Genomic DNA, 72089 nt, shown 5'->3' on the forward strand with positions numbered 1-72089 from the left:
GTTAGTTAGATTGTTAGTTGATATATGTTAGTTTTTTAGATAATTTTTTAGTTAGTTAGAATTTTTAAAATGTATTATCTATTACTAGTTTATCTAATTTCATGTTAGATTTATTTAATTGGATTTAGTAATTATATATTCTATCTCTCTATATATATATCTAGAGAGAGATTCTATATGTGTATACATATGTACTTAATTATTTCTATATGTATATATACATGTACTTATTTCCATAAGTTGAGAGAGAGAGAAAATTGTATCTAGAGAGACATTCTATGTGTTATCACATGCATATCTAGAGATATATACATATGCACTTATTTCTATGTGTTGAGAGAGAGAAAATATATTGTATCATTCTATGTGTATATATATACATGTACTTATTTCCATGTTTTTTGGATCGAAAGTGTTTTTGATTCGATTCCAAAGCCTATACCTTATTATTGTTTATCCTTATGAAATATTATGTGTTATTATATTTAATTGGATTTAGTAATTCTATATGTGTTATCACATGTACTTATGTTATGTACCATAATAATTCTATCTATGTGTTATCTTGAAGATACAAATGGCTGCTCCGGATGATAACTTGAGTGATGACATAATGGCGGATATTATCAACGCCGGCACCAATGTGGATGTAGATGACACGAGTCAGTACTTTGCTGATTATGAGGATATCCTGAATATGCCGGTGGTTGAAGATCAATAAATTGTCGCGCAAGAAAATACTGGCGAGGTATATTCGATTATCTATCATCTCTTATAGATGCATGCGTACGTATATTTGTTGTTAATCGTTGTGTTTCTACTCATGTAGCCGGTCTCTGGATCTACATCAATCACCGACAAAAGTAGAAAAGTCCGAGGGCCAAAAAAGCCATTAGAGGGCCGTTTCATAATATCAGAATTCGACACCGACACCGGCAAACCATTGGGACCACATGCTCAGACATATGTCAATCAATGTGGGTTCATTGTAAGGGATAGGATCCCAGTTAGTGCTCGTGAATGGAAGCAGAAGATATCCGCTCCTAATGTTAGTTTTGTATCTGATCGTGATAAGAACCTAGCTTGGAGAGATATCACTCAGCATTTCACATTACAAGCAGATGATGCTTTGAAGGAGCTAGTGAGGGATTGGACAATGAAGAAGATGGCAACATTGTTCCAGAGTTGGAAGAAGACATTGTATAAAAAGTTTATCTTGAAGAATGCTACGCCAAATTTCAATGCTAAGGCGTTTGTCAAGTTGGAGTCCCATTGGGATGCCTTCGTAGAATACAAGACATCTCAAGACAGTGAGGAACGTGTGATGAGGAATCGGCAGAATACCCGACAGAAGCAATACCATCATCGCATGGGATCAGGTGGTTATAGGAGTGCTATTCCCAAGTGGTAGAACCTAGAAGCAGAGATTACTGCCAAGGGAATCATACCTGAAACAATAGAAAAGAACTGGCCTCAACGCGCGAAGAATTGGTTCTACGCTCATGGGGGAAGCCTAGACCCAGACACTGGCAAGCTAATTTTTGGCCAAAAAATTGAGAGAGCAACACAGAGACTAGCTCGTGCTAGGGAAGAAGCTGATAGTGGTGTTTTCAAGCCCAACAGAGAGAAGGATGAATTGACATATGCCCTAGAGAATCCCGAACACGGTGGTCGAACAAGAGGCTATGGGGCGGTTCCGTGGCTACACGCATTCCCAGCAGAAAAGGATACCTACAGAAGCCGCCAGAGAAAGAAGGATGAGGAGGCAGAACGAATTCGTGCATTGGAGCAATTTGTTGATGAGTCACGACAAGCATTGCTTGAATCACGTGAACGAGAAAAATCTCTTGAGGCAAGAATGCAGGAGGAGATCAAGAGGCAAGTGCAGCTAGCAATGAGTCAAATGCAATCGCAATCAACGTCGGGAGTCACCATTAGCCCCATTGGTCAGATGAAAAGCAGTTGTGCTTCTACGGAGCTGCCAGTTATTCAAGACGACGCTGGGTTGTGCTTCCCTGTTGATGATATTACCGAGCCTCTAACAAAATGTAAGCTGCACATTCCAGATGGTAATGCATCAATCATGGTGGCTGTCGGGGTTGTATCTCCAATAGACCGAACGAAGACACCAAGAATCCATGGGTCAGTTATTCAACCTAGATATGCTAGCATCTCGGTCGATAGAGTGCTCAAAGGTTACAGCAATATTCCTCTTGACATTGAAGGCGGTGATGGGGAGAAGACACTAGGAGAAACGGAGAATACATTTATTCAATGGCGCAAACGCTTCATCATCATTCCTGGGGCGCCACCGCTTCCCCTACCTCACCCTAGGTACGAATGAAAGTGAATGAAATATTATTTTCCATTAATTTTCTATTGGCTTCAAAAATAATTGACACACAAATTGTTTTTATAGCAGGGTCTCTCCCCAGCCTAGCCTAATCATTCATTCCCCATCTCATCACAGCGTCGCGGGGGGCGAGACGACTTCATCCCCACGGCGATCGCCAACTCCTACACCGGCCCCATCGACTCCACAACGATCTCCAACTCCTACACCGGCCCCACCGCCTCCACAACGATCTCCAACATCTCCACGCTGGTCTCCACCAACACCGGCCTCATCGCCTCCACGCCGATCTCCAACACCGCCCCCACCCCCTCCACAGCGACGCACTACAAAGACGTCTAAGGTCCCGGCGGCAAAGAAGACCCCGAGAAAAAGAGTTATTTCTCAAGAAATACTTCCTGAAAATACTGATGAGCAAATAGCAGCTGAAGAAGACAAAAAAGTAAAAGATTTTTTTATAGATATAAAAAACAAGAGTCAAGCAAAGCTTAAGGAGAAGCCGTACTTTTACATACCACGAGATGTGCTGAGGCAGAAGGTCGATGCTCACAAGAAAAAGATGATTGAACTTCGTAAGCCTTCGCCACTATCAGACTATGACCGCTCCCTCGTGAAGTCACATGATGCAGATAAGAAAAGAAAAAGAGCATCAGGGAAGGATGTCCCACAGCTCGGACAACAGAAGCAACCAATGCAAAATCTTGTTGTTGCTAATGAATATGGTTCCAACATAGAAGTCTATCGACCAGACAACTCTGGAGAAGTGTCGGTTCAAGCCCTTAATGCTTTTTTTAAAGATACTGGTTTAACCTTGGATCAATTGACGGGCAAAGCTCCAATACAGAACCTGGAAGTTGATACCTGGAAGACTTATAAATATGGCAAAAGTCTGTACAACCCTGCGGCTCTGAATGAATTGGGTACGCAAATGTACTTGCTGAACAAGTGGTACATGCAGGCGTGTGGCAGGGGTGAGTAGTGGATCTTTGTCAGATTTAGAGACCATCATTACTTCCGTGGCGATGACATCTTACATATTAGTTTCGAAGAATTGCATCAACTATTCCACTTGGACGCTCTGGATAAATCAATCATTAGCTCCTTTTGTTTGTAAGTGATTCTTACTTTTATTTAATAAACTCACTTCCATGCGTACGTGTATATAATTATCCTCACATGTAACTTATATTTATATATAGATTCCAGATGTCAGAGCTCCAAAGAATACAAGACACCAGTGTTGGCTTTATTGATCCTTATATCGTATTCAAAACCGGTATTATTGTCAAGGAGCGATGGGTATCTGAAGCACAGGAGAATATCATGATGTTCTTCGTGAAGCAGCACGACAAGACAACAATACTTTTCCCGTACAACTTTGAGTAAGTGTTAATAATAATGTAGTCTACACATTTTATGTAATATTAATACAACTTATATGCATGTACGTGTGTGTATAAACCAATACAGTTTTCACTGGATACTCATTGTCATTGAGTTAAACTCAAGTCGGTTACTAATCTTTGACTCGTTGAGAAAAGAACGGGCACTATACCAAGATATGATAGACATTATCCAGGGGTAATTTCGATCTCTCGCGCACAACTATTATTGAATAGACTTTGCCATAATTTATTAACGATAGTACATTATTGGTCGCACAGGGTTTGGAATGAGTTTATTCGGCAACATCGCAAGGATTGCAAGGCACCACTTAATGTAGTTGAAATACCAGTAAGTTGTACTATATACACTTCCCCACGTGTTTAATTACTATATCGTACTTCAATTTACGTGTGAGATGATGAGAATAATCTTCTTCTCGTACAGTGGTGTTTGCGGCAGGAACCAGGTAATAACTTGTGTGGATACTACGTTTGTGAATTTATCACTGCGCACATAAGAAGAACTCCTGAAGATGTCCTCAGAGTACGTATATATCAATTTTTATTTATTTTTAAATGAATATATATACATATATGTGTATTAATATTTTTCCTTTTATTTCAAATGCAAGACTGAATGGTTGAAACGAAGGGTCATGCAAAAAGACCATCTGAAAGCAGTTCAAGAGTCAATAGCAGGATATCTTCTAGAAAAAGTGCTAAATCCCAACGGCGAGTTCTACTTTGATCTTAAGGAATAAATGATGTAAATTAAATGTTTATTGATATCGTTATTTTCGAGAACAAGATTATGAAAGTGTTGTATATATACATATATATATATCTATAATATATATAGTTTCATACTTTATTCGAATATAATAATACTCAAGATGAGAATTAGATGTAATTATACGCATGTGTGTATTTATATTAGCAGCGTAGAATACGTACATAAAAACATATTATATATTAAACAAATACGTGTAACTGAACTGAAAACAAATTAAACAAAAAAAAAGAAAAAGAAAAGGAACCTTTAGTCCCGGTTGGGGTTACCAACCGGGACTAAAGGGTGAACCGTTAGTCCCGGTTGGTGTTACCAACCGGGACTAAAGGGTGCGCCAGGTTCGCTCGGCTGGAGGGCCTTTAGTCCCGGTTGGTGTTACCAACCGGGACTAAAGGTCCCTCTTTAGTCCCGGCTCGATGACTCGGGACTGAAGGTTCCACCTTTAGTCCCGGGATCGTTGTCCCGACGCGGTAACCGGGACTAAAGGCTGTTACCGCCCAGGACAACAAGTCCATTCTGTAGTAGTGTAAGCAAGACCCTAGGAGCACAAGAGAAGACCCAAGATATCAAGCAAAGTCCAAGCACGAAGATAGGAACAAAGCCATACGCAAGATCATGAAGAAACGAGCTCACAGAGGTGACCGGACGCTGGGAGTAGGCTGCAGCTCACTGTATTCAGCGATGCTGACATGGCGGGGGACATCGACGGACGGCGGAGCACTTCTGGCGTGCTCGTCTTCCTCGGGTCGACTCTAATTTCATGGTTGTCGCTGAAACAGAAGGTGGTGGCGCTATCTACGTGTGAGGCAGAGTACGTAGTGGCGGCCACAGCGATGTGCCAAGTTGTGTGGCTACGCCAGCTGCTGGGCGAGCTGACCAGTGCGGAAGCTCACCCACCAGCATTGATGGTGGATAACCAGCCCGCCCTCGCCCTCGCGAAGAATCCGGTTCTCCACGACCGGAGCAAACACATCGACGTGAAGTTCCACTTTCTCAGGGACTGTGTCGATGGAGGGCAGATCGTCATCGAGTTTGTCGAAACTGGTCGGCAACTCGCAGACGTCCTCATCAAGCCGCTCGGCCGTCTTCGACTCACGGAGCTGAAGAAGATGATCGACATAGAGGGGGTTCTAGGGTTAGCAGCAGGATTAGGAGAAGAATTGTAAGATAATATGTTGCATCCCTTGTATGAATGCGTAGTAGGGGAAGGCTGCGTCAAAAAGGGCACTCTGCTGCAGGGGCAGACGCCGAACGGCTCACCTGCCGCACTGTAGCCACAGCAGGGGCAGACGCCAAAGTCAGGTCTGCTGTCACATCTAGTCACTGTAGCAGCATGGCAGCTGTACTAGGACTGGATGGATAGAGTTGTATAAATAGTTTACCACTGCAACTCAGTAAAGAGCGAGTTCAGATTTGCCATCTCCTATACAGAGTTCCGGCCAACGCTGGTGTCTCTGTTGTGTGTGTATGCTCTGTTTTCTCTCCCTTACTCTACCTCTAGCCATAGTGTGTGGTCGACAACGACAGTTCGTGGTCGGCATCGCTAGTGTGTGCTCGACAACACTAGAGAATGGTCGGATATCTCCGTACCGGAGATCGATGGGCCAACAATTCTCGGTCTAAATTGAGTGAGTAATTTACTATCGTCACACCTGCATAAGTACTCTTTTGCCCTTAATTTGCAGCATGCACTTGGTACTATCAAGAGTTTGACTATGGTTGAGGGTAGATGCAGTAAAAATCAGTATGATGATTGTACCAATTACCCTGTCTAAGCGACCAAATCTCTCTTTCCCTTCAAAAAGAAAAAAAAAACTGGTTCTAATTGAATCGGTGAACCTCTACCAACATACTCGTAAAAAGGCTGTGGTGTTACGTAGATCGAATTGACCTAGTCACTTAAGAGCATCTCCAATCGTTATGCATTTGGAGCTATGCATTTTGGGCAATTGGAGCACCCCCAAATGAAAATGGCAAGGCTATATTCGGGTGTTTTCCAACCGTTATGCAAAATGCATAGTCCAACATGTGTTTTTTTTCCGGAAATATCTTTTTCTCGGCAATCATTCCCGCGCCGCAAATTTTTTCCGCGCCAAACAACGCCCCATTCCCGCGCCAAACATCGTCGAAGGAGGTCGTGTCGCCGCCGTCGCGTTGAACCAGGTCGCGATGAGGTGATTCCATTCAGGTCGCGTTGAACCAGCTCGTGTCGCCGCCGTCGCGTACGAAGTGCGATCAACACCATCGCCATACGTCACTTCCAGGTCACAGCTGCTTGTATTGTGCCAGTTCGTCACTTCGCCGTACGTCACACCATCGCCGTACGTCCCTTCCCCTTCACCATCAGCTCGCGAGGAGGAACCGAGAAGCCCGGGATGTCTATTTGCATAGCCGGACTACTTTGGCATATATGCCAAGTTTCCCCCTCCAAATGCATAGCTATGTAAAATGCAAAGTCCAAATGCATAACGATTGGAGGGGTTTTTTTTGGAGTTTTATGCATTTTGGTAAATGCCAAGCCCAAATGCATAATGATTGGAGATGCTCTAAGCAGTGTTGCCCTATGATCATACCGCTTGCTCAAGTCTAACACTGATAAGATGATTGGCCCTGCAGGTCTGTTGTCCAACCACCGCTTGGCTACTGCATAAGTTTTCTTGTGGACATCAATTCTTTTTTCCGAACAAAGTTGGTTCGGATCTCTCCCATCCTACTTCTTCTTTGTACAATCGTCATGTACAGGAAATCCATGGATCTACACCAATTCTTTATGACAAATGTTCTAGTAATTTCAAAATAAATTCATGCTGAAAGTTTAATTTGACAATGTGCATACTCTTCCTTGCCACAATTTGGTAACAATATTGCAACAATATTATGTTTTGAAGAATGGGCATAGATCCAAGACGCCGATGTAATGTAACAATGCCGGTCATAATGAAAGTTTAAGTTGACAATGTGTATAGAGCGGGAAATATCCGCTCAATTTCCATCCCTACATTCCACTGTGCATATTTATATTTTAGCAAGGAATTTCTTGGTGCTAAATTTTAAGTTTTATTTGTCCCCCTTAAATTCATATATATGTTCTGTCTCCTGTGGCTCTGCTCATGTTAATAAGGATGCAGAAAGTATTTGCTGGAATCTGAGGATTATTCTTTCTGCAACTGGAATTATCCAGATAGCTATATATGAAGTTAAAACCAACCTATTTGTATAATAATATACCGTCACATGGAAGCTGACGCCACAATACACTAGGTAGATGACGTCAGCAGAAGATCAACTTGCCACCTGGCCCTGTTTGTTTGGGCTTGTTTGGTTTATAAGTCATGGCTGAAAGTACTGTTGGCTAGTTTGGTGTGAGAGAAAAATACTGTTCGTTGGCTAATAGGTCATGGCTTATAAGACAAATACGACCAAGCGAACATGCTGTTGATCAACCAAGTTTAAATATTAGTCCTCAATTTTTGCCTACTTATGTACAGCTGTTGATCTTGGGAAACCTGCTGATTTACACTTGATTACAACCAAAGCTTGTAATAAAAAAACATCATTAAAGAATAAGGGGGGCCATGTCTAGGTGTCCAAAAAATCAGTATTTTACCGGAAAAAGAAGAGAAGACAGTGGGTTATACCGATGTACTCCCTCGGTCCCAAAAATAATGTTATTCAAGCTTTATCTATAGCAAATCATCTTAAGTTTGATGAAATTTATATAAAAAATTATCAATATTTACGATACCAAATAAGTATCATCATTAAACTTATCACGAAATATATTTTCACAGTACATGTATTTGGCATCACAAATGCTGATAATTTTCTCTATAAATTTGATCAAAATTAAGATTGTTTAACTTAAGATAAAACTTAAATGGCATTTCTTTAGAAACGGAGAGAGCACTGTTACTCCTCATTCCTTGGAAATTGAATTGTTCATTGTAACTTTTGCAAAGTTCCCGAGAATTATCTTGTTCTATCAAGTAGAATAATGAATATAACCTAAGTGTGTATTTGTTTATTGTTTCTTTTTTGTGAACATATTTGTTTATTGTTTCAATTAATAATCTATACGTACTAAGGCCACTCTCAGTGAGAGTTTCATGTGAGAAGTGAGTTTTATCTAGATGAAACTCTCTTGGCATGATTACGAAGTCTATATGAGTCATGAAATTAAATGTCTATGAAATTATAGAATGAAACTATGCATTGAGGATGAATATTTCATTGCCTACTTTGCATTTAATAGGCTGTCATATATAGGCGTTTTTTGATGACATGACAACGTTTTTAAGAAGTGAGAGAAGTGAGTTTTATCTAGATGAAACTCTCTTGGCATGATTACCAACTCTATGTGAGTCATGAAATCAAATGTCTATGAAATTATAGAATGAAATTGTGCATTGAAGATGAATATTTTCATTCATGTTTCATTTCATTTAACAGGATGTGTTAGTCTTGGAAACAACGCCACGAAACTCTCCGTTGAGAATGGCCCCAGGGTTGTAAGTGCAGGTGGTGAAACAACCTGATTCCAGTTTTCTAAGACTGCTGGCAATATATCCCACCCAGTTCACTTGAGAAGTAGAGAGCACACAAAAGAGAAAGGAAAAGAAAAGAAAATAATATAAATCAAAGATCATATAGGCACAAGTTTACACAGGGCCAGCAAACTGCATCTGCTGAATTTCCACGAGGGGTCCTTAGTTGACATACCTGCCCCATCAACAAGTTGCAAACCATAAACCACTGCGTGCCGCAGCATGGATGTTGATATATATTCAGGCAGCACTTAGTGGTTTCGAACGAATTAAGTAGTTTCTGATTGTTTACTAATATTGGTCATACCTTGCCTGCCCCTGCCAATTGCAGAAAGGACAGACCCACTTGTCCCCTAAACATATTTGATTAGTGTATCAAGTAGAGGCCCCTCCTTCCCCTCCTTGCAAGAAGCTTCTCTCTTGTTTCTGTCACTCAAGAATCTCTCACCAAAGCTGATTCCTCCTCTAGCCATGCCCCTCTACTCTCTCATTACTCATCAAGAAATTATATGACGGTGATGAGCTATAGCCAGGTAGCCAGCTAGACAAGATCAAGCTCTCTTAGCTCTTCTGTTGCATTATACTCACACATGCTCCATCTGCCCTAGATATTCAAGAAAATCCCCCATAACATTTCCTAGATCTTGTGCTATATAGAGCTAGAGCAAGAGAGAAACCCAGCCAATTGATCCCGTGTACATGGACCTGAGCTTGGGCACAGTACTGCAGGTAGAAGACACTCAAGAAGTGCAAGAAGACCAAGAAGACAACTTGTACCAGCAACGAGCTCTAGGTCAAGATCTCCACCAACAAGGTGGCGGCGGCGGCGGCGAGCCAAGCCATAGGGTGGAGCGGGAGCACATGTTCGACAAGGTGCTGACCCCGAGCGACGTTGGCAAGCTCAACCGGCTGGTGGTGCCGAAGCAGCACGCGGAGCGGTTCTTCCCGGCTGCCGGAGCCGGGACGCTGCTGTGCTTCCAGGACCGCGGCGGCGCGCTGTGGCAGTTCCGGTACTCCTACTGGGGGAGCAGCCAGAGCTACGTCATGACCAAGGGGTGGAGCCTCTTCGTCCGCGCCGCGCGACTTGCCGCGGGGGACACTGTCACCTTCTCCCGCGGCGCTGGCGGCGGATGTTACTTCATCGAGCACCGCCACTGCCAGCGCCGCCGCCGCTGCGATGTCGATATCAGCTTCGGCGACGCTGCCACCACCATGCCGCCTTGGCCGATAGTTGTCGGAGTGCAAGCCTTGAATGGGGGTGCAACGATGGCCGTGGAGACGGCGTCCCCCGCCATCGCTGGTCATGACACCGAGGTGGGACCCTCGGGGGCGAGGAGCTTCAGGCTCTTCGGCTTCAATGTTGAGTGCAGCAGCGACGATGCACCGGCGGCACCGGCTTCCGCCGAAGTGGAGTATGTCGACGTCGACGGCGACGGCGACAGCTAGTAGCAACGACGTAGGTGGGCAGAGATGATGATCTACTGATCTGGAACCTTATTACACCATAGGTAGAGAGCTAGCAATTTCTATTGATACACAGTACGTGGTGCCTTATTGAATCTTCACTAGTCATGTTTATTTGATTCCAATTGGATTGATGATTTATTTTAGGTAATTGCATGAAGTAATTAATGGTGATTAGATCCTTGCTCTCGATCTTGTTCTTTGGTTCCTTGTTCTTGTTCTTGTTTAGTATAATTACTACTCTTAGTGCAGTTGATTGTGAGCAAGAGGGCAATTATTTACTATGGTTTAGTTTGTATCTAACTGCTGGCCGTGTGAGATTTATGAAGACAATCATAGGTTTTCGAATCACGACTGAATTATGGGAGTAGATCCTAACGGCCCCCTTATACTCAAGGCCTTGATTTTTGTTTTATTTTATGCACATTATATGTAGCTGTCATTTAAGCAATTAATTGTGTGCATCGGATGAATTGAGGTGAATTAGCTATTATATTTCCATGGTTTTTAACACTGTCGTATATATGTTTCATGACCATGCTTGTGTGAATCATAGCATAAAGTTATTCTACAAGTTGAGTAAGTCTTTATTTCCAACTCATTTCATGTCTGTCCCTTTGCCTTTTTTTCCTGAATGTGTTAGATGTTTGAGTACAAATTTTGATCACCTTGTTTACATATTGGACTACTATTTTGAGGCAACGAGAATTAATTGGATGAAACCATTAACCACATCTCAATGTATCACCATAAGTCTTTATTTATGATATGTATCTTGTTTTTTTTTTCTGTGATTACAAGGATATACTATCTTCTAGTTAGAATAACTCAGTGTTTTTGTATCTTCTTTGTCAAATACGTGAAGAAGATTATCAGTGTCCCTTTTGTGCATAGGAAGAGCTTCTAAAACTTTGTTAATATATCTGCACATATATATGATGACACATGCACGATGTATATGTATACATCTGATCTTGTGTGTGTATATACAATACATGTTCTAACCCCACATGCAAAAGTTTTGTGTTTTGTACCTCAGAAAAATGTTGCATGCTTTTGCAAGATACCATTGTGTAGATACCACATGTATATTATTATGAGACATTGCAAACGTATTTTTAGAAAACCATCAAGACCCATGGTGCACATACAGCCATTTTATAGATAGCTCTAGGCTGCAATTTGCGCGCATATCGCATACAGAAAACTAAATATATTTGTGTGTGCGCCCGAGTGTGAAGTTCTTGTTTTTTTAATCGGAGAATCGAAGCTAGACTGTTTTACTGATCTAAAGTGAATTTTTTAGGGATTTGTTGAGCTCAATAGCTAGTATATACAATATTAAACAATAAAATAGAGTTGTTAGCTGGGTTGTGTTTAACATACCTCCGTCCCTAAAAAAGAGTCGCTATGAGAATCGTGCTGGTCAAACTTTCTCAATTTTGACTAGGTTTATAAAAAATACGGGCAACATTTATATCTCCAAATAAGTTTATTATGAAAATATATTCAACGATCTACCTAATGGTACTAATTATGTATCATAAATATTAATATTTTGTTAAATATATTTAATTAAATTTAAAAATTATTGACTTTTTGAAAGTGAGAATAACTCTTTTTTGGGACCGAGGGAGTAGTTGGCTTAGTAGTGTGAGTAGCCAGTGGAGTTGAGTAGCCTTTTAGTCGGCTGTTTGTGTCATAGTTTGAGTGTGGTGCAGGCGCACCTCCTCTAGTTATGTAGTTTTTGGCTCGGTTTTCATGTAAAAAAAATGAGCCAGTACTTTTATTTTCTTTTTATTCTTTTAATAAAAACTACGTCAAAGTTTTTGTTGTCCTTTCAAAAAAATATATTAAACAACAAAAAACAATAACATTTTAAAAATGAGATTGTTGTCCTCATGTGTGAACTTTTGCTTTTTTTTTTGGTTCAGCAACATATTTCTGTGTGTGAATAAGAAGCCATAACAACCCTTGAGAGTGATGCAATAACACTTTATTTCACTATGCTTTGTTTACATGCATTGGGACCAGTCAGTCACGAATTGCATCTTTATCTTAACCACCAATTGCATACCAAGTCTTACATAGGACTATAGGAGTTCCTTGGGCTCAAACGAGACCTTACCTTTTTTTTATTAAGGAATGATGTCATATCCTAATAAATCACAATTGGTGAGCAGCATAACTTATTGCTCGTATTAGAAACTCCAATAAGTTGGGAAAAGACGAGGTTGTTGAATGACTTATTGTGGATTTAATTTGTAGAGCCGTTTTGGATTCTATATATAGCCACTTGAAAGGCACCTACGGACTATCACCATGTTCGCTTGTTGGTTTCAGCCAGGCTTATTCAACCAGCCAACAGTGTTTTCCTCTCACAAAAAAACCAGCACCAGCCAGCCCAAACCAGCACCAGCACCAACCAGCGAACACGCTGGCTGGAAAAAAGCTAGGACGGTATAAAGTGTGTTGGTGGCACAATGAATTTTTATAAATGGATGAACATTTAATCACAAAATGACAAAAATAAAGTCGATTCATGAAGACATCATGACAGGAAAAAACTGGAAGTACTAATCCGTACGTAATATGAACGCACGCCACCTCAAATGACCAATTCAGTGCATCTCGCTCTGGCTCATACTTTGGCAACACGTTTAGCTGTTCAGGGACTAGGACACAATGCAACACGACCTGCTGGCACAATTAAACAAAGTAATCCTTGCTCCAAAAAAAAATTAACAAACCAACACAGGGCTACAAGTTGCAGATTAGTAAAACAGTAAGTTTGTTCAAGTGGATAGGATCATCCTTGCTTTATGTTATCATCTTCTCCAACCAAAAATTAAACAATCAACTTTCTCTACTTTATGGATGCTTCAAAGAGCATACATTTCTTAGCATTCTATCAGTTACATGGTAAATTCAACTTGTTTTGTGGAAACAAATTCAGATTGATTTTATGCATATATCAAGTTTCAGTAAAGCATTTTATATCTGTGTGGTACAACCTTCTCCATTTTGGATCGTCGTTCATACATTTACAATTTACAAACATTTATTTCAAGTGCATAACATGGATATTGGGAATATGATTTACTTTGTCATTGTACTCCGTTGTGTAGTCTAACAACCGGTCAACAGACTTCAGCCATATGAACTGCAAGCTCGTTTATTTGTACACAGTTGTTGAAGTTAGTTACTAGTGGATGATCTCAAATTAAGCGTACATTTTCTTTGAGAAAAATACTAGATTTGATAAAGTTATTATTTAGTTCAGTTGGGCACCTTTAGTTTAGCAAGGAATCCTATAACAACCCAAAAATCCACCATTTTTAAAACTTTTTGTTAAATCCTTGTTAAACCGCAAATCCGTCTTCTTTCTAAAGTTAGTCCAAGAATCCCAGGCCTTTGACATGAGCATAACTAACACATCATTGTCCTTGGATGTCTTGATCATAACCTTTTCCAAATCCTCTTGAATCATCCCTCTCGATAAAACGTTCGTCGATGGCATTCATACAACGATATGGCAGTATCCCTTCATGTCGTAACAGAACCGAGACTCCATGTGGACCACAGCCACATGAGTAAGCCCATGGACGGATGCAGGCATCAGGGGTGAACTATCATGACTTCTATAAAGCCACACCGACAAGCTATCTTATCATTAGTGGTGTCATTCCCATTCGACCATATTCCCTTCTCTAATTTGAATTACCGTACCCTTGACCTTCAAGCTAACCAAGACCTTGATCATCATCTAGTTCGTGCTTATCATTTGTCATGGATTGTGTAATGCTTGTTGTCTTCTTCTAAACACCATTGAGTTAACCCCAAGTCTGTGCTTTCTTTTAAGTGTTCTATTATATTCATCCTCGACTTCCAACCATGCTCAAGCCTTTCTTGCCAATACTCCTTTTTTCTTAGGATTAGTGAAACCATGCTTTATCTCCGATGTGAGACCTCTCTTGGCCATAAAGTTAGTGGAGCTAGATGCCCATACGTGACTCAAGTGGATCACCTCTAAAACCATCAATGAGGATTATCTACAATAAAGACAGAGAACGTACCTAGAGGAACGCACGATGGGGGAACCACCCCAACACCTTGGAGCCCATGAGAAAGCTGAGATGTTGTCCCAAGACCATCCTTAATGACCTAGTCAAAAGACCCTAGTTGAAGAGCCTATGGTGTTCGGACGGACTGTCTGCGGGACCGTACAGACAGTCCATCTGATGCCACATCAGCCCGTTGATTGGCCCTCCTGAAACGTCACCAATGTCCGGACAGATTATCCGACGCGTCGAATGGACTGTCCGTCAGGACAGTAGTGTCGTGGGTGTTACTACGATGAGTAAATAGAATGTCAATATATGAGTTCCAATGGCCTAACACTCAAGACACAAAGGGTTTATCCTGGTTTGGCCTCGAACCTTACGCCCAGTAGCAATTTCATGTTTCAAGCGTTCGGGAGAGACGGGGTTACAATCGAGCAAGGGAGAGAGATGTGTGGTTACAGGGAGTTGCAAGGGTTCTTGCTTTGCTGTCTCGCTAATGGTGCCCTATGTCCCTTATAAGTGGGTCTGGCAATGGAGGTTGCAGCGCGAGTCCCCGGGATGCACCACAGAACCTAGCCATCTTGCTCTTTGTGTAGACTCGCCATCGGTGCCACCCTGTGCCACACGGGTGCTGCTGGTGGTCATGCTAAGGCATACTACTAGTGTACATGCAGGCCCCATTTAGGACCTAATACATGCTTAGATTGCTTATACCGGTAGAATTTGAGCACATAATGTGTTTCTCATTGATTACGCAAGGTTAGGAGTTGATGGCCTTACCTAATGAACAAACAGGGGGAAAAGAGATAAAACTTGACCAAGAAAATGAATGTGATCGAAGCTCAACTAAGGATCTCAGATGACGTAACTCCATTGGCCGATTAAGGACCGTTGCATCTATTGTAGCAAGTCTTAGACTCGGACACAATATTGTACCAACCACTTGCCATGGATGGGGATGGTAAGTCTAGTATTGTGTTATGACTAGATAATTACGTAGATTCGGTGCGACTTGGGGCGCGAGGCAGCTAGAAAGCTAGTACCCCCGACCATTTCAACTGTTCATGGGCGATTTCGCTGAGCATGATAAAGGATGAGGCATGAGAGACTCCTTAGATACCGAAGGGTCATATGGGTTGTATGTTGTATCCTCGCTCTTGAGTAGGTAAAACATGTTCCAATCTGCACAGTTTTGACTTGTATTGATCATTCGAATGCTCTCCATTATGACCACGTTCATGACTTCTAGCTTTAGAGTATTTGTGCAATGGACTCGTGGAAAATCGAGCTCCACCCTTTGCTAATGCTTTAAACTTATGCTATGCTTAGATATAGTTGATAGACAACATTTACTTTAGAGTTAAATATACTAGGTCCATGAACTCTCAAAATCGAAATATGGCACCTTGGACTTCTTAATCGTGTGCCAAAATAGCATCTGCATTTGGCATACTAGAAAATTAGCATAGTCATCCAAAGTTATTATGATTCATAGGCATTGTTCCCAATATAAGATAAATAAGGGGTTTTCCGTAGGCTAGAGCGGCACCATTTCAAGCAGTGCCCATTCATCAGCCTTGTCAAGCAAAATCAAGAGGCCTCGAATTCCTAGGTTCATGGTTGCTCATACATGTACACTACTAGTATATACTTCCAGCCAGATCCCTTCAGCCCTTTAGGTTGAGCCGATTTCTTCCTTCAGCACATGCTCCCAGTCTGAAGATCCAAACTCGCAGCAGCCACGCAGAACGTCATCCCTTCCAGTGATATATGAGGATGATGACATTCCATCTGATGTGCTTGTGTTCAACCTTTTGAGGGCCCTACTTGGTTTCACTTGTAGACCAGGATGGACATGGCGGTGGACACTAGTTTCTTCCGATCCTGGCAAGAAATATTCATCCTCAATATTCTCTGGCACAGCTATGTAACCTTTTGATCTTGATAGAACACTGCTGTCTCCTGACTGAATGTGGTCAGCAGCAGAAAGCAGGTTATGAGTCTTTCTTCCTCCAGGATGGCCCTTGAGCATCAGTGGGCAAGTTATGGCAGGTCCATAGGAATTACTTGGATCTACACCCATATCACATAGATGGAAAGAATGGTTTCTTGGACCACCACCAATATGAGCCATGCTAGACTCTAGGTCAATTTCCACACGAGTTTGTTTCAGTTGATACTTCAAAGCACAATTTGCACGTTCTGCATCAAACCACAATTTCTTATAGATATGAGCCTGTGAGTGCTCCTCCTCCCATGAGAGCTCCTTTGGAAAATTGCTGAGTGCAGACTGCTAAATCATTAACAGTAGCTTGTCAGAAAGGGTAAGAGAAAGTAATACCACGTGACTTCAGCAATCAGATCCTGCTGAATCTTAATACAATGGTACAAAAGAAATAGGAAACAAATTATAAGATATTTTCTGAGAAAATGCTAGCAGCAGATTGTTTCACATGATTATTCTAAAAGTTGCCAAACAGAAGTTTCACCGCATATCTCGTAATTTGTACTTACTGGGAGACAAAATTCATCAAGATACTCTGCACGTTTAAAAGTAACAAAACTGTCTTACAATGTGTAGAAAAGGTTACCTGGTACCCTGTCACACTCTTGTTTCTTAAGTCACCAACCAATCGACTAGAATCACCAAAATTAGAGATAATTATGTCTTTTCCATTATCAGCAGTGTAACTACCATTGTAGTCTCCTGCGACAGATTTTGAAACTGCATTCTGAGCATAGCAAGCCTTTAGTCCTCCTGACTTGTCAGAAGCGACCATGACAGGAACCTAGTAAGAGCCAAAACAAGGTTTACTACATCACTGAATCAAATCACACAATTCAATTGCAAGTCTTTCGAGTTTTAAATGCTGATGACAAGTGGCAACACTGATAATTTTTGAGGATTTTCATTATTTCTAGTTCAAGAAAGCAAAATTTCACAGAAGCAGAAATCATATAGCTCACTGATCTTACACAGATAGGGTTTAAGAAAGATTCACAGTTATTCCTTCAAAGAGGACATGGAATAAATAACATTTAGCACCAGAGGGAAAATGAAGTCCAAATTAAAGCAAAATACAGAACAAACCAGAATAGTTTAGATTAACCGTACCCCACTACGCCACCAATACCCATTTAGCAACACATGAGCTGCAACGAAAAGATACATGCGTTGCAATCATTCCCTGCCTTAAACTAAACCGCTCATCTGCATCCCGCGTCCCACCTCGCAAGTTGCTCCGTGGCCAGCATTCCCCACCCATTCCGCTAATGCCCGATCCAACTCCCTGCTCAGAGGCGGCGCCTAGGGCTTCTCCCCGCCACAATCGGTTCCTCTGGTTGGTGCTCTCTCTCCCCGCCCGATCTCCATCTTCCTCTTGCAGCCCCCTCTTTAATCTAGTGGTCAACTTGATTAGATTGGGTACCTGTCAAGGGCGTGGTGATCACGAGTAGCAGGCGCTCGGCCGGAACGACGTGCTGCTGGATGAAGAATGATTCGCAGCGATTGATGAACGTGAGAGGATCCGATTTGCCATCATACCGCGGGAACTCTGGTCGCCAGTGCTTCGGTGGTCGATCTTGATGGTGTTCACCCCCGATCGCTTTACCGGAAGATGAGGTCGACGAGCGGTCACTGGTGAGAGCCGCGACGGCCTGCGTGTTGGACTCGATCGCTTTCGTGGTGGCCTCGGACGCTGCTTGCAGGGAGGCCAGGGTCTTGGTCAGCGCCTCCAGGGTGAGCTTGAGGTCGCCGGTGTCACCCATGGGAATGGGTCGCGAGGATGCGGTGCTGGGGAATGGTGGTGGGCTAGGGGTCGGTGATGGTGGTGCAGTGGCGGCGTGGTGTAGATCGGTAGCGCTGGCGGCGGAGGAAGAGGATCGCTGGGAACGTGATACCAGGTTGTCAAGGGCGTGGTGATCACGAGTAGCAGGCCCTCGACTCCGGAGCTCGTAGCCTCGCTCCGTCCTCGCCGGCGTGGTTTTGCCCCACAGCCGTCGGCTTGGTTGTTTAGAGAGAGAGAGAGAGAGATTAGGGTATAACTTTCTTGATGATTCAATCGGTTCGGGAATTACAAGATATATGGCCTCAGGCCCAACAAACTAGAGCCATCTGCTCCTAAGAAAAGGGAACTGAATAAGTAAACTCCCACAGCTTTCCTTCCTAGCCACTAACAGAGATCGCCGCGTCGCTCGCCTCCTTGGCCGCGCGCTCCGCTCTCTCAGCCGCACGCCTGATGTCACGAGCCCTCCTGCGACGAGTATACGTGCGGCCCCACATGACAGTACCAGCGAGATGGGGGAATTTTGTGATGTGATCTGAAGGAGATTGAAGCCTCTCCACAGAATCAATCCAGCCATCTGGTGGCGGCTTCCTCAAATCAGGTAGCAGCAACAAGAGGGAAGGAGCCACTCAAATTGATGGTGCTTTATCTTAGGTATTTTCTCCTCCAGTCTTCTTTTGGATGTGGTTTGGATTAATTAGTGATTTCTGATAATCTCCTACCCCAAGGCTATTTTTTCTTAATTTTGTTCTTCCCCTAGCTCTCTCTGATACGTAATTTCTGGGGAATCCATCCGGCAGATCGAGAGTGGCTCACTTCTCTCACAATATGGGACCCCAGTCTCGGCAAGGATCTGACCCTGGTCTGCACTAGCGTCACTGCAGTTCATCTTCTCCCACCGTCTTGCAAGTATCCTGCCTGGGCCTGACTGAGGCATGCTCGCCCTTCTCTTCTACACCTGCTTTTCCATGTGGATGCAAATCAGTAGATGGATTAATACCACAAAGTTTCTTTATGTGTTGTCATATTATTCTTTAGAAAATTGTATGATTCTGTCATATGGTTATAAGTGATATTACTTGAGACATCAGAAATTCAGGATATTATCTGATTAGTTAAAGCCATTTGTTATGGGAGAACAATTCAGGGCGTAGACCTGCTACTACGAGAACTATGGTCATCAGGCAAGTGAGCTTTCAATTGAACCACGAAACTAATAGGTATTTTTTTTCTTTATATTCTTATTCATCTTTTTTACTGCAGCTAATCCTTGTTTCACTATTACTCTAATAACCACCATCGTAAATGAAAGCATGTATCACTTTTTTTTTTGTAGAACATACTGAATGCTGAAGTGTCAGCAGCTTTGGTACTATCTCTGAATATCTGGGATCATTGGCATCCTGAGCATAGTCAGTACATTAGAAGAATGCTGCCCTCTGCTCTACAGAAAAATTGAATTATTCCAAGTGAACTTCCATGTTTCTGCGCAAGGTCATAGGTACATAGTTTAACTTTCTTTAGCATGGATTTCAGTATTTCTGAAATTTTGTTTCAGATTGACAAAATTAATTGCAATTATTTGCTACAGATATCATGTCCTTGGAGTCTGACAGCTTTTATCAGGTATTCTTTTTTGGCCTCTAAAGTCTTCTGCATCAGGATGTGTCCAAAATCATTTGTGCTTAACAGATCCTGTAGTGTTTACTATTTTTCTTGATTTAATTACTGATTTCCATACGCGTAAATGCTCCTACAATTCCTTTGTAGATCCTCTGAACTTTTACATTGTCTACACAGTTGCTGAAGCCAGAGTTCCAGAACAATGAATGTAAGCACAGTGCTATGTTCTTACTTTTGCCATGAATGTATCTAGGTATCTTTAATTTAAAAGATCCGAAAACATCACTGATCTCTAGCCACAATTGTAGTAATCACATTAACTCAACTTCTGTTAGGATATTCAAATGTGCAGTCACCTACTTATGCTGTCAATCTAAAACTGTAGAGAAAACATCTTTAGTCTATCTGAATTCTGAACCAGTAGAGCAAACATAATCTAATCTCTGTTGTTGTCATCCTCATAAAGTGGAACTCTGCTTTCCATTATTTGCCAAAATTAATTCTGGTTTTACTAGTTTTGAAAATAGACATGTATAATGGATTAGTCGCTGTACCTTATAGGAAACTAGTTAAATTTCAGTGGTTTCAATCTACTGGACTACTATCATTACTTTGTCGCTGAATAGTTACAAGTAATAATTATCATCATAAACTGTATTATTTATAGAGTATATTGCCACTGCAGGTCCAAAGAGTCGGTTGAATATTTCTCTTGTTTGGATATCACCTGAAGCATACAAATTTAGAGGGAAAGCCAGCAGCTAGAATTTATATTTTATAGTTGCATGTATATGTGTTGCCGAGGCATGACAATATACACGAAAGTTCTGTAATATACTAGTATACCGAAAAGGATGAAATTAATTGGAATATATATTTGTGCTGTCTCACTGTTCTTTGTGTTGTCCCACTGTTCGTTCTTTCTATTCTCATAAAAACTAAGATCGATGTGTTTGACTAAATAATTTGGGAAAGCCAATATGGTTCTAGAAGTGATTCCTCTCTTACGACTTGCAACGCATATAAGCGATGGTGTATACCAATTATATGCGTTGCTCGTTTGCAACACTTATTTGTACTACTTACCAACACATAATTATGTGTTGCGGTAGACCCTTGCAACGCCACTTCTTGCAACATATACTAAAGCGTTGGTATAGACACTTGCAACACTTATTTAGATTTCTAGCAACGCATATATGCGTTGCAAAAGGGGGGAGGGGGGGTGTTCCAGTTGTAGTGACCCTCTTATTTCAAATAAACAAGCTGGAAAAAGGAGGCCAGGAAAACTGAAAGATGCACATCGATTATTTGCCATCAACAGAATGTATTTCACATTTATGGAAATTGCAAAACTGGTGCACCTTGCTTGCTTTATGAAGACAACTCTGAAGATTCTCAATTACTGATTGGAGGAGGCAGTGGTCATGCTCCTCTAGCTCAATTTCATCAGAAAAATTATTGCATAGCACCTCCGATAAACTCTTGATCGCCTCCAGAATTCCTGATATGTTCGCTCCAGATGAAGAACAGGAACCTGTAGCTGGACCAAATACATGCATAAGCCAAAGAAGGAAAAAAATTATGTGAGATAGGGTGCACCAGGTGAAATCATATAGAACAATTTGATTTGATTTAAGAGTGTGAGACACACCATGGCCGGTATTTGATTTCCTAACAGATAAGGGAACAAAATCAGGAGCAGCAGAGTTTAGGCCAGATCGCTTTATGCAATCATCTATCACTGCTAAACAGTGTTTGTCTGCATTGCAATTTGCTGCACCATGTTTCACAAACTGCTCCTTTCCATGGGAATATTGTGTAAGATTTGTACCAATGCCTCCACGTTCCTTGGACAGACCCAATTCAACATGGGATTGGGAACGGTTTTGTGTACTCTTGCTAGCGACCAAATTCTGAAGTTTAGTTGGATCCTCGCAATCAGTGCTAGAGCTTTGTTCCTGCCCTGAAACAAAAGCCACTGATTCTTGTTTCACTGATTGGGCAACTAATGTTGGAAGACCATCAAATGGAGAGAGACGAGCTGTCCCTCGCCAGCAAGGTGAATCCACAGAACACTCTGATGGATCAGGATTCACATCATCAGCCATTGTAACACATGGGCTAGTGCATGCAAATGGGACAAGAGGCTTCACACAAAATTCAGGATTTAGCTCTTTCGAGGTGCCCTTTGAATTGCCATTTCCATGAGCAGGATTACCGAGTTCTAAGTTCCTGCTGAAGGAGACATGTTTCCCAGTCCCTTTGTTGGACTCATCATTTTGCCCTGTAGCCAATTTGCTAACAGAACCGAAAATGGTGTTGTTAGTTTCTGAAGTTTTATTTGGAGGGCTTCTGATCGTCACCCTTGGCTGTCTGCTTCCCTTACCTGAGGTCGATGGAACGAGGTGCTGCTTGAAATCAGAAGCTATGGTGACTGACGGCTCTGAAACTATCCCAATTGAGGACGTTGGAGATGGATAGGCACCGAGAGGAATTCCACATGCGGAGCTTGGCTGACCTTGTCGTGTTCCATGTCCGCTGCTTGAATAAACAGTGTCACTCTGCTTCATTCCAAAATGTGCTGCCAGTGGCACCGAACAAGAACTGTTGTCCTCTCCATTCAACACAAAGTTATTATCAATCAACCTAGAAGCATCACCTACACATCCATAAGACACAATTAATGCTATCTATGTGCAAGTAATAAATAGGAACACATGAATCAAACTAAACTGTACTACAAAACCAACAAAAATCGTCTACATTATTGTGCCGGTGATTCAATTAAAAGCCATATGCAAGGATAAAACTACAGAACAAAAGAAAGATGGTAATGATAACGATTGCTGGGTGCCAGATAGTATAGTACTACTTCAAGTCTTCAACCTAGGGCCAATCCCTGCGTCCTGCGAACCTTCCTTGTTAAAGTACAAGAACCCCAGAAAAGGCCCAATCTTTCGCCAAGCCACCGCAACAAATCAACATGCCAACCATACAGCAAAGTAACCGCGAAGCGCGAGAGCTACAATCCTAGAAAAATAAAGTCACCGTCCAGGGGGGCAGAAGCTCCATGGGCGCTAGTGGCTGGGGGATGGGAGAGGAGGAAAGTCATTACCGTCGTGGGGGCGTCCGGGAGGGGTGCGGGCCTGACGCGCGAGGAGGGTGTAGGGAGCCGCGTTCGGGGAGAGCGTGGACGGTGGGCCGGCGGGAATGGCGCCGGCGCCGGCGCCGGCTGAGGTGGAGGAGGCCATCGCCGGCGAGGCCGGTGGTGCGTCAGGTTGGTCAAGGTAGGAACGGGGACATGGGGAAGAGAGTGAGTGGCGTGTAGAAGGACCTAGTGGTAATTTCGGGGAAGTGAAGGGGCATCAGTGTTGGACTTTCCGCCTCTCCGTCTCCGCCTTCCGAAGCCAGAAGCATGGCTTCGTCGAGAAGGAAGGCAGTACAGTTGTGCGGGGGTCATTTAATAATCAAAATGGAATAATGGATCAGAGCCGTTTGAAACAGAGGATTTTCATAAAAATCATGCAGAATTTTACAAAATCTAGGATTTTATAAAAATCTTACAGTATTTTTACAAAGTATGTTTAATTCCCCACGAAAACTATAAGATTCGAGAGAAATGCCCACGTTACAAACAAGATCTTAAAGTTTATATAAATTTCAAATTGGTTCTTTAAGCCAAATTAACAATTTTTCAAGTTGTATTAGTAGCATGCACCTCTTTTATATAATTCTACGATTGCCTATTCTAGTACCAAAAAAATTAACGCTCTAATTTTGTTCTAAGTCAAATTATATTAAGTTTGATCAAGTTTATATAATAATACCAATATTTATATTACCAAATAAGTATATTACCAATATTTATACTACCTCTATTTATATTACCTCTTTGGAAGGGTTTCGACTTCTTTAAAACAATGAACTCAGAGAAAGCTTCTTCTTCTTCTTCTTCTTCTTCTTCTTCTTCTTCTTTTTTGCTTCAGCTTCTTGTCAAAGAACAGTTTCAACTTCATTGTTTTTTTCCTTGATTCTGGCTTTTTAAGTCATTTTAACTTATGTAGTTTGACATGGCTTTTAATTAAGCCGGTGGACAATCCCACAAAAGCCCTACCAAACAGGGCTTTAGATTAATCATTCAACGTATTTTTCGGTGTCATAAAGGTTGGTAATTATATCTATAATTTTGGTTAAATTCAAGATAATTTGACTTACGACAAAATGAAAACATGAGTTTTTTTTGGCATGGAGGAAGTAACACATATTTGCTGTGAATTTTTTTTCATAAAAAGGTAGTTTGCTATTACTTGTTGTTCTAGTCTTTGCGTTTTATTTAAACAACAATAATAAAGACGCTTAATTCAGCGATATGCCAATTCGATCAGTGATCCGGTGGCTCTATCCCAATTGTGCTTCACCCATCTGCGTTGGGATCGCTTACTTTCGTCCGAAGTGTATAGTTATCATGTGAAAGCTCACAATGCAGTTGATAGTACCAAAAAAAAAAAAGGTCGCATCGTTTTACAATGTTCTGGATCATATGGATAAGTGCCAACAGGCTTGATGGCAAGAAAGCAAAGCAGCCACCCAGCACCAAGAGCACATCAACCACAACCTATCAAAATGCACACCATTCACCGGTATGAAAATGGTTTCCATTTTAAAGGAACCCTTTTGGGAGTGCTTTAGCAGCAAAGACTACCATTGTGAAGGACCCCTGCATATATGGAGGACGGACCTTAGCCCTCTCTCACCAGGCCACCACACCAGGCCACCAGAGCATTCCCATTCGGGGCATTGATCTGCTCCGCATTTTTCACTTGATTTTGACACATTTACTCCCTCCATTCCAAATTATAAAACGTTTTGACTTTTCTAGATTCATAGCTTTTGCTATATATATATATATATATATAAATATATAACTACTACTCTATAGCTGGCTATAGAATAACTTATTCTATAGCTACTTTGAGTTACGATAATTACTATGTTAATTTATGAGATTATAGTAACTTCTTACTAAGTGGTTTACTCTAACGTTATGGTAAATATCCACATGTGTTATAGTAACCCAACTATCGTAAATATGTATTGACATTATCGTAAATTAGTATATATATATATATGGAGAGTATATTCAATAGCCAGCTACAAAAATAAGTTATTATGTAGCCACCTCCATTTACGATAATTTTATATACTAATTTACGATAATGTTAATACATATTTATGACAGTTGGGTTATTATAACACATGTCGATATTTACCATAACGTTAGAGTAAACCACTTAGTAAGGAGTTACTATAATTTCATAAATTAACATAGTAATTATCGTAACTCAAAGTGGCTACAGAATAAGTTATTCTATAGCTAGCTACGGAGTAGTAGTTATGAATCTAGAAATGTCGAAACGTCTTATAATTTGAAAAACAGAGGAAGTAGCTTTTAGCACAGCCCAAAATTAGAAATAAAGCCGCTCATAAATAAAGCGGCTCACAAGACAGCGCTCAGAAATAAAGCGGCTCACAAGACAGCGCTCAGAATATTAAAGCACACACCAGAATACCAGTATAGCGACAGGAAGCTACAGCTGTATTTGGAAAGCGATTGACAGCCACGAAACTTCAGCCGCAACCTCGTCAGATCCTCATACGTGCACAAAGCAACAGCAATATTTATTATAAATTTATGAAGAGTGGGTCTGGTAATAACCGGAAGAGGCTTAACACCCTTCCTCAGTCACAGGGCAGAAGCTCACTGTACTTGGTACGCCCTTTAAACGCATTCACAATTTTAGTACCCCAGACACACGCTGTGGCATGTCGTCACAACGAATTCGAACTCACCACAGTAGCGACACAAAAAACAGATCAACAAGCTACCAGTAACAGGGTTCAGGAACCGAAAATTCTGAAACAGCTATCTACAAAAAGAAACATCGACTTTCTGGGCACCCATCAAACAGGGTCTTGCTCTTGCTACATTACATCAGGAAAAAAAAAACCGGCCGACGAGGGCATGATTTACAACTACACAACAGCTATGACATTAGTAAGACGTCTGCAGCAACAGCTAAAGAAGACTACGATGTACTAAGACCTACAATAACCTCCTCTCTCTCTTTTTTCTTTTTCTCACTTCTCACTTGCTCTCTTTTTGTTTTTTCAGCTGCCTTGGCATGCCGGGATTTCTTACGGCTGTTGGACGCATGCCGTAACCCAGGTTATTATGTACAAAAGACCACGCACCAGGCTGATGCAAGGAACCCATGTGCGCACAATGCCATGCCTTGCACCGCACTAGGATACATTTCATACCCATGCATACGCCACAACACAGAGAAGCAGCAGCAGAGCCACCGATAGAACCAGCCAGATGATGTAGGATTGGAAGCCTCCCCTCTGCATTGGTGCTCTCACGTGTGGCCCGAGACAATCCTCCTGCTTGACATCCTTGTTGCTTTCCTCTGAAGTCTTCCGCAGCCTCAGAACAGATTTGGCTTCTGGAACAGCTGTTTCAGCATCTGTTCAACAGCATATTAAACTAGCTTAGCAAAAGCAGAAGTTATCACAAAGAGACACTATACAAAAGTTTCAAAGCTTTATTACCATTACCATGTTCAGGGATGTTCTTTTGGTCATCATCATGGCTATTGCCAGGTAGATCATCAACACTTCCAGCAAGGTTCGTGCTTGCATCCTCTTCGATCTGATAGAACATTGAAAAGAGAAGTCAGATAGTATCATTTGTTTTGTTAAAATAGATCACCCAGTATCCATGAAGATTTCAGAAGAAAACACTGCATAATACCTCCCTCTGTTCCAAATTATAAGTCATTTTGGCTTTTGTAGATTCATAACTTTTGCTACACTCCTAGATACATGTTATGTCTAGATACATACTCCCTCCATTCCAAATTATAAGTCGCTTTGACTTTTTTGATTCATCCATTTTGCTAGTATCTAGACATATTATTTATCTAGACTAGATGCATAGCAAAATGGATGTACCAAAAAAGTCAAAGCGACTTATAATTTGGAACGGATGTAGTAAAAACTATGAATCTAGAAATGTCAAAACGTCTCATAATTTGGGACGGAGGAAGTAGTAGCCGCACACGAACAGAACTAGTATATCTATGGAATATCCTAGGTACAGATCATCACTAGCACAAAACAATTCTAAATTTAGCTTCTGAGTAACAAAAGGGACAATCACCTCTGCTTTCTCTGCTTTGTGCTGACTTTCTGATTCGTCTATGATGCAGCTTGATGAATCATCACTACTAGGATACGGGCCTTTGTTAAGGCCTGACTGTAGCCGCAGCCTTTGCACAGCAGTTCCCTGTTGAGTGAATGAAATCTCTGAGCTTGAACTTGGAGCAGGGTGACGGCTTCTAATAACAATCCCTGTTGACTCAGCCTCATCCCCATCAGAAGCCACATCCTTCTCTGCGGTGGACTCCTCAACAGATTCTTTCAAACAGTCTGGAGTTACAACACATGATACTTCATCTTCACTCTCATCTTTAGTTATGATCTCCCTACACTCCTGTAGCCACAGCCTCCTTACTGCATTGCCCTGGTTAGCAAACACATGGCTTGGTTGCACAGTGGAGTCCAACTGTTGAGGCCTAAGAATAATTACAGACGTATCTTCCATGCTATTGAACAGCTCATTGAAGGAATCGGCACCGGAGTCTACCGAAAGTACGTCTTGGTCAGTGGTGTCAAAAGGAAGCAGAGGGTTTGGCTCATCTGGCTCGAAACCTATGTTTGCCCACCAGTGATCATCTTGAGGCTCAACCTGCAAAGATAGCAAAATATAAGGATTACTGGATTAACCATAACCAAAACATCAGATGGCAAACTCAATACGAATCGAAAAAGTACCTGCATATTCCACGGGTTCTCAAATTCTGTTGGAATGTCAGAATCATACTGAACTTTTGATGTTGTTGATGAATGTTCATCAGGATCAACAAGTGTTTGATTCAAGAAAGCATCCAGGGCATCAGGAGGATTCATGATGCCATCAAAACCAAAAGCTCCTTGCTGTATATCAGGGAAGAATGCATTTTCAAGTGGTAGTATGGGGGTGAAACCGGACACAAAATTGTTATAATCATCATTTCCATTCTGGGGATTAACTAAGTGGGCTGAAGCACCAGCTGAAGGATCAACCTGCTTGTAATTATAAAGATGAGGGAAATTGTTAGGAGAAATTCAGTTATAAAACTGTAATTATGAGGGTCGATAGTGTGCAGCCAAATGTTGAATGCCGATAGAGGTTAAAAGGCTCTTTACTCTGTTGTGCTCACCTTAGGTACACCAGCAGCATGTCCGTGGGAAGGTATATGGGAAACATCCGGTGCAGTAGCCACCAAGTTATCATTTCTGTCCGCCAACCACCTTGTCATTGACCCAACATGGGTTTCAACAGAATTTGGCAGCTCAATCGGATCATGCAGAGCAGATTCTGGAGATTCCTTATTTAATGGTGTATTAGCTTCCTCATTCGCCTCTAGGTTGTCAGGTGAAGAACGAGAAGGAGCAGGTGAGTAGCCACTTCTATCCATTTCCTCTGGGCTGGGGCGCTCGGTTTTCTCCTCTTGCTTCCGGAAGAGACGATAAAGAACATAACCACCCTGAAAGAATCAGATACATAAGCGCCAGGCAATTTTAGTAAACATTTACCATGAGATACGAAAAAAAATCATTTACTATGTGCTTAGACTGTACAGAACTAATTGCCAAGATGATTAGCCCTTAGTTCTTTTAACCACCTGAAATCAAACTAGTGTTTAGGGACACATTCTTCAGTTAACTGACTACTATGTTATACTCCCTCCGTCCCAAATTGTAAGTCATTCCAAGAATCTTGGAGAGTCAAAACATCTCAAGTTTGACCAAGTTTATATAATAAGATAATAACATTTATGATACCAACTAAGTACCAATAGATTCTTTGTTAATTATATTTTTATAGTATACCTATTTGATGTCATAAATCTTTGTAATTTTTTTTATAATTTTAGTCAAACTTGAGAAGCTTTGACTCTCCAAGATTCTTGGAATGACTTACAATTTGGGATGGAGGGAGTATTTCTCAGACAAACTTAAGTACTAATAAAGGCACAAAGCACACATATGTACAAACACTAACAACACTGCAAAACTTGACAACCATAAGCTGCACCGAAAATAATAGCTTCATACCTGCTCGCTAGACTCAAACTCTGGCTCGGTGGTGCGGTACTCGTGCATAATCCACCCAGTGCGCTCACCCTTGGGGGCACGTCCGCGGTGGAAGACAAGGGTCTTCTTCATACCAATGGTATGCTGTTTGCGCTTGTCACCCTTGGACTTGATGATCCTGTCCTTGCCAGTGGCCTTCCAGTATCCGGCCTCGGTGGCCCTGTTCGACCTGCTGCCGTTGGGGTACTTGCGGTCCTTGGGAGCGAAGAAGAACCACTCGGGATCGTCGGACTGGATAATTGACTTATCTGCATATACACAATCACGTCATCACTACACCGGATCAAGAATTTTGGAATAATCTTTGACACGCGGATCAACAAAATGAATCGGTGCAACGCAAGGATTTTGTTCAGCTGCATCGCACCAAATCAAATCGCATCTTGGAAAGGGGGGACGCGGTATTACATAAAGGATTTAGCGGAGTTCGAGGGAATCGCATCGAACCAGCACAGAACTAGTATTTCTTAAGGAACCGCTAGTGCAAGCAATCCCCCAAACAGAACAGAGGAAGCAGCAGATTGTAATCTGCTCGGCTTTTTCAGCACAAAGGCGTCAGACTCCCGCAGCAGGAAGGTTCGCGTGGTAGCTGGTGACGGAAACACGGAGAAGGGAGAATCGCAAGAATGGGAACGGATTGACCGAAATAGTGTGATTCCCGTCCAGCGAGTGCAAATCGAAGAAACAAAAGTCTGGCGACATCTGACCAAAACCCCCCAAATCGGACACCAACCGGAAGCGAATCCTGGTAAAAAAAAATTTGCAGACGTAACTCGAAACACCGAATAGCGCATGAAGAACTCGGAAATCCTACCGACCACAAAAATCCGAGGAACGAAGAAAATAAATCGAGAGCAGAGACGGGCGATCAAGCGACGGGGACGACGAGCAGAGGCAAGCAAGTACCTGGGAGGTCCCACGGCTCGCACTTGCAGACGTCGATCTCGGGGATGACCTGGGCCTCGGAGTTGATCTGGCCGGTGATCTTGCCCTTGAGGTAGTGGGTGACGAGCTCCTCGTCGGTGGGGTGGAAGCGGAAGCCGAGCGGCAGCGTCCTGACCTCCATGACCGCCGTCTTCGCCATCGGGATCGCGGCGTGGCGGGGAGGGATATGCTTAGCGGCGAAGTAAGCGCGCGGGGGTGAGGAGGGAGGGAGGGAGGGAGGGAGTGCGGAATGGGGGTTAGGGTTTGGTGGTCGGATTAGATTGGGGATTTTATGGGAGGAAGGGCACAGGACAGGGAGGGCAGCAGCAGCAGGAGGAGGAGACGTGGTGTTGAAGAAAGCGAGGGGGGCTCGCTTTACCGCGTGGCTGAGGCCCCACCCAAAAACCAAAAATTTTCAAGATTTCTCGTCACATCAAATCTTGCGGCATATGTATGGAGCATTAAATGTAGGTAAAAAGAATAACTAATTGCACAGTTTGCCTGTAATTGACGAGACGAATCTTTTAAGCCTAAATAGTCCATAATTGAACAATTTTTGCCAAATACAAACGAAAGTGCTACAGTAGCCAAAAGCCAAAAATTTCCGGAACTAAACGCGCCCTGAATTTCCTCGCATATACCCGCCCCAGCTGCGCGGCCGCGTAGGAGCAGCGTGTACGGATGGCCCCCCGGCCAAGCGCCGTATTACGACTCTGCCACGGCCGCTGCCACTGGGCCCACTATCTTCCGTTCCCTCCTTTTCGAACGTTCCCCTTTTTTCGGGATTTGTATTACGTCTTGAGGAATTTTTCTCAGTATTTTGGGAATGTTTTGGAGATGTTCTTGTTGAAATTTGCGCAACTTTATTTTACTAGTACGATGCCCGTGTTAACGCTACGGCTTCATTCAGGGATGTACATAGAAACAATCAAACAACGATTTTTTTTTTCAGAGTTCAACTTTTCACATAATTGTATATGACCATATATATATAATCCGGGAAACGTAACAAGGCATAATAAAGTTATTTCTCGCATTAACCATATAATTTACAATATATCTAAGTCCTTAAACATGTCTTGGAGATCTTCATGGCCACTTCATGCAAACACCATCCCAGATAATCAAAGATGTCGTACCAAGTTTGTTAAAGTAGATATAGCTTCTTAAAGTAACTCTATAATTCACTTTTGATAAATGAAAGAAAAAAATGTATTTGATTTTTTTAATTAAATAGTAGATATAGTTGTAAATATATGTGCGCAACCGCGATGGATATTTATCTGGTTCTTCCTCAGTTTCTCCCTCTCTCCCATCCTGTTTTTCTTTCTTCAGATGATTTTCGGGTATTAGAAAGCTAACTAATGAAAATTATTGGACAAAAGAAAAAAATATTTCTTCTTGGCATAATCAACTGATTTATCAAGTAAGTTTTAAGTACTCCATCTGTTTTAAATTATAAGTCGTTCCAGCTTTTCTAGATACATACTCCCTCCATTTTAAATTATAAGTCGCTTTGACTTTTTTGTTCATCCATTTTGCTATGTATCTAGACATATTATTATATCTAGATGCATAACAAAATGGATGTACCAAAAAAATCAAAGTGACTTATAATTTAGAATGAAGGAAGTAGTTTTTACTATGTATATAGACATAATGTATATTTAGGTGCATAGCAAAAGCTATATATCTAAAAATTAGAACAAAACTAATTGTCTCTAGCTTGCGTGTTCTATTTCATAATGGCCTTTTATTTTTATAATCATGTGTCAAGTCGGTTCGTTTATTTTGTAAACTCGGTCGAGGCGTGTAGTGTGTTACTTTTGTAACACAGTGGTCTAACTCCTCTCCTTGATACCAAATGTGCTAAACCTCTTCATCGATCTCCACTCTGTGGGCCCGGACTGTAAGTGATCCAGTTTGCTTCCTTGTGCAGGGTGCCGCCGTTAGTATTTTATGAGAAGAAAGGAGTAGACCTTTCCAGGTTTAGCCACGCTGCAGACGCTCCACTACTCCTACTGACGCGTGGGATCACCAAATCAGGTGCCACATGTTCTTGACGGAAACATGCGAGTGGGTATGTTGGCAGGTCTGTCGCCATTCCTTATTGACGCAATACTAGAACGACACGGAGAGTTTTGGAAGGGACGCGTCAGATGGGGGCCAGGCTCGGCGTGGGTTTTTCCATTATAATGACAATTCTGGAAAATTGGCTTGATCGGAGTCACGGATCCCTCCTTCCTATTTGCCTTGATTGACTTTCATATTTGTCTTGATTGACTTCCATTGGTTTCCATTTTACCGTAGCCTGTGGGATGTGTGAGGCGTGCGTTGAAGCCTAGGCGGGGGAGATCCAAATAACGTTGGCCATCGGATCAAGTTGAAGCATGTGAGAAAGAATTATGAGTCATAGATTTTAATGATACAGTAATTCTAGATATAATTTCGTTGGTACAGAATGGTTGTAGTCTCTCAGTGAATAATTTTTTTAAAGACTTAGTATAATTTTGATTGGTCGTAGAGATTTGGGGAAGCTAAGTACTCTCACTTGAGTTGAGGCGGTGTCGGTGTGCGTTATCCTGTTGAGGCCATCATACACAGCACTGCAGGAATGCAGAGGTCCTTTCTGTGCCGTTTGGCCCCCAGTGGGTGCGTTGCCGGTTGCTCCATACTCCTACGAGTACGTGTTGCCACTGTGCAGAAATCTCCGGCACCGACCGGCTGCTCAATATCAGCTGGCCTTTGCCTCGTGCGTTCAGCTTGCCGCTTTGCCCTGCCGTGGATAGAGAGTCACAGACAGAGCCGTTCTCAACGCAGAATTGCAGCTAGAATTGTCAGCTATTTTTTTTTCAAAAAAAAAAACAAGCAATTTATTGTTCTAAGGAAATGTTTATTTTGGAGGGAATGTATCAATTTATTCAGGGTTTTTTTTAGGAAATTAGAACATCTCCAAGACTACCATATTTCTCTTCCCAATCCTTGGTTTTTAGCCAGATGAGAAAAAATACCTCTCCAACAACTCATAATCCATGCTACTAAAATTTGCACACTTGGTAAATCCTCCCCGTCGCGCGTAACTTTGAGCGTAGTACAGGTGGTGCGGATCCCGTGCGTATCGGTCAATCTGTGGAAAGATGTGGAAAAGAATAAGAAGTAGGAAAGGGTTCCTGATGCAAATATACGAGAGAGAAAGAACATATAAAAGTGGTTACGATAATTTAGAAATTGGTCGCGTTCGCTTCGTTAAAATAACAAGCTGAAATACTGTTTCATCTGATTTGGTGTGAGAGAAAAACACTGATCCGGCTTAAAAAAAACAAGCTGAAAAAGATGGATTATAAGATAAGCGAACAGGGCCGGTATAGAATTCCTAATGTAAAATTATCTTCTATGTTTTAGGAGTTGATAATTAGAAACTCTCGGATGACATTCTTTTTCTGTCAATACTTTTCTAGAAGTTATAAAACTATATATTTTTAGGAGGAAAAAATAAGATACTTTTCAACATGACATGTTTCCCTTGTTTTGTAGAACATGAAATTCTTGAGGGCCTAGTTTCAACCATTGACAAGGACATGAGGATAATGCGAGTAGCGCTAGTGGGTTTGAATGAAAAATATACACGCTAGGAAGTAGGGATGTCTCGTGCTGGCACCACCTACTTCAGAGTCTTGAGTGCTGTAGCTGGCACGGCATCTTCTAAAGACGGATTCAAAACACGATATTAAAAATTCGCTAGTTGGTACTACAAGTGCTTTTCAGATTCTGTCAAATGTCGTTATCGCAGTAATCATGTGTTGGAGTGTAATGTTCATTCAGAGCAAAGCGTGCTTCGGTGGAGACTGGAGAGTGGTATATGATGTTGAATATTACATGGGTATAGGCCCATATTTTATTTAATAAATCAATTAATTCAACGCCTATATTAAATGTTGTGGTATAATATAGTTTTAGTTCCGTATAAGATTTTGACTGATTGTTGACTCAACTTAAATGGGATACACATGTGTGTACCTATAGAGAAGTTGAAAGAGACTAAAGGCGTGCCACACGCGCATGCGCCGCCGCCGCGGCCGAGCCAAGGCATGGCGAGCGATGCATGCGGGTGTGGGTAGGTTTTGCCATTTAGGCTGGCTAAGGAAGAAGGGATACAGACGCAACTAAAGAGGATATGGTGGTGATTACGAATCGATTGATTCGTCTCCCTCATCTCTCTGGCATTACCTTCCCTGTTCCTGTTGCCTCACGAGCCATACCACTCCTTCCTCCCGTCGAGTTACATTCGAGTACTCCCCGTCCCATCCTCCGCGCGCACAAAGCTTTGGGAGAGCAGGCCTCCGGAACCGGCGTTCGCATCGGGACACCTGCTCGAGTGTGTGCGGGCGATAAGGTTTTTGAAGAACATCTCCGTGACTGCTCGCCGTCTTCTTCATCGGAACGTCTTCATCTCCTTCCTGGTGGTGCCCTTTCTTCCTTGGATCGGCTTCGTCTACTTCCTAGGGGACGTTCGAGGGACGGCACTGCGTGTTGCCTCACGAGCCATACAACTCCTTCCTCCGGTCGAGTTGCATTCGAGTACTCCCCGTCCCATCCTCCACGCGCACGGAGCTTTGGGAGAGCAGGCCTCCGGAACCGGCGTTCGCATCGGGACACCTGCAAGGGTGTGTGTGGGCGATTAGGTTTTTGGGGAGCATCTCCGCGACTGCTCGTCGTCTTCTCCTTCATCGGAACGTCTTCATCTCCTTCCTGGTGGTGCCCTTTCTTCCTCGGATCGGCTTTGTCTACTTCTCGGTGGACGTTCGAGGGACAGCACTACATACATCTTCCTGCACCGACTGTGGTCCACGACTTCGAGCAACTCACCATGAGTGGGTCTGGAGTCACCAATGCCTTGAGCATGGGTCTCTCCATAGGGTACATCTCTATTCTCAAGTTGGTTAAGTTCAATCTCTTTTCCGCCATGATCAGTATGATGTTCATCAACATATTTGCTGCTAATTTGAGTAGTAGTAAAATCACACACGTGCACATATCTGTCATCTCAAATTTGTTATTATTTTTCTAGATTAATTTTAACATGAAATTGCCTCAATTCCTAACAATCCAAAAACCTGATATTAGTCTATTTCTGTTGGTGGTTTTGTTGTTGCTTTGAAGCCAAATGATTTTGATAGAACAAATTACAAGACATGGCGTGCTAAGATGGTGATGTAGCTTACTGCTATGAACTGCTATCACGCTGCACAGGGAAACCTGAACAATTTACTCCTAAGGAGAACGAAAAGTTTAAGGTAGCCGATAACCTGTTTCGAGGCACCGTGATTAGTGCACTTCATAGCAAGTATGAGGACAACTACCTCCGTTACACATCATGCAAGGAATTATGGGATACACTTAATGCTAAGTTTGGTGTTTCTGACGCCGATAGCGAGTTGTACATCATGGAGCAGCTATTGGACTACAAGATGGTTGACAACCGTTCTGTGGTCGAACAAGCTAATGAGATACAGGCACTGATTAAGAAACTCGAATAGTTCCCATCTATGTTGCCCGACAAGTTTGTGGCCAGCGGTATAATCGCTAAGCTGCCATCTTCTTGGAGGGATTTTGCTACCTCTCTAAAACACAAGAGATAAGAGTTTAGCGTGGCTGAGCTTATTGGGTCTCTTGATGTTGAGGAGAGGGTGAGAGCAAAAGACACGCATGGGAAAGGCGTTGAGTCTTCTAGTGCCAATATGGTGCAGAAGAAAAAATTCAAATGCATCTAGTAATAATAATAATAATAAGAAGTGTTCGTATTTATTAACGCAAATAGAATATGAAGGATTCCACAAGCGCACAAAATACCATTGTAGCATTTTACTGGGAGTATTCTAGGTATCGTTATTTATATTTTACCACCGGGAAACAATGAAGTAAAGATTATTGTATATCACAGGAGTATCTATCAGTCAACATAACATCATAGCTAGAGCATGGGGTAAAGGTAATGATAGAAATTAAGCATAATGACACTTAAGGGATAGATCACTAAGCTATTATAAACTAGTTAGCTCAGAAGAATAACGGGTGAGGTAGATTCCTATGATATTCCTATTATAGGATCAAAGTATATATATATATACCCAACTTTAGTTAAGACTAAGTATACTCTTGTGCACTTCAGGACGCCGCTTAGACAGTAGAGCACTGCAAAAGGATAACTCTATTGACGCGACTACGGTCCTATAATTTAAGAACCTGCTCAATTCAATGTGGACTACAAAGGATAGACGGGGTTGTCACCTCCCGCTGCTACCACACAACCAGAGACAGGGTGTACTCATAGGTAGAGCATCGTATAAGCACCATGCTTACATGAGGCTCAACTACTTAGTCCAACCATGGTAAACTAGCAGGCTAAGCGCTCTATGAACCCGCACACAAAAGTAATGATAACCTCAACTAAGCAAGATACATATTAAAACTAAGCATAGCCATGTAGATAGGAATATAATAAATTGATAATAAGTCTTACAAGATGTAGAAGTGAAGATACAAGACTTTACCGAGCCTCCAAGACTAGATCTGGAACTTGAGCATGAGCCCAACTCAACCTTCACTCCTGAGCTATTAATCTACTACATTGGAAAGTTCTAGACCTATTTTCTCCTGGTGTGTCTTGATCTGAATGAGAGATATGAATTAAGGTTTCAGGATAGCTCCAGGGAGGGGGTAGGGGCTGCTTTATATAGGGGGTAGCGTGTAACACCTCTGGTGTTACAAACTTGCTTACCACCTAGGTTAAGGCCTCGGGAAATCTAGCCGAACAAGTTTTCAAATTTTAACGAGTTAAAACACACATGAAACGCAAAACAATTTCTGTAAACAGAAACAACATATAACGTGTGTATAGTGTTTATGTAAAAATGATGAGCAAATAGTGTACATAAGAGTGCAACTTTAATTTTTGGGAAGTGAATATTGTTAACTAGCGCTTTTTGGGAGCTCAAACATCGAGTCCAAAATTTAAACTAGAACTTTTATTTTAATCGGCAAGAAATTGAACTTATGTTTAAAATGCCATTTTAGTGAATTATATTGTGCAAAATAGCTAAAATGGTGCTTAAATAGTTTGCTCCAATGGGTTAGTATGAAGTATGGACTATTGTGTGAAATGCTTGTTGGTTGAAATTAATAAGGTTTAGACATATTAAAAATTATGACGAAAGCATTAATGGTTGTTAGTTCTAACCAGACCTTGTCCTTTTCTAAGTCTGGAAATGATAGTAGACAATGCCATTTTGATATTCAAATTCTAACTAAATTGTTTAAACACTAGCTTCATATTCTTGTATTGTTGGTTGCATCTAAGTAAGCTCTTGGGCATGGGGTAGGTCGTAGTTGCGTTGGGTGTCGCGTTGCTCTCTTAAAAATTCCCCAAACTTTATTGGACCGTGTTGTAACCATGTTGTTGACGCTCTATTCGTAAACCGATGTTCGGCGCGATGAACCTATCTTGGCATATCTCTCTTTCTCTTCGGTCATCCTCTAGACGTGTGAGTTGCTCCGTTAGCTAGTCGATAGTGCTGACTTTGGGTTTAGGGAGTTGGTTGAACCTTATCGAGTTAATCAGCAACCCTTACTTCACTTTAAAATCTGTACACATCATCGCTCATCGTTGCTCAGCCGGTGTCTACAGTCACCACGCGCGCACGTTGCCGCTGCTTGACCGTTCTTAGCCTTAGTCATGCCCCGTGGCTAGCTTTGCTGGCTATCGGACATGCTTCGGGCTAGGTTTAGCCACGGTCGCCTCCATGGGCCAGGACTGAGCTATAGGGCTACTGCTGCTGCGTGGCCATCACGTGCGTGCTACTGGCTAGGCCGTGCGTGGGCCTAGCTAATGCCACGACAGTTGCCGTATGGCCGGCGTGGCGCCCATCTCGACCGCTCGATCCACCTACCACTGAGTCGCTGCCTGCATCCGTTGTCTTGTCGCGCTGCTGCCCTTGACGTGGTGTCGCTGCCCTCCCCACGTGACCAACTAGTGCATGACCATTATTCCAATGCCACTGTCCGTGCCCTGCCAAGACCAAGCCATCCCATCCTAGCACCCCACGACATGCTCCCTCTGAACCACACCGTGCGGACGCTCTCGCTCTTTAAACATAGCCTCGGTCGAGGTTGGCCGAGCCTGGAAGTTGCTGCCCCGTTTGCCCTTGCCACCGAAGGAGCTGCACCGCTTCGTAAGCTAAAAACGCGCGGTCCATGATATCCCACCTCGATTTAGTGCCCCAGTGGCTAGGATTGGAAGCTAGCTAGCAAACCAACCCGCACCAAGGCGCAGACGAGCCTTGTAGTCGGCAAATTCGGCATTTTGCTCGTTGCCGGCCAGGTGCGCCGCCGAGCCGGTAGAGTTGGGGGTAAGTGCCAAACCGAAGGTAAAGATTCAATTGATGGCATTTCTGGGCTCGTCTTGACCCCTCTAGCTGGTGCTCGCGTCATTCTGGCCAGGGTCCTCGCTGTGGGTGCGGTGACGTGTCGGTGCCATGCTCGGAGCGTCGCCGCATGGTGCGGGCACACGTGGCCAAGGTTCTCCCGACCTTCCCCTCCTCAACCGGTTGCACAACTGGCCTCGTGGTAAGCCCCTTCTGCTCCCTCATAATCTCTATCGTCTCGTTAGCTCTTAGACTCATTAGAACATACACGCCACCATGGAAGTTGGTCCACCGGTGTGAGCAGTGCACTAGAGTCACCGTTTAACTTCTAATCGCTGCCCAGGGTTTCGCTTTTGCTCCACGGTGCTCGTCGGCTTGCTCGTTTGGCCGGTGCTTCGCTCTGTTGATCGGCAAAGGCACGAAATGTTGGTCAGGGCCGCGCCGTCATGCGCGGGGGCGTCGGGGACCGACTTAGCGAGAAGGTGACTTCTTTGGGGGTGTTTTCTGGAAAACCTAAGACTGAGGGAATAGTGAGGTGTTGCGACGCGTAATTAGTCTAAACGATAGGGTTTGTTCTGAAATTGCGCCGGTCGCGCGGGCTCCCCCATCCTTGGGCCATGCTGGGTCGTAGCGACGCGCGTGCAGTCGCACCCCACGCTAGGTTTTTGGGCCAAATTAGTTGCTGCCGGCCTTTTTCTTTTCCTAAAGCATTTTTCTAATTTAGTTTCTAAGGCAAACTTGTAGATTCAATATGAATTTGTGTAGTTGACCAAAAAATTTGAAACTAATTTTGTTAGGTTCCTAAAATCATAATCTATCTGCTAGTATATCTTGTTCACATAATTTTATAATATTTTTAGGAGTTCTCTAATTAAATTAAGATGCTTAATATTATTAAAATATAAACTTGTAGGAATTTTTGTGATAAATTGGTGATAGTGTTGACTCTAAAAATTTCACAGTAAATTTCTAATGTTATTAGATGTTCACCATAATTTTTGTAGCTCTCGAATAATTACTTGCTAAGATAGCTAATGAGTCCTAGTTGGAATATATATTAAATCAATGTAATGGATAAAGAAACACCTTGGGTTTGTATAACTGAAACACTTGTTGGGAAATAACGCCTTATTCAATAACGTGGATACGTAGCCTAGTATATTAGTTATTAGAGCTAGCTCGTTAGCTTGAGAGGCGTACTCGTATTTTTAAGAGTTACAGTTGTCGTTGATTAATTACGTCTCTGAGTTACATCCACGTATAACATAATAGGAACAACGATGGATGGTGGAGTCGATCGGAGTAGCAGAAAAGATGGTGCCTTGATGATCGTGTCACCACGATGGAGTGCAAACCTTTGGTTATATATTACATAGGCAAGCTCCGGTGCATAAGCCCTATTATTCTGCACTTTTATTTTATGCTTGTGCATTAAGTTTTAAGGAGTTGAATGAAAACCACTTGCATATATATATCCTTATCATATGAGTCCTACTAGTATGTTAGGATCATGTAGATTGCTATGCTAAAGGATTCTGATAGAAGTCGAGTGATTACCTATCACTCGCGAGAGATCGGAAAGATATTATTGTTCTTATTATCGTATAACTATCACATGGAATATATATAGATGATAATTAGAGACCAGGTGGGACTGTGCTTTGGATTTAGATTTGGGCTTGGTTAGGCAACCGAGCGAGGCTCCGATTGCATTTGTCCTGCCTGTGTCGATTGAGCATCGTCCGTTGCTGTGGATAGTAGTCGGGTCACATACTTATTATCCTGAGCACATACTTGTTTATGGGAGCGGGAAGACTTATTACTCTCTTGTCATGGGTTTTTGGCTCTTTCTGGACTAACTTTTTGGGGTGGGTATTAGGTGAAGGTCTAAGCACCATACTGAGACTGGGTCTCAAGTGTTGGGGGCTTAGAGTCCAAATTTGGACGGGGACCTAGACCCCTTGATAGGAGTGAAATGGGTTGGTCTTGTTTATGCCTAGGGTACAAGTGAGGCATGTGTTTTGGGGTACCCAGTTGGGATACATTGATTCACGAATCGCTGCTTCTTTTGAGATGGTACCAACTTAGCTATGGTCTAGCACCGTAGTAAGAACTTGAATATGAAAGATGGTAAAATGGTTCTGATTGCTTACCACCTGGTTGAAAGTAGCATAGGTACTTACATAGAATGGTTAGTTAATGAACTAATGATGACTGCTAATAAAATTGAATATAAGGATGCAAGTTTAGTAATGCTTCCGCAGATGCAATAACCCATAAGCCAAATAAGTCTTGCATAGTCTTGGAGTCTTTTATTTTTCTCCTATCGGGTAAGTCTTGCTGAGTACAATCAAGTACTCAAGGTTTCATTCTCCCTGTTGCAGGTGACAGGTGGATGCTAGAGCTGACTCTTGTGTGTGGGAACCTTCTGGTGGGGTTAGAAAGGATTAGTTTCACGCTACGATCGTAGTGTTTATTTATAACCCTCACTAAAGGTTTTATAAGAAAAGATGTAAAATCTACTAGCATCTCTTGTATATAAATGTCCACTATGTTAATACTTCACCATGTCATTAAATTAATCTTTGTTTTCGCTGCAACTCTGATTATATGTTTATTTTCCGCTGCAAGATAAAACTTGTGAACTTGAAATGTATAAACTCGTTTACATGTAAACTGTTTTAATCCCGTTGTTGAATTCAACTTGTTTAAGTACCTTAATGTTGTAATAAAGTGATGTAAGAAATGGCTAATAATGTTGTAAGCTTTACCCTCTTATGATCCTAACGAAAAATATGGATTTTCAAGCTCTCCCTTTGTGTGGGTTCGACGAAACGACATGATTTAGTGCACTCTCTTGGGTACTTAGTGTCTAATAGAGGACAAGTACTCTTGGGAGGGCATTAGATTAGACAGTTCTGCCACATAGCGTTAATTCTAGACCATCAGATCAAACCGACTTAAAAGAACGGCATAGATGCAATCTAGGAGATGGTGGAGAACCGACATTCGAAGGGAAGGCTGATAGGTGGGGCCCACAGGCTGGCTAGCCTAGGGGTGAGGTTGGCTGGCCCCACTTGGTAGCCCCTCATGGCCATCTTTGGTGTGGTGTCCTCTGAAACCTTCTATAGTTGTTTACGCCACGGTTAAGCGTGATTTACTTTGACGAATAGGTCCACCTTGACGGTTTTCTAGATAAACCCTGCTAAAAATATAGATTCACCAAAACTCATGGAATTTGTCAGTTTAAACCCCTAAACCTATATTGGTGATCATTTTTATGCATTTATACAAGTTATGTTGATGGTTTATGATGAACATTATCGACCGTCAACAAGCTCCCCCTCACTTAACCTTTGCGGACGTGTTCGGTATGCTACCGGACGTGTCCGGTATAGTAGGCCAGAGCCCAACGGCTAGTTTTCAAATGAGCCGAGGGTTGGGAGTTCCGACTTGGGTTGGTCAAGAGTTTCGATAGTCGGAAGTCCCTGTAAGCGTCAAGAGTTCTGACACCTCGCATACTTTAACTCAGTTACCGTTGACGCAGTGCAAGTCATACCGGACTTATCCGGTATGGCAACGGTTAGAAAACGGCTAGTTTTTCCAAGGGGGCTATAAATACCCCTAAGCCTCCACCTTTGGAAGCAGCTGATTCTGCTGGTGAACCCACATGTTTTTTAGCTTTGCCAACTCTCCCGAACCCTCTCTTAGTGAGTGTGTGATCCAAATTGCCAAATCCATTAGTGGGTTAAGAGAAATTCAAAATTGAGAGCAAACCACCATTTGAGCACTTGTGCATATTGTCTATTTCGTGATTTGCATTTGTTACTCTTGGACTCTTAGGTTCTAGACAGCTAGGCGTTGCCGGAGAGCACTCGAGAGATTGTGGTGTGCCTCAAAAAGTCTATAACGGTCGATTCTGTCGCTTCGGAATCAACTAGTGGAAGGAGAAAAAGGAGTTGGAAAAGACTCCGGCTAGAGTGACATTCATGGTACCCTCTAGGGCTGGCCTTCACTGGGTCGCCCGTAGCTCCCTCAATGGAGAGTAGGACTCGAACGAGTCCGAACTTCGGTAAAACAAATATCGTGTGTCAATTCACATTTCTTTCGATATTTGTGTTGCTCCAGCTCTTGTGCAGGTTCTCTGTGTATCTTATCATCTCTAGTAGGTACCTGCAGTTTGGTTTGAAGATAGAAATTGAAAGGAGCAAGTTTGGGGCTGTTCCACTGAAACCGTGTATACCTACCGGACATGTTCGGTATGGATTCCTGTGTCAAACTTAATTGCATTTTGATTTAACTCTTTAGTTGTAGGTGTTTGGCTCCCTAAACTTATTTAGTATCTTTTATATACTCTATGGCTAACTTATGAGGGGTGGTATTACTCTAATTTGGAGTTTCCATTTTAGAAACTCTCATTACTAAATCATTTTTGCTTTTAAAGTGTTAATTTTCAGAAACACCTATTCACCCCCTCTAGGCGGCACCCTAGGTCCTTTCACTATGTCACACTCCTTTCTTGTTCTTTTGTCACGCCATGTTTTTGTTCTTTCTTTTGTGGATTTTGTCATTCTGTTTGGACCTTCTGCTCTACTCATTGTTTCTTCTCTGCAAAGGATTAGTGGACAACACATACCCGAAGGAGTATACAAATAATTCAAAGCAAGGATAGTGTTGTCATAGAGCTGAAGGTCATCCTCTATGCTATAACAGAGTTGACTTTAACATTTCAGTTAGCATAAAATCTTTATCCCATGTTTTAAATAATATGCCTTTATTGTTCACCACTACTTCAAATTTTCAACAAGGTTAAGGCAAAGATGTGTGAAATTGTTTTGAAGAATTCCTCACCTTGGTTTGTTTCTATGAATAACATTCTCAATAAAATTTAAATAGTTTCCTATAATGGCTAGTCCATATATACAACCGAGTTTTATACAAGTATGTTTTGATTCAATAATAGTATTCCAAAGCATACTTATAACAGAACAAGGAAGCTTGAAAGGCTCAAGAGATTTATTCAAGTAGAAACAAGAATATGTATGGTGAACCAAAGGAGCATGATTATTTAAATTTTTACTTGTTAGAGATTTAACAAGTTGAGCTCATCATAATGGTAGGGATGACCAAGACAGCCTAGCAACATGGCATAAGATATTTTGAAGAACTCCATCCCCCATACTTGAATTTTGTGAAATGTAGAATCAAGTTTGGATGATAGAATTCTCCTATGAATGTGATTCTATGTTGTATAATGCTTGGTTGGATATACCTTATGTTTTCCTTCTTTTTATTGAAATGATTAGCGACAAACATACCTGAAAGAGGCTCATCCAATTTACCTATGGGCGAGAGCTAGTAGTCCATTAAGCATGAATTTTTCTTGTATTAAGCTTTTCTTTGCAACATTTGGACATTTACATGATCTTCTTCTGTCAACCCTTCTTTGATTTATGTTGATTCTTGGTTGACGAGTTGGTGTTCATTGGAGATGCGAACTCAAGTTCCTCCTTGATTGTCTAGCGACGTGGTGGAGAGTTCTTCTTTGTTTGTTAGTGATTCGCCAGCCATCTTTATGGTCAAAGAAGGAACCTCATTGGTACTTGTATGAAAGCTTCATCTCAATGACTTAGGGATGTTGTCTCGCGACCATGGTCGTGGCCTTATGAGACACCATCGACAAACCTCCATTGATTACTAATGTTTGTTCATACGAGGATGCATGCCTTGATGTAGTGGCATTTGTCATCCTAGTCCTTGCCGTCGATGTGCGAGTTGGTCTTTTCGAAGGTGATGAAAGCATGCATCAGATTGGCTAATATGAGGTGAGTTGCACACTGCTTCTCATCAGCCTCCTAGCTTAAGTCCTGGAAAGGCTCAATGCTAGGTTGCCTTCGACATTACTTGTGGCATGTTGATTTGTTCGTCCACTTCCTATAAGTGAGTGCTTCTATTGTAGATCCCTTTTGTGGCACTCATCTCATTTCTCTTTTTTCCATAGCTGAAGTGGTGGTTTCGTTTGGGTTCATAGATTCATACCAAACCATGGACAGGCACAACTTATATTCATTCTTTCCCACAAAATATCAATGGACACATACCCGAGGGAATACAACAAATTTGAAATACGGGTTGTTATCCATAATTTGTGTGATTTTTCTCTATGCTAATGAAAGGATAGTTTTATGATTACTTTAGCATAGATTTTATTTATCATGTTTTATGTGTTTGCTGCATTCTAGCATGGTTCAAGGCAAAGATAACTTGCAATAAAGGATGAGTGAATAAACCTTGATACCCACAATTCTTCCTTCCATGAAGGATGAGCTGTGTCTTCTTTGCGCAAAGTTATTTGGAGTTCATCATGAGCCTTGCTTCATCTCTGGTGTGAGTTCATCTCGGGACTTTCCCAAATTGAATTTGAAAATTTCTGTAGAGGTTAGTCCAACAAAATAACTAGTGTCTACCAAACAATTTTTAGTTCAATAACCAAACTAAACTCCATGTCTAATTCAATTAAGGAAGGCATTTTAACCTAAGCACCATGCTTAATTTAAAAAGCGTTTGGAAGTATGTCGAGTACTTCCAAACCAAAACTTACTATGGCAAACAAAGGTAGCATGAAAGCACTATAGAGATTTATTCAAATAGAGAAGAAAGAGCATGATCATGGTGAGATATTTTTTACACTTGGACCTTCACGTGTCCATATTTTTTTCTTTTTAATTGCAAATGATATGAATGTGTGTAAGGAACTAAACATGTTGTGGATTTAATATGAGAAAAGTTAAGCTAAACGTAGTTGATGCATGGATTATTTAAAGTAAACATGCATTGGAATGCAAATTGTTAAAAGATAACTACTCATCAAGTTTAATATCCATGAGCAAGACTATCTCACCTTTCTTGATCATACTTACCATGACTCATATGATGAAATTTGTGAGTAGTGCAGCATCTGTATTCATCACTTGAGATATGATTTGAATTCTTGTGACGTCGACCTTTTCTCCAATCTACATATAGTTAGAGAATATATATATATATATATATATGTTTATACAAACCTGTGAGATGGTAGGGTTCCAGTGTTGATGGATCTTGAATGTTCAGGCACCCTGAGTTCTTCAATGTCTTTCTTCTTTTCTTGTGGAAGCTTGCAGAAAGGTCAAAACGACGTCTGCTGTCCTATTTTATTCTACAATTCAACAGAACAGGGGTAATCCTACTAAAGCTAGTGGTATGTTAATGATCTAAATCTTTACGCTAATTGTTTCTCCAGCAACGGCGCCAAAAATGCTTGTTAGTATTTATTAACACAAATAGAGTATGAAGGATTCTGTAAGCGCACAGAATACCATTGTAGCATTTTACCGGGAGTATTTCAGGTATCGTTATTTATATTTTACCACAGTGAAACAATGGAGTAAAGATTATTATATATCAAAGGAGTATCTATTAGTAAACATACCATCATATCTAGAGCAAGGGGTAAAGGTAATGATAGGAATTAAGCATAATGACACTCAGGGGATAGATCACTAAGATATTGTAAACTGGTTAACTCAGAAGAATAACGGGTGAGGTAGATTCCTATGATATTCCTATTACAAGATCAAAGTATATATATACCCAACTTTAGTTAAGACTAACTCTAATCTTGTGCATTTCGGGACGCCGCTTAGACCGTAGAGTACCGCAAAAGGATAACTCTACTGACGCGACTATGGTCCTACAATTTAAGAACCTGCTCAATTCGGTGTGGACTACAAAGGATAGACGGGGCTGTCACCTCCCGCTGCAACCACACAACCAGAGAATAGGGTGTACTCACAAGTAGAGCATCCTATAAGCACCATGCTTACACGAGGCTCGGCTACTTAGCCTAACCATGGTAAACTAGCAGGCAAAGCGCTCTATGAACCTACATACAAAAGTAATGATAACCTCAACTAAGCAAGATACATATTAAAAGTAAGCATAGCCATATAGATAAGAATATAATGAATTGATAATAAGTCTTACAAGATGTAGAAGTGAAGATACAAGGCTTTGCCGAGCCTCCATGACTAGATCCAGAACTTGAGTATGAGCCCAACTCGACCCTCACTCCCGAGCTACTATTCTACTACTCCCTCCATCCCAAATTATAAGTCATTCCAAGAATCTTGGAGAGTCAAAGTTTTTTAAGTTTGATCAAATTTATATAACAAAATAATAATATTTATCATACCAAGTAAGTATCATTAGATTCTTCATTAGTTATATTTTCATATTATACCTATTTGATGTCATCAATCTTTGTGTTTCTCTCTATAATTTTAGTCAAACTTGAAAAAGTTTGACTCTCCAAGATTCTTGGAATGACTTACAATTTGGGATGGAGGGAGTATATTGGAAAGTTCTAGACCTATTTCTCCTGGTGTGTCTTGATCTAAACGAGAGATATGAATTAGGGTTTTAGGATAGCTCTAGGGAGGGGGGTTGGGGCTGTTATATATAGGGGGTAGCGTCAATTCTGGACCCTCAGATCAAACCGACTTAAATGAACGACGTAGATGCAATCTAGGAGGCGGTGGAGAACTGACAATCGAAGGAGAGGCTGATAGGTTGGGCCCATAGGCTGGTTGGCCAAGGAGTGGGGCCAGCTGGCCCCACTTGGCAGCCCCTCGCGGTCATCTTCGGTGTGGTGTCCTCTGGAACCTTTTAGAGTTGTTTACGCCACGGTTAAGCGCGATTTACTTTGATGAATAGGTCCACCTTGACGGTTTTTTGGATAAACCCTACTAAAAACATATATTCACCAAAACTCATAGAATTTGTCAGTTTAAACTCCTAAACCTATATTGGTGATCATTTTTATGCATTTATACAAGTTATGTTGACGGTTTATGATGAACGTTATCAACTGTCAGCAACAAGCAAGAGAACAACTCGAAGCCTAAACAAACAACCATTTTTAAGAAAAAAAGAACAACAAAGATGGTGGTTGCTTTGTTTGTGGGAGTGATGAGCATTGGGCAAGTTTATGCCCAGATCGCAAATTTAAGCAAGAGAAGAAATCTATAAACATGGTTGTTAGCGAGGCTGAAGGAGGAACATCTGCATATGGTAATTCTTTACCTACTGTTCTTTCAGTTTATCATTCGCCTGAGTGGTGGATGGACACTGGGGCTAATATTCATGTGTGTGCTGATGCCTCTTTATTTTCTTCTTATCAGGTCGACGGGGCTGAAGCCTTGCTGATGGGTAACGGGTCCCATGCGCGTGTTCTTGGTGCTGGTACAGTTATTCTAAAGTTCACTTTGGGAAAGACGGTGCTGCTGAAGAACGTGCAGCATGTCCCCTCCATAAAAAAGAATCTAGTTAGCGGCTCTCAATGTTGTCGAGATGGTTATAAAATTATCTTCGAGTCCAATAAATGTGTACTATCAAAGTATGAAACTTTTGTTGGTAAAGATTATGATTGCGGAGGCTTGTTCCGCTTATGCTAGCATGATGATGTGTGTAATAAAATTGTGAACAATGCTATTATCCCTTATGAGTCAAATATTTGGCATTCACGTCTTTGTCATATTAATTTTGGCTGTCTATTGCGGCAGGCAAATCTAAATTTAATCCCAAAAATTAATTTGGTCAAAGGTTCTAAGTGCCATGTATGTGTGCAATCTAAGCTACCTCGTAAGCCTCATAAGGCTACAGAGACGAGGAACTTGGCGCCATTAGAACTAGTCCATTCCGATCTATGTGAGATGAATGGAGAGTTGACTAAAGGTGGCAAAAGATACTTCATGACTTTTATAGACGATTGCACTAGATTTTGCTATGTGTACCTGTTAAAATCAAAAGATGAAGCGTTGCATTACTTTAAGATCTATAAAGTTGAAGTAGAAAATCAACTTGAGAGGAAAGTTAAACGGTTAAGGTCTGGTCGTGGTGGAGAATACTTATCAAGTGAATTTTCTGATTTCTGTGTAGAACATGGAATTATTCATGAGAGGACACCGCCATATTCACCACAGTCCAATGGGATTACCGAAAGAAAGAACCGCACTCTAACTGAGTTGGTTAACGCCGTGTTGGAGACAGCGAGTCTATCTAAGGAATGGTGGGGTGAGGCTATTTTGACAACATGTCATGTCCTAAATAGAGTTCCTACAAAGAATAAAGAAATCACACCATTTGAGGAATGGGAAAAGAAAAGATTAAATTTCTCATATTTACGCACTTGTTTGGCCAAACTGAATGTGCCAATTAACAAAAAGTGCAAACTTGGACCTAAAACTGTTGATTGTGTTTTCCTTGGTTATGCTATTCACAACGTTGGATATAGATTCTTAATCATAAATTCTAGGGTACCTGACATGCATGTTGGTACTATCATAGAGTCCAGAGACACTACATTTTTTAAAAGTGATTTTCCTATGAAAAATGCACCTAGCGCAACTAGTCATGAATCTATAATTCTCCATGAGCAATTTCCGATAGAACATTCTTAGAAACCCCATGTGCACAATCCTGAGGATGACATTGTAGCCACTCGAAAGAGTAAGAGACAACGGACTGCAAAGTCTTTTGGTGATGACTACATTGTGTACCTTGTGGATGACTTACCAATAACCATTGAAGAGGCATATTCCTCTCCTAATGCTAGCTTGAAGGAAGCAGTACTGAGTGTGATGGATTCAATTATGTCTAATGGAACTTGGGAAATTGTTAAATGTCCTTATGGATGTAAACCAATAGGATACAAATGGGTGTTCAAAAAAAAGCTTAGGCCTGATGGTACAATTGAGAGGTATAAGGCAAGGCTTGTGGCTAAGGGTTATACATAGAAAGAAGGTGAAGATTTATTCGATACTTATTCACCTGTTGCTCGATTGACCACAATTCAAGTGTTACTTTCTTTGGTTGCCTCTCATGGTCCTATCATTCATCAGATGAATGTAAAGATGTCTTTCCTAAATGGAGAGTTAGAGGAGGAGATCTATAAGGATCAGCGAGATGGATTTGTAGCAAATGGTCGAGAAGGCATGGTGTGTAAATTATTGAAGTCCTTATATGGCCTGAAACAAGCTCCTAAGCAGTGGCATGAGAAGTTTGACAGAACTTTGACATATGCTGGCTTTGTTGTAAATGAAGCTAACACATGTGTATACTATCGGTATGGTGGGAGCAAAGGAGTGATCTTGTGTTTATATGTTGATGACATACTGATCTTTGGAACCAGCCTTAATATAGATAGTGCATCGAGTGAAATGGGCTTGAGACCCACATGAGGTCTATCATGGTGGTAACCTGTTCTATGTGATCGGAGATCCCATGAAGTAGGATGGTTGAACAAGCCAGGGGTAGGCTATGAGGAAAGACCCTTAACTAAACCCACGTCAGATGCAGTTTTTTCCTTTCTGTAAGGTAGGTTGGTTTTATACCTTAATGTGTTTTAAAGTGGCTTGTTGAAACAAAGATGTTGTTCTATAGAATATCTTTTGAGAAACACACCTATGTGAGTTTGACTACTAGCCATAGTCTCTATATACTCATGAATGGGCCAGGAGTATGACTTATGTGCTCCAACCAGAGGGGATGCTTTTTGTAACCTAGTATCAGTAAAGGGCCTATGTGAAACTTATCTCACACAAAACTATCAATTCAAGGCGTAGTCCATTGTATAGTTGTGAGTAGGCGTAACCTTTGCTCTAGGTGAAAGTTCAACTTAATAGTCTCCATCTAAACACTGGTATATCAAACGATAGAGAAAACTGAGAGCATTTCTTATGTGCCCTAGAATTTAATGGAGATTGTTGAATATTATATGGGTTTAGGCCCATATTTTATTTAATAAATCAATTAATTCTAGGCCCATATTAAATGATGTGATACAATATAGTCTTGGTCCTATATGGGATTTTGACTGGTTGTTGACTCAACTTAAATGGGATACACACGTGTGTACCTATAGAGAAGTTGAAGGAGGCTAAAGGCGTGCAACACGCGCGCGCTGCCGTCGCCCCCGAGCCGAGCCGAGCCGAGCCAAGGCGTAGCGTGGCGTGGCGTGCACGAGCACGGGTGTGGGTTGGTTTTGCCACTTAGGCTAGCTAAGGAAGAAGAAGGGATACAAACGCGATTAAAGAGGAGTTACTTACGGGTGAGTTACCATCCACTACGGTGGTAATTACTCGTAATCACTTTGATTGATTCGTCTCCCTCATCTCTCTGGCATTACCTTCCCTTTCGTGTTCCTGTTGCCTCACGAGCCATACCACTCCATCCTTCGGTCGAGTTGCATTCGAGTACTCCCCGTCCCATCCTTCGCGCACACGGAGCTTTAGGAGAGCAGGCCTCTAGAACCGGCGTTCACATCGGGACACCTGCTCGGGTGTGTGCGAGCGATCAGGTTTTTGGGGAGCGTCTCCGTGACTGCTCGCCGTCTTCTTCTTCATCGGAACATCTTCATCTCCTTCCTGGTGGTGCCCTTTCTTCATCGGATCGGCTTCGTCTACTTCCCGGTGGTGCCTTTTCTTCCTCAGATCGGCTTCGTCTACTTCCCGGTGGTGCCTTTTCTTCCTCAGATCGGCTTCGTCTACTTCTCGGTGGATGTTCGAGGGATGACGCTGCGTACATCTTCCTACACCGACTATGGTCCGCGACTTCGAGCAACTCACCATGAGTGGGTCAGGAGCCACCGGTGCCTTGAGCATAGGTCCCTCCGCAGGGTACATCTCTATTCTCAAATTGGTTAAGTTCAATCTCTTTTCCGCCATGATCAGTATGATGTTCATCAACATATTTGCTGCTAATTTGAGTAGTAGTAAAATCACACACGTGCACATATTTGTCATCATAAATTTGTTATTATTTTTATGGATTAATTTTAACATGAAATCACCTAAATTCCTAGCATATTGACAGTTGATCCTGACAGATGAGGATCAGTGGGGTCTCCGTCTCCTGGCCCTGCTTTAAACATTCTCCTTTTCATTTTCAGGTTTTCTTTCCTTGCGTTTCCTTTCAACCCAATTATTTATGTACTAATACAATAGCGCCAGAATTTAAAGACCCAAAAAAAAAGAACACTTGTGGATTGGAGCTATGCTGGATCAGATCACTTCACTTGCTCATGATCCATATACAGATTTATTGATTGCGGGAACCTATGATATACATGTATCTCCTAGGGGCAAAGACAAATTTGAATGGCTCCTTGGGGTTCAGGGATTAGAAAATTGTCACACAAATATCCTCGACCTCTTGAACTGTCAACAGTTGTCGCAGTAAGCATAGTAGTGTGTAGGGACGAATATTTGTAATGTAACCGTGCTTTGGTGGATTGTGCTGTAGTAAGGAGTCCAAGTTAATCAGGAGTTCTGTTCAGGACACTGCTGATTTTGACAGGTGATCAGTGCGCTCTCCACTTTTATTTTTCTTTGGCTTTTATAAAGGATCCTCCTTTTCATTTTGAGGTTTCTTTTGAACCCTCTTCATATATCAGCGCCAGGAAATAATAAAGTCATAACGTTTGAGTGTGGGAAACTTGCAAGTACTCCATCCGTCCATAAAAGAGCGTAATCCGTGTTTTTTGAGAAGTCAAACAGTTTAAATTTTGACTAAATTTATATAAAAAAGTACTAACATTCATGATACAAAATAAGTATTATTGAATTCGTTATAGGATATATTTTCGTAATAAATTTATTTGGAGACATAAATATTAATACTATTTAGTATTTACTATAAACTTTGTCAAACTTGAACTTGTTTAACCGGCACGAATCCTATAGTTGCATTTGACCTTGGGTTTTTTTTGTGTGTGTTGGTGTTTCCTTTTTGCATTTTGGACAATGTTGAGAATTGTCTGTACTATGCATATATATATACCCTCTTCTTGTATATAATGAAAAAACTTTTATGTCTGTGAGTGTAGGATGTCGTAGTTGTACTTGATTTCCTACGCGGAACGCAGCGCCGGTCTCCATTTTCATCTGTCTGAACCTGCAAGTGGTTGAAAACATAGGCCATATAAGTGCTTTTGAAATGGCCAAGATTATAGATGGCAACGGGCACATTACCCACGGGTGGAAGACATATAGACCCGCACTCGCGGGTTGAATCTCAAACCTGCACCCGTGCCGCGGGCACAAAATACCCGTGGGTACACCCATGAACCCGCAGAACAATAGTACATGCATAGATTATACAAAGGAATTTAAGTATGGAAATCAAAACTACCTAACATTATACCAACATAAAAATGGTTCTCTTATATATAAATAGATACGAGGGAGAAAATTGTAAAGCTAAGTTGCTTCCTTTATATATAGTAAGAGGGGACCAACATGCCACCACGTTGGAGCGGGTTTACGGGTAAAGCGGCCACGGGTACAAGTTTTCTATGCCCGTGAGTTTTTACCCATTGGGTTCAACTACAAACCCGCACCCACACCTGCGGGCACAAAGTTGCACCCGTACCCTCGCCCTACTAGGTTTTTACCCGTGGGCACGCGTATAATCTGTGCCCGTTGCCATCGTTAGCCAAGAACACTGCTACCTATTGTAGCTACTAGAAGGTTTGGAAATTAAAACCACACGCGCTAATGCATCGAGCCGCCGCGCTAAGCAAGAGAATAGCATTGGAACGGTGCCACCTACCGCATTCTTTCGGTGCTGTATCTGGAACGGTGTTTGCTTTGCTGCTACTGGCAGACAAAAACAGTCGTAGACTGGAGTTATTAGGTTTTGTTAATAACGAAGCTGTCAGCAGCGGCGAGTGTTTTATTTTCAATACAGACCGCATGTCCTGTCAGTTTCAAGAGGAAACGTGGCTGGATGTTGCCCTGAGTCTCTTTCACTGAAATTGAAATGGCAAAAGATGAGTGGGGACTCGGAAGCGTTGGCTGTTGCCGTGACTTGTCAACACGTGAGTGGGCGGTGAGAGCGGACAAGTGGCCTTTCTCTTTTTGGATCTATCGACGGTGCCGTCTTGGTCTTCCGTCCACTTGTTCCAGGCCCATGCCCATGCACACTGTCACCACAGCACCTAAGGGGGTGTTTAGTTCGCAAAACAAAATTTTTTAGATATCACATCGGATGTTTCAGAGATATCGGAAGGGGTTTTCGGATACTAATAAAAAAAACTAATTACATAGCTCGCCTGGAAACTGCGAGACAAATTTATTAAGCCTAATTAATTCATCATTAGCGCATGTTAGTTACTGTAGCACTTATGGCTAATCATGGACTAATTAGTCTTAAAACATTCGTCTCGCGATTTTCAACCAAACTGTGCAATTAGTTTTTTTTCGTCTATATTTAATACTTCATACATGTGCCGCAAGATTCGATGTGATAGTTTGAGGTGAAAATTTTTGGGAACTAAACCAGACCTAACATGCCTGTCAGCTGCGGGTATACAGCATAACACTGCCAGATTTTATTTACCAAATTAAGGCCATGTTTGGATTTCAGCAAATTAGGGTCCAAACAGATCTAGCTTTTAACCGGCTTCTACAATCTAGGAGACTCCAAATTTCACAATTCGCTTCTAGATTAAACTTGACAATTCTGCCCCTCAAATTCACACAATGGCCCCAAAAAAAAATCAAAGAATGAGGGTGATATGGTAATTTTACACTGGCAAGCAACCAATCCTAGCTTTTGCAATCTGTGGATCCAAACATCCTATCAACATAGCTTCTGTAATCTAGCTTTAAAAATCCAGCTTCTAATCTCATAAGTATCCAAATAAGGCCTAAGTTGCTCGCGCACTGTCAAATTTAATTGCGCAAGGAATTAATATTAATATATCTGCCAATACCTCAGAACCCAACCATTTCTTCAACTGCTCCTCAAATTCGCTGGACAAATTTTCGAGGCTCCGAATAAAGGTACCAAAACGTGACCCAAATTTGCAAGACATCAACGTGGTCGCATAGCGATTGAGGATGAGAAATCGAGTATAAATGAAGAACACGATAATTCAGACAAGCAATAAGCTAGCATGCTCTAGCAGGTAGCATTATTTATTAGTACGTGGTAGACGAAGTTACACTTATCCCGACAGATGATCCATTGGTGGCCGGCCGGGTCTCCTAGCTTTTACGTATATTCAAGCAAGCATCCTCTCCTTTCCCATTCCGGGCTGGCTTTCTTTCTTGACCCAATTAGGGTCTGTTTAGTTCCTAAAAATTTTTTTGTGCAGTATCCATCACATCGAATCTTGCGGCACATGCATGAAGTACTAAATATAGACGAAAAAAACTAATTGCACAGTTGGGTGAGAAATCGCGAGACGAAACTTTCAAACCTAATTAGTCCATAATTAGACACTAATTGCCAAATACAAACGAAAGTGTTACAGTAGCCGAAACCCAAAAATTTTGCATCTAAACGCGCCCACCAGCAAAAAAGGCCGGCCATGACATTGGTTGGCGTGCCATAACACGAATAACGTGCACCGGCGGTGCTGCAAGGTAGTATATGTAGGTAAGACCGTTTTGAACGACCGTGACTCAAAATAAAAGACTTATTTGTCCTTTGGATAGTATTATAGGTAAATGGTTTAATATTTATTTTTGGTCTTCTCCAACAATAAGACCTAAAAGATAACTCTTTCTGCAAATGGGTCTACAGGAGAGAGGATACTGGCCCTGTTTGGTTGAGCTGTGGCTGTGGGAAAAAGCTGTTGTGGGCTGTGAGCTGTGGAAAAGCTGCTGTGGGCTGTGAGCTATAGAAAAGCTGAAAGCTGTTTGGTTAAACAAGTATAAAATATACCTTTTATCTTTATCTCTCTTGAAACAACTATGAAAGAGCTTTTTATTCCACCAATTTCGAAAAGCAGAAAGCCAAAAGCCAAAAGCAGGGTCAAACCAGCTTTCAAAAATGAACTACGAAAAAGCAGCTGCTTCTGAAAAAGCACCCTCCAAAAGCAGCCCCTTTGGTTGGGCTTTTGGCTTTTGGGGCCAAAAGCCAAAGCCAAAAGCCCAACCAAACAGGGCCTCAGATTTGAGTTATGCCTCTCCTGGCACCCAAAATGAGTCTTTCATGTAGGTACTATGTTGCATGCTATAGATATTGTGTTGGAGACCTATTTTGGGTTTGGGTTTCGCAGTGGATCTCCTGTTGGAGACAGCCTAACAAAACTTGCATTGCATGCTTCCACTAACCCACTTTGGCATCATAAAAACGTTCATGAAAAATGCAAATACAGTCATCCCTAGAACAAGATAAGTAGTATAGACATTGTCACACTGAACATGGAAATGGGAAACCCTATGCTCTAGGATCTGTTTGAGAGAACTCCAAATCTGGAAATCCAGATCTGGTGCTCCAAATCCACTTTGGAGCAGCTCCAAGGTGGAGTAATGTCCGAGAAATTTGTTTGGGAGAGCTCCACGGTGGATCTCCTAGGCCAACCCAACAACAACTCATCAATGGGAGCTAGCCCTCTGTTTCACTGATGCCCGGGCCCGCACGTTAGCCCCATCTGTGGAGCCAAAGTGTTTGGATAAAGAATCAGATTTCTAGCTGTTTTTGGTGGACCTAGAGCACTTGGAGCTGTCGAGCGTGGCCCACATTTGTGAAACACCCTCGTCAGTGGCTATGTAGACTCTGCCTAGAGGCAACCAAGAGCTATTCAGTTTCTGGAGCCCCTCAGTTGGATGTAATGTTCCTCCCCTTTCTAATTTTCAGTCTTGTAATATTGGCTCCAAGCTAAAACGTTTTAGGGTCCTTGACCCTCCACGGGGTAACCCTCAGCATCAATGGTAATTCGATCAGGTGGGGACTGTTTGCCCCCACTCCCTTGCCTTTCATCAAAAAACAAAGAATGTAACTAAATTTCGCTTTTTGAGGAGTCAATAAATTTCAAATTTGATAGATAGATATATAAAAGAATACCGATCTTCATATTAAGTAATAAATATCGTTCGATTAATCATGGATTTTTCATAATAAATCAATTTAAGGATACAAATATGGATATTATTTTTTTAAAATGTCAACAGGGGATAGTTTCCCCACCTAGTTTTTATTTCATTGATATTATTATATATAAATAAATCTAACAACTTGAGGACAATTGATTTCTGGAAAAGTGAGATTTACATTTTTTTTAACGGAGAGGAAGAACATACAGTTAACCGTTGTTAATCTAGGATGCTGATGTTGACATATCATCGTCATCATCAGGCCTCTGGATCCCTCCTTTATTTTAATTAATTCCCAGCTTTATTTAAGCCTATGTAGCTCTCTCGATCTTTTCGTCCCCACATTCTTTTTGGCACAATTGTTATTAGCAGCATGGACGCCATGCGTGGCATTTGTTTGCTTGTGATATACCTTGTGATGCGCACTGATGGTTATCAAAAGAAGCATGTGTGGGAGGACCCGGCCTTAAATCTTTTGCTCGAACTCCTCGTGCCATTGTGCGCACCGTGGAGGCCGTTGTCGCTGCATTGATAGAATAGAATGGTACAATGCAAAACCAGCAATCAAAGATCTTCATTTGGCTCACTGGCGTCGTCACAAAAGCAGCAACACATATGTTCCAATCGATCGAGTGCGCATCTTGGAGCCAGTAGTAATAATTAGGCGATTTGATCTGCAGGGTTGCTCGAAATTAAAGTTAAATGTGGTAGTAATTAATCTCTGTACTGCAAGTGTCAAAATTGAAAAGGAGCAAGCCAATCTCGCTGAGCTTGTTGGAGACGTTACGTTACGGTGGGTTCCAAGTGGAGGATCGGAGGCAGGGCAGCAGAGGCAGATCGATCGATCGGGAGGCTTTTTGGCGGGACGGACGAATCGACACGGCGGATCGGAGGCGCGCCGAGCACTGGCCTGGTGTGGTGCCGGCCAAGTGCGCACTGAGGGTACGGTGTGGCGCCTGCTGCGGACCGCCGTTCCCGGTCGGCTTTGGAGACCGGATCCGATGGGGGCGCTGCTGCTGCACAGCACATGCGCGGACCTCGAGGCGCGGTGCCGGCTGGTCGTAGACGAAACCGCCGGGTCGTCGGAGGTCCCAGCGTTTGTAGTCTTGCCTAATAAGCAACGGAACCTTCACCTTTTCTTCGGCATTCCGAGCAGGCTCGACCTCGCCTGTGGTCATGCCGGCATGCCCTACGTCGCCATTGCATGCGGTGAACGAGAGGCGCTGCTGCTGCTGGCCAGCTGGGTTGTCCGCTTGCTATTGTCACGGCGCAGCGTGCTCCGATCCATCCATCGTCCACACCTTTACATTCTCCCCAAATCGATCGATTCCGATCCTCGACGTCTTCTCCATCTCCATCTCCATCTCCATCTCCATCGCGTAGCTTTTCAGAGGTGCGCGCCCCACTGCACCGTAACCCTACTCCCCCCACCACGTTCTCATCGTACCCCGTTTCGTGCTGCTGCTTGCTTCTTCTCCTTCCGTCGTGTGATGCTCATCTCCTCCCATTTCCCAGTCGACTCATGTCATGTGATGGATGGATGGATGGATGGATGCAGGCGCAGCTGAAAAGCTAGCGGGAGCCATCGCCATCGCAAATAAAAGCAAGTGCGAAAAAGGCAGCAGCAGCAGAGCAGCCCGCGGGGAAAGCAACGTGCAGGTAGAACCAGACGAGACATGGGCAAGGCAGGGGCAGGCAGGCGTCTTCTACAAGCCTCTTCCATCGCCCACCTTTAAGCTTTTCTCCTTTGCGATGAGATATCGTCCTCTCTCTCTCTCCTTTGCGATGAGATATCCTCTCTCTCTCTCCCTGATCTCTCGATTCAGTGCCAGAATGGACCATTGGCGTCGCTTTATTTGGAGGCTTGTCGCCATGCTACATGTGAGACACAGCTAGGAATTGTATACTTGGTAGGGAAGAAGAACAAGTATTATACGCTAAGTGCTTGTAATACAAGAATGAATATACGGTTCACTTCTTTGCTATCCCCCTATCATTCACGGCACTCGGCTCATATACTCAGCTATGCCAGCCACATGGGCCCGAACACCCTGGAGTTGGGCCGTGCCTGTCTCTTGGGCCTCGGCGAAGGAGGGCCAGCGTTACTGGGGCAGACTTCTGGACCACCGGCGGCATCAACTATTGTAGCATCAGGAGTGCTGCTGACAATCCCCCCTCCTTGAGTGCCGACGTGTCCCCACGCCGGTGACCGGAGAAACCGTCGACGAAGCTCTTCAACTGACTCCCAGGTGGCGAGGGAAACCGGCATGTGCGACCACTTGACAAGGACTTGATGAATGGACCGCTCACCCGATGACCAACGCCACTGCAACAGCTTCTCAGGAACCTGAAATTCAGTCAGTGCAGATGGAATGGACGGACTCACCGACTGGGAACCTGGAGACCGCTTGAGCAGGGAGACATGGAACACTGGATGCACAACAGTAGACGCTGGTAAGTCCAGGTGATAGGCAACCTTTCCAACTCGTTTGAGGATGCGAAAGGGGCCGAAGAACTTGAAAGACAACTTGTTGTTGGAGCGAACAGCAATAGAGGACTGTACATAAGGCTGAAGCTTAAGGAATACCCAATCACCAATATTGAAGGTACGCTCAGTGCGATGCTTGTCAGCCTGCCGTTTCATACGGTGCTGAGCGCGATGAAGGTGCTGCTGAACCAATCGCTGCATGAGGTCTCTATCAGTCATCCATTGTTGGAGTTCAGGAACCGGTGCTGCTGTAGAAATATCCAAGCCCAAATGCCTCGGTGGAAACCCATATAGCATCTCAAATGGAGAGTGACCCAAGGCGGAGTGCGATGAGGTATTATACCAAAACTCAGCCATCGACAGCCATTGAGACCATTGCCGCGGACATGAATGGACAAAACAGCAAAGATAAGTCTCCATGCACTGATTGACACGTTCGGTTTGCCCGTCCGTTTGGGGATGATACACAGAGCTCATTCGAAGATATATCCCGGCCAGCTTGAAGAGCAACTGCCAAAATTTACTTGTGAACAGCCGATCCCGGTCAGAGATAATTGCTAGAGGTAAACCGTGTAGATTATAGACATGGTCTAGGATGCTCGTGCCACAGATGCAGCAGAGATCGGATGGCGCAAAGCAATGAAATGGACAAACTTGGAGAACTTGTCGACAACCACCATTATAACATTGGCAGCACCAGATGTCGGCAAACCTTCGACAAAATCCATTGAGATCACTTCCCAGGATGCTTTGGGTACAGGTAAAGGTTGTAAGAGACCTGGATAACTACTGCGATCTGGCTTAGCTTGGGCGCAGACAGCACACGACTGCACATACTGATGAATGGCAGCACACATACCGAGCCAATAGAAGAGCTGACGGACCTTGGCAAAAGTCGCCGGGAAGCCGGAATGACGACCCACAGCGCTGTCATGGAGGTCTGATATCACCTTGTTCTGCAAAGCAGTTGTAACAACCCGGGTTTTTGGAGAAGCCAAAAATACGAACTTTTTAAAAATTTTCTTGCAATTGAGTGAAGCATGTAGATGCAAGGTCAAACTAAGAACAATTTATAAATAAATTGTTGCATGCATATAGAATTACTTGTAGGAGTTTGTCGGAGTTCTTTTGTTGGTTTAGTGTTTTGTGTTGGAGAGCACAAGTCTGTAGCAAATCCTTTTAACTCCTTCTGGAATCTCTTATAAACCCCTTGACCTAATTTCTATAGTCAACCAACTATCTTTATCAAATCAATGCATGCGAGTTGTCAACCCTTGACATGGACCCTAGAGCCTTAAGTGACCCCTAGAGGACCACACTAGGAGGTATACGTGTTGGCAACACATGTATTCCAATGTGAGAAACCCATGGCATAGAGTAGGATAGAAATAAGAAAAAGAAAAGGAAAAGAAGACAGAGGAAAAAGGAAAGGGGCATCTGGCCCAAGTAACTGAACCAGCCCAACCTAGCCCCCCTGCTTTTGGCCCGCTTGCGCACGCATGGCCTGCTTGGCCCAACCGGCGCAGCAGCCCAACCGAGCCCCCTCTCCTTGCCCCGCCGGCCCGTCTCGCACCCCACCGGCCCACGAGCACGCGAGCCTGCTGGCCCAGCCACGCGGCCCACCAGCGCCTGGCCAGCAGCCGAAGCCCCACTCCAACCCTAACCCTAGGGCGCACGTGCCCTAGCCTCCAGACGCCGCCGCCGCCGCTCGCTCTGTCACGCGCGCACGCGCCCTGCACGCGCACCGCACGCAAGCTCGCGGCCCCACGCGCCTCGGCCTCCGCGCCACTTGATGCGCGCCGCGTGTCTCTGCCCGTGCACAGACGTCGAGGATGGACGGAGCTCCTAGAAGCCCTAGCCCACGAGCATAAATAGCCGAGCCACCACCGCCCCTTCTCCATTTCTCAGCCGCCGCCGCCTTCCCTCTCCCTCTTCCTCTGCGCCAAGCAGCAACCCCGCGACGTCCACGCAGCGGCACCACCTCGTCGGCGTCCACCTCGAGCTACTGCTCCGTGCCTCGTCCTTGGCCACGGCCACGCCAAGCCCGACCCTGTCTCGGCCACGACGAGCCTCTCCACGCCGATGTCGTCGTGCTCCACCGAGACCGCTCCGGTGCCCTCCACTTCGACCCGCACGAACGTCGTCAAGCCCGCGCTGCCACCGGCACCTCGCCAAAGCGACGTCGAGCCGGCCACGGACACGGTCCATCGCCCCAAGCCACCGTCGTCCTTTGTCACGACCACCACGACGTCTGCACGGCGACCGTCCCTGACCACCAACCTGTAGCCGAAGCCGGCTCCCTGCCGAGCGATGGAACACCGGTGAGCAACATCCTTGCCAAAGCTCCTGTTTTTCCGTTCCCTATCATCGCCCTCGCCTAAAGATCGGCCTTCACGCCATGACTGGTTCACCGTAGGAAAGCCACAGCCTCTCCATGCCACAATAGTGTTATCGTTCTTGTTTGCTACTCGTGTCCAATTGTGACTTGCGGGATAAGGCTATAAGAGCCGAACCCCGTCGTTCTTCTTTCTTGGGGCTCGACTTCCAATCCCTGTCAATTCAATGACACTGGGTCAAAAGATCGTGAGCCGTGGTGTTTGCTCTGGATAAGCTCTAGATTAAACCGTTTATCGTAAAGCCATATCGGCTTGGCCATGACTTAAGCATGTGCTTAGCAAACCACCACTTGTGATTCTTGGCCCAAGGAAATCGGACAACCGCCGAGAGGGCTAAGCCATGTATCTCTTATTGCCTCGCTGGTGTTATTGGATTTTCCTGTGTCTTGTCGTCCTTTTGAGTGTTGAGTGCTCTCTTGCCTTGCGTGTCGCTTCGCGGAGTAGTTGACGATTAGACCAAGAGAACGTGGACGACGACAAGGACTGCGGAATGGAGTCAACGCAAGAGGAGATGACCCCGCTAATGGAACACCAACGAATGGAGAATTGTACCACTACTACCTCTACATCGCAGGTGTCATGGCAGCACCCCCTTTTAGAGAATCCTATTAGACATTGCATAATATCTAGAACTGCTAGCGCTTTATAATTATTCCTTTGCTAGAACTTTGATGCATGCTACTACCTGAGCCATTATTACCCTGATGCAACCCACTCTACCACGTCATCCTGCTTTGCGCATTCGCTCGCTTATATATGCTTACTTGCCTGCTTGCTTGCATATTACACCACTATACTTATTATTAACTCCACTTCGCATTATATCGGGGATGTGATGCTGGTGGTGCACCCCCTGGGAATGGTTTGGCTAAGGGTGCCGGACTTGGTGGTGTGAGAGCGTGTTGCGTGTGTCTTGGGTGCATGGAGAGTGAGGGTTGTGTCGACCGAGCTGGAATGACGATGAGCCTGGGGCGAGTCTTGCCTTGTGGTGCTACCTAGGCACTTGGATATGGAATACCTATGGCGGGTAAAATGGTATTTGGAGGTGGCCTTGGGTGTGAACCTCGGAGAGGTGGAGCCCAGGGTAGAGGTGCTATGGTGGCACGTAAAATGGAAACCCTGATGAAGATATTCTGGCTTGGTCAATCCCTAAGGACTTACTAGTACTCAGACTCACCGAGAATCCTTTATATCCCACTCGCCCTATATGGTGTGGGATGGTCAGACTACTTGGTAGAACAATGCCACTACTGCTAGGTGAACGTGTGCAAGGAGGTATGGGGTGCGTGGTTTTCCCCCCACACCCTTCCGAGACTTCAGGAGGCCTTGTGGACCGGCTCTTGACATCCGATGGGCCCCGGCTCTGTCTACGACTCATAGTATCAGCCATCCCAGACTAGACTTGGGATGTTCTAGGGCTGAGAGGTAGGGTGACATCGTTCTAGGCTAGCAAGCGACCGGAATTCTGCCTAGGAGATACATGGCTTCGAGGATGGCTAATCTTGTGGGTATGTAAAACCTCTGCAGAGTGTTTGGTTGATCGATCGATACATATGCCGACTTGTTGGCTATGGACCTTTCCTGGGTTTCGCTTAAACTAGATAGGAGATGAGTCCTTCTTTCCTCCCTCCAGGGTTGGGGTGTTTTCCAGTCGTGAGCCTTGGGGGCTGTGGGCCGTTGAGACAAGGCCGAGGGGGAGTTGGCCTGTCGACCTAAGTGTGTGAGATGAGATGTGGTGTGGTGGTGTGGAGATGGTTTGGGATGGATGGTTGATGGATGGATGTGGATGGATGTGGATGAAAGCTAGGTAGATTCGGCTATGGTGGGGGAAAAATGACCGGCGACGGGTAAGGTGGGTTGCATCGGCCAAATTGGAGGGTGAGGCGAAACGATAATGGGAGGAGGACGATCCAACACTACAACTAACGATGAAATTGGAGGTGGGTGAGGAGTAGACGTCGTACCGTTGGCTGGGATATGGTGATGAGGACATGGCACCCATGCATAAGACCATGTTTGGTGCATGATATGGAGGGGTAGGAGGCCAGCAAGGGTTTTCAAGTCAAGAAGGAGGCCCAAGGCTAATTCGGTTCGAGTCTCCGAGGTGGAGGCCCAAAGCAACTCAAGTTCGAGTCTGCCTCGGCCTCCAGGACCAGTCTATCTTAAACTGGTCACCCAAGACGTATTCGGACTCTATTTTCGACGATCCACATATGGTTGGAAAGATAATTTGATAGGGAAGCCAATCCAAGTTGTGTCACGTCAAAAGACCTTCGGAATCAACGGGAATCATCGAACTAAGTCAGCATCCAGAATCTGCCAGGGTGCTACGACACCGTCTTTTAGTCCGTTGGACCGTGTATCGTGTTTGGGCCCATTAGGGGGCATGTCCAGGGGGGTGACGCCCAAGACTCTATAAATAGCAGCTATTGCTATCCTTAGGATTTGGGTTTTGTTTAGTTCTTGATTTCCTCGTGAAACAGACATCGTTTTGCTGCAACTGTGCCTCCAAGGCTGCTTGCTGTGAACCAGGGCCTCAGTTCTTAATCTTGTTCGCCTGTGACGATTAGTCCTTTTGAATAAAGACTTGAAATCCTTCTTGTTATCATAAGCCTCATATTTATTTGCAACTTTAGATTGCGTTCATCCTATTCTTGCTTGTGTTCTCGATTCGCTTGCAGGAAAGCATTCTCGGCGAGGTCAATCGCGTTCGCGTGGTTGATAACCAACGGAGCAGTGGTGTAACGGTTGCGGGGGTCCGAATCAGTCTTGGTTCGAAGCCTAGATCATGAACGTCGAGTCTCCACCAATCAACGCTATCATACCTTTTGAAAGATAGGGCCTAGTCTACATCAAGTGGTATCAGAGACCGTGTTGTCCGTTAGGTATAACTTTGTTTTTCCCTTTAGATTGTTACTGTTTTTGCATTACCTATAGTCCACAAAAGCCAAAAAAAATACACCGCTACATATTCCCTGTCCTATAGCCTCGTTGTGCCATGCAATTTCGTCTTTGTGTCATGTGGTTGAGTTTGTGCCCTAGGTCAAGCTCTGGTTGCTGGTTTTAGATCAATTTTGAGTCTAGTTTGTGTTTTCCCTTTGTTTTTCATCATAATCCGTGAACACCTTCAAGTCTTGCTGTGTTTCCTTTATATCCATCAAACCCTAGTCCATGCCATCTAATTTGTTATACTTGTCTTCGCTGTTTCTATCAAATCCTTGCTGCCGTGATCAATTTTGCGCGTATTGTTCCTGTTTTGTCCTCTAATTCGAAGTCAGTTCATAAAACTGGTCTAGTTTTCGCATACGAACTCAGATTTTGACGTTCCATATATCAAAATCGATCAGAATAAACTCTGACTGTAGTAGGTAATGCCGCCAAGCATCCACCGCCATAAGAATTGCCAAGTACTCTTCTTCATAGACGGACAAACCTTGATTGCGAGGCCCTAGGGCCTTACTGATATAAGCCAAAGGGTGTCCCCGCTGCTGTAGAACCACACCCACACCACTCTAGAAGCATCAGTTTCGATCTCAAAAGGGATGGAAAAATCTAGAAGCGCCAAAACCAGAGCTAAAGAAAGGGCAGCCTTAAGGGTCAGAAATGTAGACTCATGAATGGCGGTCCATACAAAGAGGGAATCCTTTTTAAGCAAATCCGTCAGTGGTTTGGCGATGACCCCAAAATTATGAACGAACTTCCGATAATAGCCGGCCAACCCAAGGAAGCCCCAAAGATCACGAATGGAGGACGATGTAGGCCAATCCTAAATTGCTCGTACCTTGGCCGGATCTATGGCCAGACCTGAACCGCTGATCACATGGCCTAAGTAAGAAACTTGCCTTTGAGCAAACATGCCCTTCGAGAGCTTAATCTTCCATTTGTCTACTGTAAGCCACTGAAAAACCAGAGCAACATGTTGTACGTGCTCCTCATAGGACCTGCTGTAGATCAAGATATCATTGAAAAAGACTATCACGAAGCGGTGAAGCCCAGGAGCCAGCGTCACATTCATAGCACCTTGAAATGTTCCTGGAGCTCCAATTAAGCCGAAAGCCATCACTCGAAATTTTTACTGACCGAGATGGGTTTGAAATGCGGTCTTGTGCTCTTCACCCGGTTGGAGCAATATCCGATGGAACCCCACATGAAGATCCAGATTGGTGAACCAACTGGCATTAGCTAACTCATCCATCAGTTCCTCTAACACTGGTACAAGAAACTTGGACTTCGCGGTGAGTGCAGTGAGGTGGCGAAAGTCCACGCAAAACCTGTACGAGCCATCCTTCTTCTTGACCAAGAGCACTAGCGAAGAGAAGGAACTAGAGCTTGGCTGAATGATCCCTTGAGAGAGCATCTCATTGACTTGTCACTCAATTTCATCTTTGAGGCTCGGTGGGTATCGGTAAGGGTGGATGTACACAAGACTAGCACCGGGCAGTAGCGGGATAGAGTGGTTACATGCTCTGGAAGGAGGCAAGTCCATCGGTGGAGTGAACAAGTTTGGAAATGAATCAACAAGAGCTTGTATTTCAGCTGGAAGTTCCTGAGTGGCAGAAGAAGATGCTGCGCTAGAATCTAGAACCTGGCAGAGCTGAAGAAGCAACTGACTGGGGGACTCCTCATCGAGACCTTGCAACAGCATAGAATCACCATGTTAGGGAATAGAGAACCACTTCTGCTACCAGGGAACATACATTGGGCTGAATGTAGCAAGCCAGTCCATACCCACAATAGCATCGAAGGCCGTCAATGGAAGCACTCTGAAACCAAATAGAAAGTGCATTGATCCAGTGTCCACGGCACATTATAGAGGATTCCAGAGCTCAGCAACAGGCCACCACCAGCAACTTGCACTTGAATGGATTGCGGAGTAAGCACTGCTAATGACAATTGGGCTGCCAATGATTCACTGAGAAAAGATGACGAGCTACCAGAATCGATCAGAATTAACGCTGGATGGCCAGCGGCAATCCCTGAAAACCGAATAGTACAAGCAACACAAGCACCAAGAGCAGCAGCTTTGGAGATGGCAACAAACAACTGCTCAGTGATCGGCTTCTCCTGAAGGTCAGAACAATCACCTTCAGAGTTATCAAACGAGTCCCAAAGAGCTTCCACGGCAAGCAACACTTTAGGAGAACATGTATGGTCTTTACTCCACTTGGCACCACACTTGTAATAGATACCCAAAGCCTTCCGATAAGCCTTGACCGCATGAAGCATGGCATCGGCACTTGAGGAATGCTTAACGGCAGGAGCCGCTACCATAGGACCAGGAGCTAGGGCTGTTCCCTTGTCAACACGGGGTGGCGGAGGAAGTGGCAATGGCGTCCTAGGAGGATGCTAGAACTTTGACGACGCATACCAATCACCAGAATGAGACTGCTTGGTTGGAGCAACAGTCCCCACCTCCTCCTGCAACAATGCCAAAACACAAGCAGCATCGAGGTTTTGTGGACGCTAAACCAACACAATTGCCTTAATCTCTGAAAACAACCCATCGATAAAAGCATGGTATAATAGACATGGTTGGTAGAATTGGAGTAAGCTGATAGCTGATCCACGAGTTCAGTAAAATGTGTGACGTAGTCAGAGACAGAGGTAAGCTGTTTGATGGAAAACAGCTTACAGAGCAACAGCTCATGTTGGTCATGATCAAAACGATCATGCAACAACTGACACAAAGTAGACCAAGTGGCAGTATGAAGTTAGGATTCGATGGACTAGAACCAGCGTGCTGCCAGGCCTTCCAGATAATGTTTAGACACGCTGATCCACAGAGACTCCTCAATGCCATACATAGCAAAATACTTCTCACAACGATGATGCCACAAGCGTAGATTGTCACCATCAAATTTGGGAAAGGGAAGCTTAGGAAGGCGACCTAACACAGATGAGGGAGAAGAAGAGTCTGGAGGCTTGTGGTGGGTGAAATTGGGAGGAATTGTAGGATGTGGTGGAAAAACTGGTGAAACTGAAGTAATTGGTGGATAAACTGATGAAATAACTGAAGAATAAGGCAGAAAAATTGGTGGAACAGAAGAAGGAATGGAGAAATTTGGAGGAGCAGGAAGGGGTGAAGAAAAATTCGGTTGAATTGGGCTAGTGTGGGGACAACTCGGTGAAATAGAGTACGGTGGATGAAAGCTAGGTTGATTTGGCTGTGGTGGGGGAAAATTGACTGGCGGCGGGTAAGGTGGGTGAAAGGTGGGTTGCACCGGCCAAATTGGAGGGCGAGGTGAAACGATAATGGGAAGAGGACGATCCAACACTACAACTGACGATGAAATCGGAGGAGGGTGAGGAGTAGACGTCGTACCATTGGCCAGGATATGGTGATAAGGACATGACACCCATGCATAAGACCATGTTTGGTGCATGGTATGGAGGGGTATGAGGCCAGCAAGGGTGTCGAAGTCAAGAAGGAGGCCCAAGGCTAATTTGGTTTGAGTCCCCGAGGTGGAGGCCCAAAGCAAGTCAAGTTCGAGTCTGCCTTGGCCTCCAGGACCAGTCTACCTTAAACTGGTCACCCAGGACGCATCCAGACTCCGTTTTCGACAATCCACATATGGTTGGAAAGCTAATTTGATAAGGAAGCCAATCCAAGTGGTCTCATGTCAAAAGACCTTTGGAATCAATGGGAATCGTCAAAATAAGTCAGCATCTAGAATCTGCCAGGGTGCTATGATATCGTCTTTTGATCTGTTGGACCATGCATCATGTTTGGGCCCATTAGGAGGCGCGTCCAGGGGGGTGACGCCCAAGACTCTATAAATAGCAGCCACCGCTCTCCTTAGGGTTTGGGTTTTATTTAGTTCTTGATTTCCTCATGAAACAGACATCGTTTTGCTGCAACTGTGCCGCCAAGACTGCTTGCTGTGAACCAGGGCCTCAGTTATTGATCTTGTTCGCCTATGGCGATTAGTCCTTTCGAATAAAGACTTGAACTCCTTCTTGTTATCATAAGCCTCATTTATTTGCAACTTCAGATTGCGTTCATTCCGTTCTTGCTTGTGTTCTCGATTCGCTTGTAGGAAAGCCTTCTCGGTGAGGTCAATCACGTTCGCGTGGTTGATAACCAATGGAGCAGTGGTGTAACGGTTGTGGGGGTCTGAATCAGTCTTGGTTTGAAGTCTAGATCGTGAACATCAAGTCTTCACCAATCGACGCTATCATACCTTTTGTAAGATCGGGCCTAGTCTACATCATATGGCTCTAGGTCGTGATGACCCTAGATCCAGTACCCCGTGGAATCGATGTAGATCAGTGCTCGTTGGTTCCATCGGTGGGCGATCCGGTAGCTGGCCGCGCGGCTGCCGACGACGGGGATAGGGAGGGGCCGAGCTGGCGAGTCGACGAGGAGCCCTGCATGTGGTCCCAGCTGTCGGAGATGCGCTTCACCTCGAGCCTGAGATCGTCCACGAGCGCCTCTACCGCCGGCCGCCAAGTCCCGAGGTCCGTGTCCACCACCTCCAGTGCCGTGACTTGGCTACTGTGGTCGTCATTGTTGTGGGTGACCCGAATCGAGTCCAGGTCAGAGCAGGCGGCCTTCGACCGTCGAATCGTGAGCGGCGCGGTCCAGATCGGAGAAGCGGCGCTCCCACTTCTCATCCTATTCGTTGAACCGGCGATTGAGCTCGTCGAGGACTAGCTTCAGGTTGGGATCCATGGTACCCTGAGTGCAGCGGAGCCTGGTGAAGTGCTCATGCGGCAGCGGCGGCGCGGGATCCAGATCGGCCTAGTCTGATACCAATTGTGAGACACAGCTAGGAATTGTATACTTGGTAAGGAAGAAGAACAAGTATTGCACGCTAAGTGCTTGTAATACAAGAATGAATATACGGTTCACTTCTTTGCTACCCCCTATCGTTCACGGCACTCAGCTCATATACTCAGCTACGCCTGCCACATGGGCCCGAACACCCTGGAGTTGGGCCGCGCCTGTCTCTTGGGCCTCGACGAAGGAGGGCCAGTGTTACTGGGGTAGACTTCTGGACCATCAGCAGCATCAACTGTTGTAGCATCAGGAGTGCTGCTGACACTACATCAGTGGGCCGAAGTGTTGCTGTGGAAGGGTGCTCCGTGCTCGCGTCTCAAAAGTGTTTGGGCCTCCGTTAAAACGTAGGGCGTAAAGGTTGAGGATGTTACATGGGGTATCGGATACTAATAAAAAAATAAATTATAGAATCCGTCAGTAATCTGCGAGACAAATTTATTAAGCCTAATGAATCTGTCATTAGCACATATGTTATTGTAGCACCATATTGTTAAATCATGGACTAATTAGGCTTAAAAGATTCGTCTCGCAAGGTTGTCGCAAACTGTGCAATTACTTATTTTTTAATTTATATTTAATACTCCATATATATATCTAAACATTCGATGGGATAGGAAATAAATTTTAGGAGAAGAAACTGTCCAGCTGCTAAAGTTGAGTCCCTATCCATGATTCGACCGACGACAACGTCCCAGGCAGCCAGCGTAGACGGTAGACCACTATCTGCCTCGTGCCTTTTGACCGAGCAAAACATACACCCCAATCGACACTCGACAGAATTCATCACCGCACCTACTTCAGCAAATATATCTCACGTGGCACTCAATTAACGTGTGTTCGATACGACGCCGTATGGCTAACCTCATTTTGGTACTGCATTTGATGAAACTGTGGTCCATACATTCAAACTGTTGAAACTCCTACTCTTTTGATGGTTGGTTAGTCGCGCCCTACATTTGTTCAGCATCGATCCATGATCCAACAGCTTCTGGTAGCATGCAGAGGCAACAGCTTCTGATAGCATGCAGAGGCAAGCTAGCTAGGCGCAGAATACTCAACTTATTCGTTTGTTGGTTTCAGCCATGATTTATCAGTCAATCAATAGTATTTTTTTTTCATAACAAACCAACATCAATCGGGTTTATCAGTCTAGAAACCAACCACCGAACAAATCATTTGAGGGTGGAGGGCTTACAAAGAGCCACTGTGGGTTTCTTTGGTTGCACCTTAATCTACCACAAAAGATGGATCATACGTACGTACATTTGCAATCGTAGATAGTGGATTGCGCCGATCATAACGTATGTTTCACTATTCGTATATATAGGACATCCATAATTGGACGAATAGATTGGAAAAAACATGTACTTCCCTTCGTTTGTGTTTATTTGTCAGCAATTTTTCACTGTAGCAAATTTGACCATCTGTTTTTTCTTCTAAAAAAATCTTAGATACTTCGATGTATATAACACTAATGAAGTATGTTCAATAAAGAATCATATATGTGAAAATTTGATGTATCTAAAATCTTTTGTAGAAAAAAACGTATGGTCAAAATTGCTACAGTAAAAATTCGGTGACAAGTAAATGAAAACGGATGTAGTAAGCAAATAAGGGATTCAAATAATCTTAGTTTGGGCGGGATTCTAAAATCCGGATTCTGGATAAAAATTATCTCTTGTGTTTTTTGGAAGAATTCTGTGCTTGTGTGTTAGAATCCTCTAGAATCCTAGAGTGCTTTGATAGACTTTTGATATTTTTTTAAATTCAGATTCAGATTCTTAACTATGGATTCAAACGTACCTTAGTAGATAGGTCTCACAACGCTCAGTTCGCTATAAGCTTAACTTGCTGAATGTCTAGACGTCGGCACCTCGCCAAGTTCGAACCATATATAAAGAAGAAAAAAAATATACAGTTTTTGTTTGTGTCTCTAAGGTGCAATGGTACAGCGGATTTTGTATTCTTTGTTTTGGATTTTTATGAGCAAGGCTTTGTATCGTCTTCTAGGGGAAAGTACAGTGTAACAACGTAGGACCCGCGGGACCAGCATTCGGCCCAAGTTTAGTGACACAAGCACCCACGGCCCAGACCACCCGCGCGCAATCTCAGGGTGCAAATAGTTGCAAGATCACCGTCTCTTTGTGGCCCACTCGACCATTGAGGCAGATCCAAATGTGTGTGGGCCCATTTGGATTTTGGAGGCCTCGCTAGAGTCTCAGGTCAATTCCCATCACCAAACTACTGAAATGATGTATGGCAAAACCCTTTTTATTTTACAGAAGGAACGTCTGTGCAATAAAGCAGTTGTTTTCTAGCTTACAAAAATACCTTTTCTGGTTGGAGTCCAAAGACCACTTTCAAATCATATATGCTCTGTTCGCTTGGCTGATAAACCATGGCTGAAAGAACTGTTGGCTGATTTGTTTTGAGAGAAAAATACTATTCGTTGGCTGAAAAAGTACGGTTTATAAACCAAGCGAACAAGGCGATAGCAGTAACTAGAAAAGGCACGCGGCGTTGCCGCGCTGGCCAGTATGAGACCATTTTACTGTAATAGATTTAACTAATTGATAATTTATTTGAAAAGAACTTGGGTACAAGTATTGGTTTGCTTGTTGTATCTCCGGAAAAGGCCAATGTTAGGGGAAGTGGTCATTCTAATAGATTGCAGCTGATTATATATTGTATGCAGCATAGTATTGAACTCTGATTGACCAAATTATTCAAGAATGGGAGCATGTAACAAAGATGTAGCAGAACAAGTATTATTTCAATTATTTAAATTTACAAACTGAGCTATGCGCACCTGTTTAGGTTCGATGAACTTGTTGACCAAGGTTCGTTCACCATGCTTGTTTTTTTTTTTGCGCTATATTACTATA

The 72089-nt window shown here is 43.3% G+C and overlaps 3 protein-coding genes across 8 annotated transcripts; 1 reads left to right on the plus strand and 2 right to left on the minus strand.

The window, feature by feature from the left end:
* The first annotated feature begins 5217 nt into the window (after positions 1–5217).
* LOC136469131 (putative B3 domain-containing protein Os08g0157700) lies at positions 5218–10518 on the plus strand. Its single transcript, XM_066467447.1, has 2 exons — positions 5218–5655; positions 9736–10518. Exons 1-2 carry the CDS (start codon positions 5218–5220, stop codon positions 10516–10518), a joined length of 1221 nt encoding a protein of 406 aa, XP_066323544.1.
* A 5542-nt stretch (positions 10519–16060) lies between these two features.
* LOC136476452 (uncharacterized) lies at positions 16061–23979 on the minus strand. 3 transcript variants are annotated; one of them, XM_066474282.1, is made up of 5 exons: positions 23127–23979; positions 21663–22670; positions 21373–21545; positions 17192–17389; positions 16061–16893 (listed from the first exon to the last, which is right to left on the minus strand). In XM_066474282.1, the coding sequence occupies exons 1-5, from the start codon at positions 23260–23262 to the stop codon at positions 16276–16278; spliced, it is 2133 nt and encodes a 710-aa protein (XP_066330379.1). In that variant the 5' UTR covers positions 23263–23979; the 3' UTR covers positions 16061–16275. The 3 variants fall into 3 exon arrangements, with proteins under 3 accessions (XP_066330379.1, XP_066330377.1, XP_066330378.1); XM_066474280.1 differs by having other exon boundaries at positions 21373–21551; positions 23127–23977; XM_066474281.1 differs by having other exon boundaries at positions 16061–16890; positions 21373–21551; positions 23127–23975.
* A 1902-nt stretch (positions 23980–25881) lies between these two features.
* LOC136476453 (NAC domain-containing protein 14-like) lies at positions 25882–30457 on the minus strand. 4 transcript variants are annotated; one of them, XM_066474286.1, is made up of 7 exons: positions 30179–30457; positions 29234–29520; positions 28336–28662; positions 27908–28201; positions 27234–27821; positions 26630–26723; positions 25882–26538 (listed from the first exon to the last, which is right to left on the minus strand). In XM_066474286.1, exons 1-7 carry the CDS (start codon positions 30354–30356, stop codon positions 26327–26329), a joined length of 1980 nt encoding a protein of 659 aa, XP_066330383.1. In that variant the 5' UTR covers positions 30357–30457; the 3' UTR covers positions 25882–26326. The 4 variants fall into 4 exon arrangements, with proteins under 4 accessions (XP_066330383.1, XP_066330381.1, XP_066330384.1 ...); XM_066474284.1 differs by having other exon boundaries at positions 26624–26723; XM_066474287.1 differs by having other exon boundaries at positions 27908–28198; positions 30179–30456.
* Positions 30458–72089: the final 41632 nt, after the last annotated feature.

The sequence above is a fragment of the Miscanthus floridulus genome, chromosome 8 (genome assembly GCF_019320115.1).
Source record: "Miscanthus floridulus cultivar M001 chromosome 8, ASM1932011v1, whole genome shotgun sequence".
Taxonomy (NCBI): domain Eukaryota; kingdom Viridiplantae; phylum Streptophyta; class Magnoliopsida; order Poales; family Poaceae; genus Miscanthus; species Miscanthus floridulus.

What these genes read in the sequence shown, in the direction of transcription:
- LOC136469131 (XM_066467447.1), top strand. Translation starts at nt 5,218, where the DNA reads ATGGCGGGGGACATCGACGGACGGCGGAGCACTTCTGGCGTGCTCGTC. An exon ending in AGATGATCGACATAGAGGGG is followed by an intron (nt 5,656 to 9,735) that starts GTTCTAGGGTTA and finishes ATATAGAGCTAG; the next exon opens with AGCAAGAGAGAAACCCAGCC.
- LOC136476452 (XM_066474280.1), bottom strand. Translation starts at nt 23,262, where the DNA reads ATGGCCTCCTCCACCTCAGCCGGCGCCGGCGCCGGCGCCATTCCCGCC. An exon ending in GAAATCAAATACCGGCCATG is followed by an intron (nt 21,552 to 21,662) that starts GTGTGTCTCACA and finishes TATTTGGTCCAG; the next exon opens with CTACAGGTTCCTGTTCTTCA. An exon ending in AGAGTGTGACAGGGTACCAG is followed by an intron (nt 16,894 to 17,191) that starts GTAACCTTTTCT and finishes TTAATGATTTAG; the next exon opens with CAGTCTGCACTCAGCAATTT.
- LOC136476453 (XM_066474284.1), bottom strand. Translation starts at nt 30,356, where the DNA reads ATGGCGAAGACGGCGGTCATGGAGGTCAGGACGCTGCCGCTCGGCTTC. An exon ending in AGTTTGAGTCTAGCGAGCAG is followed by an intron (nt 28,663 to 29,233) that starts GTATGAAGCTAT and finishes TGATTCTTTCAG; the next exon opens with GGTGGTTATGTTCTTTATCG. An exon ending in AGAACCCGTGGAATATGCAG is followed by an intron (nt 27,822 to 27,907) that starts GTACTTTTTCGA and finishes CTATCTTTGCAG; the next exon opens with GTTGAGCCTCAAGATGATCA.